Source organism: Onychostoma macrolepis, chromosome 07 (genome assembly GCF_012432095.1).
Source record: "Onychostoma macrolepis isolate SWU-2019 chromosome 07, ASM1243209v1, whole genome shotgun sequence".
Taxonomy (NCBI): Eukaryota; Metazoa; Chordata; class Actinopteri; order Cypriniformes; family Cyprinidae; genus Onychostoma; species Onychostoma macrolepis.
Genome location: NC_081161.1, coordinates 16,936,946 through 17,009,034, shown reverse-complemented (window position 1 = coordinate 17,009,034; position 72,089 = coordinate 16,936,946). Strand labels below are relative to the sequence as shown.

The 72,089-nt window shown below is 38.2% G+C and overlaps 1 long non-coding RNA gene and 1 pseudogene across 1 annotated transcript; one reads left to right on the top strand and one right to left on the bottom strand.

Moving 5' to 3' along the window:
- Positions 1-39,565: 39,565 nt before the first annotated feature.
- LOC131543375 (uncharacterized) lies at positions 39,566-41,467 on the bottom strand (annotated as a pseudogene).
- A 7,915-nt stretch (positions 41,468-49,382) lies between these two features.
- On the top strand, positions 49,383-50,675 carry LOC131544905 (uncharacterized). Its single transcript, XR_009272269.1, has 4 exons — positions 49,383-49,516; positions 49,858-49,959; positions 50,056-50,106; positions 50,302-50,675. It is a non-coding gene; the product is annotated as an uncharacterized LOC131544905 (long non-coding RNA).
- Positions 50,676-72,089: the final 21,414 nt, after the last annotated feature.

Sequence of the window (72,089 nt, the reverse complement as noted above, 5' to 3'; positions counted from 1 at the left end):
CATCAAAGCTATCATTCTCATGGGGACATGGTTTTGAATTTGGCCTTTTTTATACCCCAAAGCTGTTCTCTTTCTCTGCTTTACTGGCTACTTTTGTTGTACTTTCAATTAATTGCATAAAGTCATTAAAAATAAATAAAGTTATTATCTGAAGCATTTAATGTAATAGGATAGGAACTAAATGTAAAATAATTACTTTAATTCAAAATAAAACATTTAATTATGCAGTGAACAAAAGTCTTCAACCTGTATGTTGCCAAATCTCCAAGTTTATACAGATGAAAAACAATTGCCCCAACAAGGACACAATAGCCTGAATCATTAAAATAACTACTAAAACCCCACAGCTACACGATCATTATTCAGGTTGCGAATCTGAAATATAGCTGTGAAAATGAAGACCTGAGAGCATTACAAAGAAATGTACAGCGACAAAGTAAAACAAATGACTAGGAAGAGAGTACAAAACAATATCCAAGTGTTTGGATGTCCCAGTAGGAATCGTTGATTTGGTTCTCAGGAAGTGGCAGATGCATCAAACCTCCTAGAGGCTGCCTAGCAAAGGTCGTCATTAAAAAAACCCTCTGTGCAAACCAGAAGAAGACTTGAGAGAAATGCTACAGAGATGCCATTAATCGAAAACAAGCCCATCCAGAGATTACCCAAAATGCCTAATAGTGACCAGTTGTCATGTGGGAAAAAAAGATTTTTATTGTCACATGATACCAAACTAGAGGTTTTATCCAAAATTCAAAGTCACATTAGTGCTGTAGGCTGTTTCACCAACAGGGATTAGACATATTGTTAAACTGAAAATACTGCAAAATAGACAATTGCTGTCTTCTAAACTGACAAAGAAAGACCATCTTTCAGCAGCACAATGATCCCAAACCCAATACCAATGTAGCGATTCAATAAAAAAAAAGGTAAATATCCAACAATGGCTTAGTCAATCTTGTTGAATAAATAAATAAATAACAACATATGCTGGTTAGCTTTATGTATGTATGTATGTATGTATGTATGTATTTATTTATTTATTTATTTATTAGGCATGCCAGGTTTGAGCTGGCTACTATATGCTGGTCATGTGCTGGTCCTAGGCTGGTCCTAAGCAACTACTTCCTTCTCAGGACCAGCTTATAACCAGATTTTTTTCCCCACAGGGAAAGCTTTGATCTCGAAAGACATTTTTTTCTTAGTATAATTCTTCAGATTATATATATATATATATATATATATATATATATATATAATCTGAAGAACACCCCCCAGTCAAACAGCCCATTCCACTGTTTTTCAGAATATTTTAATTAATGCATTCAATAATTTGGCAAACACTTTGTCCAAAGCAGTTAACTAAGCTATACGTCATAATAATGAATCATCAGTGTTGTTCCAAGACAACATTTCAAAGCTGGTCTCTTTCAAAGATTTAAAAAAGGGGTGATATTTTAAATAAATAAATGTTCTATGTCTGGTTTGTAGTTTGTAATATGGCTTCGTTAGTTAATTAGGATCTGAAAACTTTTGCCAAGGCACTGGATGTGTCTTGCTGTTTTTTGTGTAACTATAGCTAGACACAGTATCTGAGACACAAGGCATACATTAATTAAGGTCTAATCATTACCAGATTACTGAAGCTTGAAGGACATCATGTCCCTGTAGTCAGCCCATTCTTAAATATCAAATTAATTGATTCACATTTGAGGTGACCAACTGGCAAAGTGTCCTCGTCAGCTGCCCTGTCAGAGGAACAGACCCACAGGGACCCCAAGCAAGAGAGGAGTCAACAAACCGACCAGCAGGCCATTTTCTGCTTAACCTTTTTCTCAAAGTAGACTTACATGAAGCTGAATACAGAGAAAGGGTGCAAACAAACCAAACAATGCTCTTCCAAATATATACAAGATAATGTACATTCAGCTAGTTGTCATCACAAAGTTAAGACAGACATAATTATGGAGGTAAATACATACATATATTGGTAAATGAGATTTAGTTTTGTTATTTTTGTATGTATTTACTGTTTATTTATTTATTTTTGTTTATGTGAGAAAATATATAGCGGAGTTCTTATGTGTCACGTGTCTGCCTGTCTGAGTTCCCGTCTGTCCTTATTTGGTTTAGTTCCGTTCCTTGTTAATTAATTATCTGTCATTGTTTCCACCTGAGTTGAATTACGTTGTTTGCTCTTTTGTTCCCTTTCCTTTAAAAGTCCTCAGTTCTCCCTTTGTGTTTGTCTGCTCTTGATGTTTATGAGTTCAATAAATGGGAAAAGTGAGTTGATGCCGTTTCGTTCTCCTGCCTTTCATTTATATTCATTTTAGTTTATGCCACAACCACATCCCGTAACAGAAGAACGGACCGATAACAGAGTAATGGAGTTCGTGGATGCTGTCGCCGCCCTAGCCCTCCTGGATCTCCCCTTTTATAAGTTCACATGGGAGTTTTGTGAGCTCGCCGTGACAACTATGTTGGCTGACTCAACCATCATCGAGATGTTTCGGCTCGGGGCCACTTTCCACCGTCCCGTGGACCTCCCAGACACCAAGGGATTGAGTTGGAGAGAGGCCATTGTTCGGTGTCTGGGAAGCGTCCGGGCCCGAGCCGGAACCAACTCATCAGCCGCGGCTCTCCCTCGTCAGCCAGCATCCCCGACTACTCCTCACCAGCCACCGTCCGCGGCCAACGCAAGTCCGCCGCCGCCGCCCGCGGCTCCCCCTAGCCCGCCGTCAGCGGGGAAAAGCACGTCGCCGTTCGTGGCCACAGCAAGCCCACCGACGCGGAATACGGCAAGCCCGCCGACATGGAATGTGGCAAGCCCGCCTAGAAGTATGGCAAGCCCGCTGGTCCCGTCCAGCCCTCCTGTGCCTCCGCTGGTCCCGTCCAGCCCTCCTGTGCCTCCGCTGGTCCCGTCCAGCCCTCCTGTGCCTCCGCTGGTCCCGTCCAGCTCCGCGCTTCAAGAGCGCCCCTCTGTGCCTGCGCCACGAAGGCGCCTCCCTAGCTCCGCGCTGCCCGAGCGCATCCGAGAGTCCGCTCTGCCAGAGTGCCCTCAAGAATCTCCGCTGGTTCCGTCCAGCTCCGCGCTTCCAGAGCGCCCCCTAGTATCTGCGCTGCCAGAGCGCCCTCAAGAGTCTTCACTGGTTCCGTCCAGCTCCTCGCCTTCCAGAGCGCCCCAAGAGTCCGCGCTAAGATTGAAAGCCCCTAATTTCACCTTTAAAATTTTGGGGCTATTCCCCAGTGAATTCTGCTCCGTCTTGGGCACCCAAACTCCCGGCTCCGCCATGGCCTTCCGAGCCACCTGACCCGCCCTGGATGCCTCCTCTGTATCCCTGTCCTGCACCAGCGTCCAGGGCGCCCACCCCCCCCCCTCCCAGGTTGTACTTTTACGGCGCGGGACGCGCCTACCGGGAGGGGGAGGTACTGTCACGTGTCTGCCTGTCTGAGTTCCCGTCTGTCCTTATTTGGTTTAGTTCTGTTCCTTGTTAATTAATTATCTGTCATTGTCCCCACTTGAGTTGAATTACGTTGTTTGTTCTTTTGTTCCCTTTCCTTTAAAAGTCCTCAGTTCTCCCTTTTGTGTTTGTCCGTTCTTGATGTTTATGAGTTCAATAAATGGGAAAAGTGAGTTGATGCCGTTTCGTTCTCCTGCCTTTCATTTATATTCATTTTAGTTTATGCCACAACCACAACCCGTAACACTATGCACCCTGTTGTCTCTTTCTCATAAACTATTTTTAAATAAGATGCTGTAATGTAATATATAATACATACTGTAGTGTGTACATGTACTCCCCTCCCCATCCTGTAAAACTCTTGTTCTTGCTTAACCTTTTCTGAAAAGGAACAGAGTCGCTGCTGAATGCACAGAAGGAGAGCTGACATTAAGCAAACAGAAACTTGTGGCGTTAAAGGCAAGAAGGATCCTCAAGTGTGGGGACCTTTTGCCAAAGAAAACGTCAGCACTGATCTTCAGCAGAAGCTATTTTGGGGAGAGGACAGCAGGCTATGCCTTGCATCCCCACCGTCCTTCATGATTTTGAGGAGGCTGGTCATGACAGTTTATCTGGTCATACAGGGCAGCATACAAAACAACCAAGGAAATACTTAGAACAGCACTGCCCTACACACACTTTTCTGAGTATGTGCGTACATACAGTACATGTGCGGTAGGTGCACACTCAACCACTTTGAAGAATAGTGGCATCATTATTGAAGAAGAAGGTTGCTGAGGGTGGAAGAAGAGGGGCACCACACGCAGCTTAGCTGCACAGAGGAGACGTCGGCCCCTGCAAACCCCCAGAGAACCATTACGCAGACAGTGGCTTCAGCAGGCGGCACATTGTTAACCCACGGAAAGTTATCGTGGTATTATCTCTGCTGCCTTGATCCTCCTCAGGGATTTCCTCTTTCCTCTTTTATTTTTCCTCAATGTTCGTTTAGTCTGAATCTTCTAAGTCTTCTTTCTACCAATTGCCAGAGGATGAATATGTTCTTGGAAAAATGTCTTGGTCATTTTTTTTAACTTTTTTTTTTTTAGATCTACTTTGTAAACTGTGTCATGGAGCTTAGTGTTTCTAATTTGTCTAATCAAAATCACAACACAGAGTGTTTCTCTGTGTAAACTTATCTCTGTATTCTCTGTATTAACTATGTAAAACTGTATCAAACTCTATTAAATCTAACAATGCTCAGTAGTGGATACACTTTTTCTGAGAGTCATAAACATTGCCATTATAGTGTTTACATATATTTTATTATGTGTATTGTGCTTTTAAAAGTTTTGGAATAAAACGGTCAACTCCTTGGTTAAATAAACACCTTTATTAGTGGTAAAATTGTTTGTTGTTATGGAAATGATGCCACAGCTGTGGGGCATTATAACAACTCTGTTACTAAATTATGACTTGATAATTTTCACATTAATATTAAAACGAGAAGAACAAAATAAATGATAATGCCATGGTAAAGTTTCTAAGAGTTTTAATGTGATATTCATAAAACAAAACAAAACAAAAAATAAATAATAATAATAATAATAAATAAAGTTCTGTTATTTGTTAGTTTTAATAAAACTCAACCCCTGGGACATGAAAGTTGAAGAAACACCCACGCACACAACTACAGACACGCAGGCGGGTTTTGTAGGCCATTGTCTTCCTGAGCCCTCATCTGTTCCTGCTGAGTGTGAGTTTTAGCATTGAGGTAACATTTCAGGGGAATGTCATTACTCTCAGATGTCCCTGCGACCTTGGCAGCTTCCACAGCTGCTCTCTCTTGAGCAAGTATAGAGAGAGAGAACAGGATGGCATGCAGTGAACAAACATATTCTAATCCATGCTGATATCAGCAAAATCAAAAGATGAAACAGAAGGGAAACTTTCCTAAAACATGTTCACATTTATTTCCCCCTCTCACTTTCTAACTTACTGTCTCACTCACTCCTATTCTATCAGTGCCTTTCTCCTTTTTCAGTTCTCTCGTCTCAATGGTGTCACTTACGCTGCTGTTAAAAAGGGTTTTGTCAGCATGTCTCCAAGTGCAAAGCAAACTTATCAAACTCCCTTAAAGTCACAGCTACACACCCTCACATTTGTCAAGCGTGTCCTGAAATGAGGAAAGGACTTGTCCATTTCTCAGAAATACCACGGTCTCCCACAAATCTAATACATATTGCTGTTGTTACCCCTATCCCACTACAGGGGTGAATAAACAACATGTATATATTACATTTTGTAATATTTTCATGTAAACATTTTCATTTAAAAAGATAAATATACAGGGAACATACAAAGCAAATAAAATAGTAAAATATAAAACATACAAAAAATAAAAATATATGCTACCAGAGGCACCATTTTGTTTCCTCAGATAGCCACACAGTAAAGGTACTCAAATATCAAATTGAGTATACAAGGAACGTCAACATATATATTTCAAGTGCCACAAAGCCTTTCTCTTGAAATGGATTACTGAAGGACCTGTTTAAAGATCTTAAAGTAACTTTTGGGTTCTATGTTGTAAGTTATTGAACCTTTGAAAGCAAAGATAGTACATTCTCTTCCCAACTTGCCTAAAAACATAGCATACAATGCGTATGTGGTTGCATTATTCACAGCACAAATGTAGGCTATACCCTGTCCCATTTTGTACAATCTGTGTCTGTATGGAAGCAGTACTTTTTTAAAAATGATTATTATTATTTTGACTGGATTTGATTAAAAGTCTATGCTACATATTAATTTAAACAAGATAACATGCTGATTCATATCAGACCAGTTCTGTCCATTAACATGATTGCAAATTAAATTATGAGGCAGACATAACACTTGATACTTTCTTATCTTTTCTTTATGATTTCTTTATATAGTGTAGATCTACAACCAGAATTCCGGAAATGTTGGGACGTTTTTTTAAATTTGAATAAAATGAAAACTAAAAGACTTTCAAATCACATGAGCCAATTTTTTATTTACAATAGAACATAGAGGAAGGAAGGAAGGAAGGAAGCATTTATATAGCGCTTTTATTGTGTATTGCTATACACCCAAAGCGCTTTACAATCATGTGAGGGGTCTCTCCTCAACCACCACCAGTGTGCAGCATCCACTTGGATGATGCGACGGCAGCCACAGGACAACGGCGCCAGTGCGCTCACCACACACCAGCTACAGGTGGAGAGGAGAGAGAGAGAGATAGAGATAGAGATAGAGCCAATCAAGTGGATGGGGATTATTAGGAGGCCGTGATTGACAGGGGCCAGTGGAGGGAATCTGGCCAGGACACCGGGGTTACACCCCTACTCTTTACGATGAGTGTCATGGGATTTTTAATGACCACAGAGAGTCAGGACCTCGGTTTAACGTCTCATCCGAAAGACGGATAACATTTAACATAGAGAACATAACAAATGTTTAAACTAATAAATTTTACACTTTTATCCACTAAATGAGCTCATTTCAAATTTGATGCCTGCTTCAGGTCTCGAAAAAGTTGGCACGGGGGCAACAAAGGGCTGAAAAAAAAAAAGAAATTTTGAAAAGATTCAGCTGGGAGAACATCTAGCAACTAATTAAGTTAATTGACATCAGGTCTGTAACATGATTAGCTACAAAAGGAATGTCTTAGACAGGCAGAGTTTCTCAGAAGTAAAGATGGGCAGAGGCTCTCCAATCTGTGAAAGAGTGCATAAAAAGATTGTGGAATACTTTAAAAACAACGTTCCTCAATGTGAAATTGCAAAGGCTTTGCAAATTGCATCATCTACTGTGCACACCATCATCAAAAGATTCAGAGAAACTGGAGAAATCTCTGTGCATAAGGGACAAGGCCAAAGACCTTTGTTGGATGCCTGTGGTCTTCGGGCCCTCAGACGACACTGTGTCACTCATCGGCATGATTCTGTCATCTGACATTACTAAATGGGCCCAGAAATACTTCCAGAAACCACTGTCGGTTAAACACAATCCGCCGTGCCATCTGCAGATACCAACTAAAGCTCTATCATGCAAAAAGGAAGCCATATATGAACATGGTCCAGAAGCACCGTCGTGTCCTGTGGGCCAAGGCTCATTTAAAATGTACTGTTTAAAAGTGGAAAAGAATTAAATGGTCAGACGAGTCCAAATTTGACATTCTTGTTGGAAATCACTGACACCGTGTCCTCCGGGCTAAAGAGGAGGGAGATCTTCCAGCATGTTATCAGCATTCAGTTCAAAAGGCAACATTTCTGATGGTATAGTGGTGCATAAGTGGATACGGTATGGGCAGCTTGCATGTTTTGGAAGGCACTATGAATGCTAAAAGGTATATAAAGGTTTTAGAGCAACATATGTTCCCCTCCAGACGACGTCTATTTCAGGAAAGGCCTTGTGTATTTCAGCAGGACAATGCAAAACCACATACAGCAGCTATTACAACAGCAATGGCTTCATAGTAGAAGAGTCCGGGTGCTGAATTGGCCTGCCTGCAGTCCAGATCTTTCACCTATAGAGAACATTTGGCACATCATTAAACGAAAAATACTTCAAAGATGGCCACGAACTCTTCAGCAGCTTGAAACCTATATCAGGCAAAAATGGGACCAAATTCCAACACTAAAACTCTAGAAACTCATAACCTCGATGCCCAGATGTCTTCAGACTGTTTTGAAAAGAAGAGGAGATACTACACCATGGTAAACATGCCCCCTTCTCAACTATTTTGAGACCTGTAGCAGACATCAAATTTGAAATGAGCTTATTTTTTGCATAAAATTGTAAAATTACTCTGTTTAAACATTTGTTATGTTATCTATGTTCTATTGTGAATAAAATATTGGCTCATGTGATTTGAAATTCTTTTAGTTTTCATTTTATTCAAATTTAAAAAACTTCCGAACATTTCCGGAATTCGGGTTGTTTCTGCCACCTTTAATGCTGTTAAACATTGCACCTTGCTATCCATGCTCACATCAATGGGCATCACAGGAACTTTGCTGGTTTGAATCTAGCCTCACAGATAGATCTTTCAAGGTTGCCAGGGGAGGGGAGGTATCCAAACACATCATCTGGTCATTGGGGCACCTCAGGGTTCACTTCTTGGACTCCTCTTCTTCTCCATATACATTACATTGCTGGAACCCATTTTACAGACACATGGTTTCTCCTTCCATTGTTATGCTGATGACACACAGCTTTACTTCTCATTTCAACCAGGTGATCCAACAAGCTGCACAGATCTTAGGCTGCCTGGCAGACATTTTGGCAAGGATGAAAGAACATCACCTGCAGCTCAACCTAGCAAAGACTGGGCTTCTCGTCTTCCCTGGCACTCTGACAGTACAGCACAATTTCACCATACAGCTAGGATCATCAACAATAATCTCACAGAGTTCAGCTTTGGGTGATCTTTGATGACCAGCTGAAATTCAAAGATCACATTACAACATCAGCATGATCATACAGGTTTGATCACTGTAGAACATCAGGAAGATGTAGGCTCCATATTAAGCCTTCCTAACAGAACAGGTCACACAATGTCTTGTTCAGGCCCTTGTCATTTCTAGGCTGGACTATTGCAACACTCTTTTGGTTGGACTTCCAGCATGTGCAATCAAGCCTCTACAAATGATCCAGAACACAGCAGCACGACTGGTCTTCAGTGCTAGTGGAGACCATGTCACATCTCTTTTTATCTCTCTGCTCTGGCTACCATTTGCTACTCGCATCAAGTTTAAGACATTGATGCTTGCCTTTAGAATGGTCACATACTCGTCACCCTCTTACCTTCACTCTCTCTTACAAGACTACATCCCGTCCAGATTCCAGCGGTCAGTAAGTGAGCGGCACCTTGTGGTACAATCACAGAGAAACTCAAAATCACTTTTCAAAACAATTTAATTCACTGTTCCTGACTGGTGTAATGATCTTCCTAACTCTGAATCAGGACAGCTGAATGCCTAACAATAGTCAAGGAACAACTGATAACTCAGCCCTTCCCTGAGCACTTAAAGGAATAGTTCACCCAAAAATGAACATTTGCTGAAAATGTACTCACCCTAAGGCCATCCAAGATGTAGAAGAGGTTGTTTTTCCATTGAAAAAGATTTCCACAAGTAATCAACACAACTCCAGTCAATCAATTAATCTCTCGTAAAGTGAAAACTTGTGTTTGTAACAAACAAATCCATCATCAAGACGTTTTTAACTTCAAACTATTGCTTCTTTTGAAAAAAAAAAAAAAAACTATCCATAATATTGCTTTTTCCAGCAAAAAGTCATCTAGTCTAAATAAGGAGAGACATATGCCCAGATCAAACACTGTTTATAACTGAGAAAAGTCCAAAACAGTTTGAAACAAATATTGGTGTATACTGATGAGAGAGAACAACAGGGGATGGACTTTACTGGAGGAAGCATGATTATGAAGGGGTTAAAATATATGCAGCTCTTCACTCATGAGACATTATCTGATCAAAGTTATGTCAATTTCATGTGGATTATAGGTTTTATCAGCTGTTTGGACTCTCATTCCGATGGCAGCCATTCACGTTCAGGTGAACTATTTCTTTAACTGCATCCTGTTGACCTGCATCCTCTATATTTTTACTATTCTTACATCCCTCCATCTAGCTTGTATTTTTCTGGACAATGTTTGAAACTTTGTATTGCTAGTACTTCTCAAGTTATTGATACATTGCTTGTTGTATATGTTGAACATTTGTAAGTTGCTTTGGATAAAGTAAATAAATGTAAATATATATTTAAAAATAAATAAATAAATAAAATAAATAAAATAAAGGGTTACGCTGTGCCGCTGGGATACACAAACAGCTTGTGTTTCAGTATTTTCATGTATATATTATGTCAAGATTACCCTTTTAGCACACCACTCTGGGGTAAAGAGCAATTGACGATGCATTTTCCTCATAAATGCTTATTTTCTTGGCTCAGCTCCTTACTTTTAATTAAATCAAATCTCTGAAAGAAATTAACATGGTTTAAGATCACTCCTACATCATCTATATTTACCCCTCCTTCCCGATGTGGCCTCCAGCTCTCCCAAAACCATTAATTAGCATCGAGTGTTTTATGTATTTGCTGTAGCTTGAAAAAAGTGCCAATGTGAGTGAATAGGTGAGGAACTGTTGGCACGAAAAGAGCTGAGAAAATGCACATGAATCAGTTCAGTGCTGGCCTGGCTTGGTGAGCTATGCCAAGCTGCTACATTATTTATCATCACTAACAGACGTGGTTCTGATGAAGCAGTGAATGATTAATTGGGGCCTTCAGCATCAGCATTCTCTAGCGTTGCTCCGACACTTAATACACTGTGAATGAAGAGCACTTGTAACTATTTGTCATTAGCTGCTTTGCTTTGGATGGTTCTTTGGCAAAGGGAAGCATGTGTATGGCGAGTCCATATTTGTGTAAAATCTGCTTTGTGCTAATACAGTGAGGACAGCATAATGCTGTTCTCAGTTTCAAATCGGATGTGGGAGGTTCCTAATCTCCCGCTTTAATGCGTTCTGGTGTCAGATGCTCAGAAGATGACTTATGAAGAACAAAATGGCAATACATGGATGTTTTTTGTAAGTGTACAGTTATCAACAGAGAGTTCTGTTTTGTACATGTGTTCCACTTCATGTGATCATACATAGTTTATTAATGCAGTTTAACAAGAGTTTTTTTTTTTTTTTTTTTTTAATAAACTTTTTATTTTCTCTAAATCAACAAAACAACATCCACTCAAACAAACAACAGGAAGGGGGGAGCAACAGACACACCATCAACAATTTCAATTTGTAGTAAAAAGGACAAAACAGAATTTGCATGAGTCCATAGAATGACAACAATTGGACATTCCCAAAACATGTGGAAAAAAGTACCTGCTGATACAGTGTTACAGATATGACAGTAATAGGTCGATATATTACTATATATTAAAGAAACAGATGGCCGACCAGAGGGTGGTGCGATCCAATCCCATATAGGATACAAGTGTATTTTTACTGTATATTGGTCTAATCGAAAATCATGGCTTCTGTTTTGAACCTTTTCCCCCCCAGTTTGTCTAAAAACAAATAACATTCTCCACATGTGGAGAAAACGAAGAAAAGAAGAGGAAGAAAAAAGAGTAAAATAACATTTTTGTTTGACACCAGGCTGTTGATGTGCAGAACACAAAGCTTTTCTGACTGTACTGACTGCAAACAATCATTGTGGGTTATAATAATTATTATATTTTTCTGGTGTATTATTTATTTATTTATTTGCTAGTACATAACAACAGAAAATATGATGCATATTCATAAAAGACATCACAATAATCATTAAATTAGTTTGAAGTTGTTATAGTAGGTAAATTAAATTAAGCATTAAACTAATTTAAAATAAATTAAGCAAAGGCTAACGCAATTATTTCAGTTTTATCTAAAGTGAACATTCTGCATTCGTATTATAGCTAATTTAGCTTGTGTTGATGGTGAAGTACATATCTGTGATTCTTTTTATTATAACACATTATAATTTAGTTAAAACTTTGAAGGTTTTAAGGGTACGATCAAAGGGTTTCAGCATTCTTAAAACTATGCACTCAATTTGCAAATGAGTATATATAACTTTGACTGTGATTTTCAAACAATGTCTCACTAACTACAAGCTACAGTAACTACTATTATCTCAGGTAGTCAGCATGCAAAAAAATGGATGCCTGCAAACAGAAGCCAGCATGTGACAGAATAGTAGACTTGGCACAAATATCTTTGTGTGATCATTTTAAAAATGAATAGTTTTAAATAAAGCCACCAAAGAAACTGTCCAGATAGTACATCCATGTTTCAGTAGCACCATTTGATTCCATTATCTACTATAACACAAAGACTTCTGAAGGATCAGAAACACTTCTTGAGATGGTGTCAGGATTTTTTCTTTTTTTTTCTTCGACAGCTGTGGAGAGGTAGGAAGTGGATATTTTTATCTTGGGATTTTCATCAGCACAATTGCTTCACTACCAATTTCCACCTCTCTATAATGTGAGCAGGATACAGCTGGATATCTTGGTAACACTTTATTTCAATAGTCCACTTTAGACATTCTACTAAGTAACTTTGTAACTGCATGTCAACTACATGTCAACTAATTCTTATTAATTTGCAACTACATCTACTAACTCGCAGTAGGGTAGGTTTAGGGTTCGTAGAATAAGTTGACATATACTTGCAAAGTTTCTCATATTCAGTATGTTGTATGTCGTGGACCCATCAAAATAAAGTGTTAAAAGTTATTAAGCAGACAGCCTACTAATACTCTAATGACTGCTAGTTGACATGTAGTTGCAAAGTTACTTACTGTAAGTAGAATGTCTAAAGTGGATCATCGAAATAAAGTGTTACCGATTTTTTATTTATTTTTTTATTTTTTTGAGAATGAAGAGGATGCATTTGCTGATTTATGCTGTTAAATATTTATGTATTGGCCCTCTTGACATGGACTTGCCATGTGCTCAAATCATTGGGAGGTTAAGTGTTCTTGTTTATGTTAATTTATAAAGGCCAGATATTCACACGCTGGGATTTTACATTATTGTGCTGATCCTCTTAATGCAATAGCAGGGGAATGTGTTTGTGTACCTTGTTTAAGAGCACACGCATTTGGAGGAAAATGTATTCCTCACGATGTGTTGTCACAACAGTCAAATGCGTAAACAAAGATTCATGCTATATGCCGAGCTATTCTGCGACTATATTCTTAAACTAGAGCAGATATACAAATTTGAACAACAATAGAACATAAATATATAAATAAAGTGCACAAAATAACATTACACCACATACACTGATTCCCTTCCTCATACAGTCCCGACCACAGTTACCTTATCGCGTCTCAACACTGACACACTGACACAAAGCAAAATACAATCAACACTCTCCATATGACATTTGTTCATGGTGGTGGAAACGTCCCTATAGGGAAACCTCACAATTGTGCATAGATATGAGCATAAACATAATGTGTGCAACTCTAGTTTCTGGAGACACACACATACTGCACTCTTACAGAGCCTGCGGGCCTATGTGCCCTGTCCCCTGCAGATCTCTATACTTTTGGCTGAGTTCCTCCCCTTGACATTTCCTTCTTTCTGATATTTGGATATTGCCAGCTGCCACATTAAAGCTGGGATAGTTGCACACGCTGTCAGTGGCATATGCCTTGATTTTGGGGGCAACTGCAGACCCCTAACTTCTGCACAAAAATGGGCTTTAATGATCTATCATCTGCAATTCTGCCGCTGGGACCATTTTTTTTACTTCCTCCAGGCCTAGAATGGCATTTCAAACATATAAGTCAATCTGACGACTCCACCATTCTTTTAAATTAGGTCACAATTGCAAAGGAAGAGTATTAAGCAGAGTAACTTTACTGTACATGTACCTTCAAGCTTCATTTTCCATTTTCCTTCATTTTAACGTAAAATACCATGTTAAAATCGGTGGTGGGGTTGATTTGTTTCAACTCTCAGCTTGTTCTCATTTCCTAGCTGTGCTGGTATGTATGACAAATTAGTGCAGCAAAATATGTAAGGACAGATAAGAAATTGTTAGATTGTAAAGTGAAGTGTGCAATCGATTAAAAGCGTGTAAGGAATATACCCTACCAACTGGAATGTATTTTAGAGCAACCTCAAGAAATGTATTACACCATCATGGCAAATAGTTAGCAAGTTCTCTTGTCTAACATTAGACAATTTAATGATACAGTTGCTTCCGTTCATTTTCTGTTGCTTCTACTCATTTTCTGGCATCCATTTGCAAATGAAAAGCAGACATTAACCACTTAGAATGCACAGAGTAACGGTAATACAAATGTTTGACATTAGCCAAAATGAATGGAGGACACTAGCATTCAAAGGTTTGTGGTCAGTAAGACTTATTTTATTTATTTATTTTTTAATTTGTTTTTTATTATTTATTTTTTCACAATACATTGTTATTTCAAATAAATAAAATTCACTGACTGACTGACTACATGAATGAATGAATGAATGTAATATTAGATATGTTTATTTTCTACACATTAAAAAACCTTTTTTTTTTTGCATAAACTAGTGCATAATTTAATTAGAACTGTCTATCAGTTCTATATAAATATGTATATAAATATTGCAAGTACAATTATTATGACAATTACAAATTGGAATAAGAATTAAAACAACTGTGCAATTTATTTATGGTTCAGGAGGCAAGATTAATTACTTAATTAATAAAAAAATATATATATATATATATATATATATATATATATATATATATATATATATAAAACTAAATTATCATCAGATCTATTTATTTAAAAATAAATAAATAAATAAAAACCTGCTATGTTGAAACATACATATCTGTTCAAAATATATGGCTGGATGGGAAGTGGTTTTCGCGGGATTATACATTAATATGCAAAAAAAGGTTTTGCATACATGGATGTGACAAGATTTATGACACCCTGTAGCAGCTCCAGCTCCTTTCATAGCGTTTCATTTGATATGTAGATGAATGACATCCTTGCTCTGGCATCATCAGGCATGCTTTGTCATAGGCTGACCTTCGACTTTGGCCCAAGTCCAGCTCAGTTCTCATATGTGTGTGTGTGAGCATTAGCGTGTGTTCCTGTGATGGATGTGTGGAGCAGAACAGCTGTTTAGGCCATTGCCGGGCTCAGGGTCAACAGTTTTGGGTGACAGCCTTGGACACCGAGATGGATAGAGACACCATTTCTCTGGCAAGGAGCGTTCTTTGGTGAGATACAGTTCTTGTAAGTATCTAAGTGTGTGTGTGTGTGTGTGTGTGTGTGTGTGCACAGATACGAACATCGAATGTGTAAAACTTAGAAATACATGAATTAAAAATATGAATATGAATTAACCCTCTTGTTTGTAAAGACCCATCCACTCAGGGTGTTTCCCTGCCTAGGGCCCTACACGAAGGGATAGACTCCAGTATTTCGTGACCCTACATAGTACAAGAAGTTTGGAAGGTGGATGAACAGATTTGCATAGAGACTCAAGACCATTTTAATAACAGGTACAGAAATCAATCAATCAATCAATCAATCAGTTTGAAGTTTGATTGGTGTTTTTTTAATTTTTTTTTATTATTATTATTTTCTTTTTTTATTGAACAGAAACAATAGTACTATTTCAGGAAAGTGCCATGAATCAGTCTATTTTGTCATAAATCACTGTTAAAGCTTCTATAAATTCTGTCTATGGGTTATGATTCGGTCAGAGGAATATAAGGTTAATTGTGAAGAGAAAATAAGAGGTTAATTGTTATTTTTACTCATACTGTACGTCAGAAAACCAGTAAAGTCAGTCAGAACCGAACATGAGGGTTGATATAAAAGAAGTCTTTGATGTTCAGTCGTAATGCCTTTTTTATATATTACACTTGCATGAAAGTTAAAAGGCAGTTTCAATACTTCAGAGGATTGATCGATTCCTTCGTGGTTTTCCTCTCTCTCTCTCTCTCTCTCTCTCTCTCTTTTTCTGTTCTATTGTACACTCCTAATGCTCATCCACATTTCTTGCAATCTGCACTTGTTAATTTCCAGCCTGTAACTTTCCCTCTTTTGCTCTCTTACTTTTTATCTCTCTTTCATTTTTGAGGAGGCACCATACGTGCTTGATCGATTATGTAGAGGGGGTTGGAGTGCTTGAGAGCATACAGCCAAGGTTTCCGTGTTCCTCGCTAAATTAGGCCTTTCTGTCAGCCACTCACTGCGTTTCATCTGCTGCAGTTTAGGAGGGAAATAACATGCACCGTTTTCGGCGTGCTCGTAGCCATTGAGGTTTTCCTCCTACACAGTCGCTTCCAATGTGAGAGGCTGCCGAGAAACATTCTCAGAAGCGAGCGAGAATGTTTTGAACCAGGAAAATTGTTTGCCAGTCCTCATCGAGTATGGAAAATATATCTGAATATGGAAAACCTTCACAGCGCACCTACAGCCTTTAAAAATAAAATCAGTTTAATTAAAGTTAGATTTTTTTTTCAGAAAAAAAAAAAAAAAATACTATCTCACAATCTCACATTATTTTCTAATGCTCTATCGGAAAGTAAATTGTCCAAAAACTTTCTTTTTTTTTCTTTCTTCCCACTTCTGTTTTTGGCCCTTTGCCACTTGTTATGTAGCAGATAACAGAGAGTGGTCTGAAAATGATTCAGTGAGAGGAGAAGAAATATCACAAACCAGATTATTTGAACTCACCCTATACTCAATGTTATGCTAACCGCCACACCACTGCTGGGTTAGTCTCTATGAACGCAGCGCTGTGCTTTCCTGATGGTCACAGCGTGCCAAAGTCCTTGTTAAGTAAGTGTAGACTACAGTGATAGCAGATGCACTTAGGAGGAGCGGAGCCAGAAAAGCACATCTGTTCTTTATGAGAAATGCGCCGTGAGTATGCTCTGCAGTGCCCACATTTCCTCTAGGTAGACATTTTCTTGGCTGGGCTGATCATGATTTAGAGGCCCTTTGCATATTGTAGATTCAAACGCCTATGATTGTGTTTTGAAAGGTACCTCTAGAGACTGCAGGTGCTTTATGAAGTTGAAACAACTGATTTTATTTAAGAGTGAAAAAGGCCACATCAAGTGTGGTTTGTTGTGGTACATTAAATATAAGCTTATCCCTCAAGGAATGGCAACATAAATATATAAAAAGTTAAGAAGGCTAAAGAATCATGGCTCCTGCAGGGAAGTAGAGTAAAAACGATTTCCCTAGAGAAGGCAAATGCATATACACTATTTGTTATTAAAAGAATAAAGTGATTAAAACACTAAAATATGCTCTAATCTTCGTGATTTTTTGCACCACTTTCTATTTTTCTTCATTAACTGCATTTCATGTTTGAAGTTTATGATTTTCCCTCACAAACAAATGATTGCAGTGTATCCCACAGGGAATGGCCCACATTTTTAATCAGTTCTAACCTTGAGCTTTGACATGTAAATTTCATCATGCTGAATTTGATTTTGCGTGTCCCCTATGTGATGTAAATATATGCATATTTCATATTCATGTGAGTAATTGTCATTCTCCCCAAAGCAAACAGTGACAAAACAAACTAGTTTGTGGTTAGAATCACGCAGTGACATAACAGGGAAGGTTTTTTATTGCGGTTTGTAAGCCGGGTTCACAAGGCCTTGCACCATTCTGTAGTTTGCTTGATTGTTACATTGTCCATTAATGCTGTAACAATTATTTATCCCTGTTGATCCCTTTGCAATTCATCATAAAAGGGCACTTCAACCCAATATAAAAGTTATCATTATCATTTTGCTAAAAAATGAAGAACCGCTGGACAGCTGAATAATTCAGTGAGCTGAACCCCAATTTATGAACAAATCATCTGATTCATCCAGTTTGCTTTATGAACCAAATCTCAAAATAGTGTGTTCGCTTATATGAGTTTGCAGTTCAGCTCATGGATTTCTTTAGCACTATACTTTTATTATCAGCACATTCAAATCTAGACGTGTTATATATGCCAAACCAATACCTAACTATGTGTCAAATCCTAGATGCCAAAATGCTTCAAGGGTTTCAACATGAACAGAATTACTGCTACGAGCTGAACAAGTGAAAAAAGACCCTTGGGATTTTTCCAGAACATCAGCCATGGTCCAGATGTCAAGAAATTTTAGTATTCTGTATTGGTGCTGTCAAGCTGCTGGCTAGATCACTTAGAGACTTTCTTTTTGGCATTCACTTTTGGACAATCCTGCATGTTTTTCCTTTCATCTTAATCTGAGTAACTTCTTGCGCACTGCATTTGGCCAATTAGGTATTTGTATCTCTAATAAGCTTCTGTCTTTTTCTATCTCTCACTTTCTATCTCCTTTTATGAAGCTTGCTTTGAATATAACCAGAGTAGAAAAATAATTTCAAGTAAAATGTCTCAGTATTTTGTATCACAGTCCCCAAGGCCCATGTATCTTCTTGAAATCAATCCTTTTCTGCAGATACATTCAGAGATGTCGAGTGATTGCCCACTTCACTTGCATGGCATTGGGAAGAAGAAATCTTTTTTTTTAAGATCTAATGAGAGATCATAGCCTTTATTGCATCTTCTTTTTTTCTGTTTTTCTTTGTGTGATTTACTACTATATATTTATATTTGGAAAGCACTGTATGAGTTGCATGTACTTGTGTACTTGATTTAACAGAGGAAATAAGCCTCAATTCAACATAGCACTTCTGGTAACACTGAACAACACATTTATATACAGTATAGACATATGGCCAGACATCAACATACCAACTGTACCCAAATGTTTTCAATACGGGTTTGGGTCAAGATCATCTACACCAGACTTAGGAAACTATTACTTTATAAATATTTATTTATAATCTAATATGCCTTTGAGGGCTCTTATCAAACTGTTGCCACAATATTGGAAGCATAATACTGTAAATGTAGCATTAAGATTACTGAAATAGCTAAACCCATTAAATAGAAGAGGTTATGCATTTTTTCCCCCTCATTCTTCCCCATTTCTCATTCTTTTTCAAACTGTGCAATTTAGATGTGTCTACTTTTCAGCCATCACACCTCTCTCTTTCTGATGTTGAGATTTTACTGAAAGTTTCCAGTAATGAAACAGGACTATTTTGGAGGCTTTCTTTCCATTGAAGTCTAGCAGTGTTTTGTCAGAAATCTTTTGGCTGTCATTGCTGGCTGAGTTCACTTCCCTGCTGTCACTGTGTCTCAGTGCTGTCTCTGCTCATCGCCATGCCAGAGAGCAAAATTGGGAAATTACTGCCTTGCATGTTCAACTAAAAAAAGTGCTTTCAAAAAAAAAAAATCCTGATTAACTTATAGATATGACATCTAATTACTGTGATCTGACAAAATTTAATGATTTTGTGTAGGTCAATTTGGAAAAGTGAGTCTGATTTCTGTTAGCAGCCTAACCCATATGGTAATCCCACATTCCAGTGATGCAGTATTGCCAAAGGCTACAAAAGTGTGCCTGGGGATTCGTGCACGTCTGGAGAGGACTGAGCACAAATTGACCACTCCAGGAATAAATTCCTTTACCGTTAACCTTACAGTAGTGCACAGTTTCTACAGCCCCTTGTAAACACCTGTTGCTAAATGATTCAACAGCCTATTAGAAATATCAAGAGATTTCTATTGGTCGCACATGGAACATCTGGGATCATAACTAGACTGTTAATCAGAGTTGGTTTCATTTAAACAAATGGAGCTTAACACAAAGAACTTCCAATGGGCTTCTAGGATGTAGTGCTCTGGAAACGCAACACAATGGAGTTGGATTTAGTCGAGAAGCCAAATGAAGTAGAAATTGATTATTTAAATTTTCCATTTTCCCCGTCTTCCTTCTGCTCGTTTAGTTTGTATTATTCCTGCAGGATTAGTGCAATCATTAGTTGGATTTTTTTTTTTTTTTTTTTTGTCAGTGTAACTGGATTCTTTCTCAACCACCTGGTGTGCTTGTTTCTTGAGTGGATTAATTTGAAGGTTGTGGACCCCAAATCCAAACTGATGCCTGCTAATCTGCAAGCCATATATTTACTTTTCTCTTTCTCATTCTCTTTCTCTCATTCAATACCTTTATACTTGATGAGGTCAAAACATTCTTATATATCATATATCAGAGTGTATGCTTTACAGTGTCTGAAAAGGCAAAATTTGTGTTAAGTGGTTTTAGTAATGGTTTGCTACAGTCATCTTACCATCTTCTTTGCTTGACGTATTTCATTTTAAACTCAAGGCGTGAAGTTAAATATAAAGCCAATTGAAAATACTTTCAGTGCCCTGAAGTTCATACAGCTTTGACAACACCTCAATTGACCTTGAATCTAGAGAACAAATTCACATCAACATGCCTCCAATAGGGACTCTCTCTCCCAGGAAAGCCCAAGCCCTGGGAAAAAAACACCAAACAAACAGTTCAGATTCGTTGGAGAAGCAAAATGCCTGGAATCACAGTCAATTTAGTCTGGTCCTGTAAAAAGCCCAGTCCCCATCTGCTCCCTTGTATCCCACTAACAAGGCCTGTGCCTGGGCAAAAACAGCTTTGTCATTCAGGGAAATGAAAAGATACATCCACTGTAGGTGAAACGATCCAACCATACAGAGATAGACAGCGGTTCAGAGAGGAGAAAAAAACATTTAATTCTCACCCTTTTATAATCAAGGTATTTTTTTTTCTTTTATTTTGTCATTTTTTTCAACCCAGGGTTCACCCATTTGTAATCACATTATCATAATCTTATTCTCCATCTTGGGATATACATTTGGAAAGTAGGTGGGAATAAATAAAATGAAAGAAAGAGATATGCCGAAAAGCACTCAGTTAATAATCAAAAAGTAAAGTATCAAAGTACTACTGCATTTTTTAAGGATTAGAATAAAAAAGCTAAACAATACATTTTTGTGTTCATTGCATAACTACAGAAATACACAATACACATCCATTTTGCTTGGCAGCTGCCTGCACTCAGATTGAGCTGCTTGCTCAATTTGGTTAATTAAAATGAGCTAATGCCACGCATTTCCTCAACATTTTGTCACAACTTAATTTCATTGCTTGCAGTCCATTTAAATGTGTAAATTGGTAAAAATAGAAGTACTTAATCCATTTACGTTGAGAGGACATGACTAATTTTGATTGGCGTTAGTGCAACATTGCTAAATCTGGGCAGGAGATTTCCAGACCCCAATATGCTTTGCTGTAGACTAGATGTTTTATGTGTTTTGCTAAAGATTAAGCGGGGGGAGGGGGGGGGGGGGTCTTGTTAATGTTCAAATTTTGTTGGAATTTGGGGTAGTTGACTTGGAACATGCTGCCGTAAGCTATTTCTAGCTAGTGGCTAACGCAAGAAATTGAATTGAGCTGGCACAATCCGAACTTTATTGGGGTTACCTCAATTCAGTTATAGTTCCGATACACAACAGTTTAATTTAATGTTAAGAAAACTCATTTCCAATGTGTAGAACCACTTTCCTCCTTTGAATTAAGCCAAATAATTATTTTTGTAGACTACGTATGGCTTACATTAATCAAGATGCAGATTAATAGAAATATTGATCTGCACTTCCATAGCAGCCTGCTTCCCCTAATGTCTGTTTCCCATTTCCTGTAGAATGCATCTATCTCTGAGAATGGTTTGGAACATGATTACTTCAGGAGAGAGAGAGGACAGAGCTATAGGAAATAAGAAAAAAAAAATGAAAGGAGAGAACGCGGAGGCAGACCATTTTACCTCTTAGAAGTCATTCTGGAGTGAAAATGGAGAGAGCATTGAGCAGGGTTATGGAATGGAAGGGGTCTGAGTTATTAGAATGAGCTGAATAATTGTATCTGCTGTGCTGCTCCCCTCAGTGTGACTTAGGGAAAGAACATATATTTTTTCTGTCCTTTTTTTTTTTTTTTTCATCTGGTTAAATGGAACAAATTTTACCTTTTTACCTTTTACCGGGTTTTCTAATGTGGTCTCTGGGGATTCTGTGTCCTTTTAATTCTTTATTTTTACTACAATTTCAAATAGGTGCATCTCTTTAAAAGGGATTTATGACAGATTCCTTCCTTACACTTTCCAATTTCAGCCAATTATGAGTGAAGTGTATCTACACAAATAAACTACAGTATAGTCTGTCTTCTGTGCCTTTGCAATAATAATCACATGAAATAATAGGAACAATGTTGTTCTTGCTTATGGCCAGCTGTGGAGTAAAGTTTGGCTGCAAAAAAATATGCATTCAGAATAGCACATGCTGTATGTGCTATCCATGTTTTATAACTTGGTAAATAAAGTTAAAGGGATAGTTCACTCACAAATTAAAATTCATTAATTACTCACCCTCATGTTGTTCCAAACCCGTAAGACCTTTATTGTTAATTTTCGGAATCGGAACACAAATGGTTTGCTCACAAACAAGGCAAACAGTATATATAAAATTACGGTTGAACCACTGATGTCACATGGACTATTTTAACGATGTTTCTGGGCCTGGGAACATTTTAGTTACATTGTCTGGAGGGTCAGAAAGCTCTCGGATTTCATCAAAAATATCTTAATTTGTGTTCTGGAAATTAATGACAGACTTTTCATTTTTGGATGAACTATCCCTTTAATGTTTCTTAATGTTTTTCTTGAGTGTGAGCTTTGATACTTCTCATAACCTGTGGACACTCTATTCTGACAGTTTTGAGCAGCAGAGAGTAAAAATTCTAAATATTAGTATTGTAATTTTACAGTTGCACTACTGAAGAAAATTATTTTTTTGTATAATATAATTATTACATTTTTGAATGAATGAATGAATGAATGAATGAATGAGGCATTTATATAGCGCTTTACTGTGTATTGCAATACACCCAAAGCGCTTTACAATCATGTGGGGGGGTCTCTCCTCAACCAACCACCAGTGTGCAGCATCCACTTGGATGATGCGACGGCAGCCACAGGACAACGGCGCCAGTGCGCTCACCACACACCAGCTACAGGTGGAGAGGAGAGAGAGTCATAGAGCCAATCAAGTGGATGGGGATTATTGGGAAGCCATGATTGACAAGGGCCAGTGGAGAGAATTTGGCCAGTTACACCCCTACTCTTTACGATGAGTGTCATGGGATTTTTTAAATGACCACAGAGAGTCAGGACCTCGGTTTGACGTCTCATCTGAAACTTTTTGAATATTTTATTTAATAATAATCAATCATAATAATTATTTTAAAGCCATACTGAATGAGTTAAAAGCAGTGTGAATATGGCCTAATACGTGTATTATTTATTTTGTAAAAAAAAAAACTGTAGTATGATTATGAGTATTTTAAAATGTAATTTACTCTATTTGCAAGTACTTAAATTCAATATTATACAGGTGCTGGTCATATAATTAGAATATCATCAAAAAGTTGATTTATTTCACTAATTCCATTCAAAAAGTGAAACTTGAATATTATATTCATTCATTACACACAGACTGATATATTTCAAATGTTTATTTCTTTTAATTTTGATGATTAGAGCTTACAGCTCATGAAAGTCAAAAATCAGTATCTCAAAATATTAGAATATTACTTAAGACCAATACAAAGAAAGGATTTTTAGAAATCTTGGCCAACTGAAAAGTAAGAAAATGAAAAGTATGAGCATGTACAGCACTCAATACTTAGTTGGGGCTCCTTTTGCCTGAATTACTGCAGCAATGTGGCGTGGCATGGAGTCGATCAGTCTGTGGCACTGCTCAGGTGTTATGAGAGCCCAGGTTGCTCTGATAGTGGCCTTCAGCTCATCTGCATTGTTGGGTCTGGTGTCTCTCATCTTCCTTCTGACAATACCCCACAGATTCTCTATGGGGTTCAGGTCAGGCGAGTTTGCTGGCCAATCAAGCACAGTAACACTATGGTCATTGAACCAGCTTTTGGTACCTTTGGCAGTGTGGGCAGGTGCCAAGTCCTGCTGGAAAATGAAATCAGCATCTCCATAAAGCTTGTCAACAGAAGGAAGCATGAAGTGCTCTAAAATTTCCTGGTAGATGGCTGCGTTGACTGTGGACTTCAGAAAACACAGTGGACCAACACCAGCAGATGACATGGCAGGCCAAATCATCACTGACTGTGGAAACTTCACACTGGACTTCAAGCAACATGGATTCTGTGCCTCTCCACTCTTCCTTCAGACTCTGGGACCTTGATTTCCAAATGAAATGTAAAATTTACTTTCATCTGAAAAGAGGACTTTGGACCACTGAGCAACAGTCCAGTTCTTTTTCTCCACAGCCCAGGTAAGATGCTTCTGACGTTGTCTCTGGTTCAGAAGTGGATTGGTAGCCCTTTTCCTGAAGACGTCTGAGCGTGGTGACTCTTAATGCACTGACTCAGCTTCAGTTCTCTCCTTGTGAAGCTCTCCCAAGTGTTTGAATCGGCTTTGCTTGACTGTATTCTCAAGCTTGCGGTCATCCCTGTTGCTTGTGCACCTTTTACTACCCAAATTCTTCCTTCCAGTCAACTTTGCATTTAATATGCTTTGATACAGCACTCTGTAAACAGCCACACCTTTCAGTAATGACCTTCTGTGACTTACCCTCTTTGTGGAGGGTGTCAATGTTCGTCTTCTGGATCATTGCCAAGTCAGCAGTCTTCCCCATTATTGTGGTTTGAAAGAACAAGAGATACCCAGAATTTATACTGTAGGGATGGTCATTTATTCAAACTCAAATGTAAATATTCTAATATTTTGAGATACTGATTTTTGACTTTCATGAGCTGTAAGATTTAATAATCAAAATTAAAAGAAATAAAAATTTGAAATATATCAGTCTGTGTGTAATGAATGCATATAATATACAAGTTTCACGTTTTGAATGGAATTAGTGAAATAAATCAACTTTTTGATGATATTCTAATTATATGACCAGCACCTGTATATATATATATATATATATATTTCAAAAAGAGTTATTTAAGTAGAGACTTAAATATCATTCAGAATATTCAAATTACTTGAATATCTCTACTTGAAAAAAAATAAAAAAAAAATATTATTATTATTTGATTGACTGATTGATTGATTGTGCAGCCCAACAAGAGATAATGTGAACTGGACAGGGAGCATGTGTATGTTGTGTAGAGAAAGCTCTCTGTCTTCTCAGAAAACTACAGCCCTGACACAAAAGGCTGCCTAATAGTTTGAGACAGGTGACGCACTAGCTAGAAAGTCCATTATCTTGTGATTAGTAGCTCACTGTTTATGTGTGTGTGTGTGTGCAGGCAGGCAAGTGGAAGGGGGACCGACCTGGCAGTGAGACTCTAGAGTTGGCGGCGACAGGACCTTTACCAGACAATAAAACCAAACTAAATCAGAGCCATGGAAACAAGTATACAAAACCCACGCATATACTTACGCTTGCATAGACACACAGGAACAGGAATGGAGGAGCTGATATGCTTACTGTGTAGGATTTCTATGGCTACTGGATGCCACTAAGCAGAAAATGTACATCTATTTTGCACATGAGTAATGTGCTTAGTTTAGGGTTTGTATGTTAACATGCACATTTATAAAACTCTCACTGCCTCCTTGTTTGTCCCTGATGGGGGCAAGTGGGTGGAGTGGCATTTGTGTGCAGCTCTTTTGTTACAGGGAAGAGCAATGAAAGGGAAAGGGAAATCTCCCTCAAGAGACCTGTCAGCTGCCCCTGTTCAGCCCCTTGAGGTACACTCTATAAACACACACACCATCAGCACACCTCTCATTCTTCCCTATTTTGTACCTACACACATTGAGACAAACACTCAAGAACATGACAGAACACCTCTATATAGATGTCCCAATAAAAGGTAGGGCAGTCCTGATTTTACAAGCCATGTCTCAGAGGTAAAGTCAGGACATCATTTGTTCTGACAATTTGACTTTAGTGTGCTTTAGTTTGATATTGAAATACAAACATCTAAACTTCCTTTCAACAAGATGCATTTGCATGAGATGCAAAGATATGAAGTCTTGTTTTCTGATTAAATAAATAAATAAATAAGCAAAAATGAACAGATAACTGTGCACTGTCTGTATCCAGTGTAGAAAGCATCAGTGATTATAATGGATTAAATTTGCTTTTGATGTGATATGATAGTCAGGTGGGGCTGAGAATTATGGCCAAAATCACAATATTTCCATACAAATAATACAATATTAATATTTATCACAATATTAATTTACCTTTAATGAGGAAGGAAATGCTTTTCACATGTTTGTTAGACAATAAGAATTAATGTAAACATAACTTGTTTGTTCACAATTAAACTCGATAGATTAACCTACATTTTAATTTAGAGCCCCATTAAAAATACATTAGTTTTCCCCTAAATTATGTGTTTATTTATTTATTTGTGTATGTAAGGATTTTATTTGCTCTTATTTCAGCTTTTGGGGAATTGTTTATTATACGATGTTGATTTCTTCAGATTGAACTGATTTCAGCTTTGTAAGTTATACGTTACTAACGACTCGTCCAGCGAGCATTAAAATCAGTATATCTTAACAATTCTGTTTATATTATTACGTGGCTAACAATAACACAAACAAAACGCTAGTAGTTTGTCAAATTTCGAGCAAGGTAACAAGGATCAGGGCAAAGGTTGACTTTAAAATTACACAACACAAGACAAGGATTCTTTATAAATGAAGCATGTTTATTTGCTAACTGCCAGTCTACAATACATGAACTACCTATTGAAAACACACATATATACACATACACACGGTTTCGGAGCTATTGCGTTTGCATGAAGTTCCCAAAGTTGAGTTTGAGTTGAGGGGTTGAGTTTTGGATGACTCAATTCGCTTGAGGTTGCAGAATGTGAGCGCAAGGGTTTGCGCGATCAAACGATGGCGAAAGAGCCAATAATCTGTTCAGACATTGGGGTTTTGACAGCCCCACCCCATACCATTTCTCTTTGGACACAAAAGTTAATTTAATCTGGTATCTCCCATGTGGGGAACATCTCTGGAGTTTTAATAACTTCTTATAAAAGTATTATCATCATTCGTATGATGCTGAAAATTGACATATAATTTCACACCGAATTATTGCTAATAACACAAGCTTTAATACGATACTAAACAATGGTTATCTGCTTAAAAGGGGAAAAGTTATAAAGGCAAAGATTACAATAAAACACATCACGCATTAAAAGGGCATAGAACACAATTATTAGTAAGCATATTGATCCAATACTTTAAATGATTGTCCTTTTGAGAAATATTCATGCAAGTTTGAGTTTCTTTGTCCATTGAAGAAAAGTTGAAGACCTGAATTGAACACGCAGGAGTCATGAGACGGTCATGGGTGAGTCATGGGAGGCGTTGTATAGATCCTGATGTCCTGAGGATGTCAGTTAATTTAATCATGTCCGTGGCGTTACTATAGATCCATACATTTGCCTGATCACGAGGATTCTTCTTGACTGAGTTCATTCGATGGTTCAATATCTCACATGGTGACCTGTCTCACCGTAACAGAGATCCTACACATCCCCCTTTTGCTTGATGAGGTTCCCATTGCGAACGTCAGTGGGTACTAGAACAAGAGGCAGAGGGAGAACAGGCACACACAAGACACAAACAACATCTCCATTACTGACTGAATCCTGGTGCAGGGTAATTTGGGAATAATCAGGTTAGAAACTTGAGAAGATGTAGGGGTGCATTCTTTAGGATTATCTGTAATTTGGTTATTTTGATTGGTTTAATTGTCAGGGGTTTCGACGAGGCGGTATAGGCGTGATCTCAGTCAGGTTGGTTGAGTTCTCAGGTTCGGGTTCTTGGTCAGCTTTATCACGTCGGAAAATGCGCGGGACGCTGAACGTGCATTTGTTGAGAGACTCTTGAACGGCGTTCACTCGTTTGTGTAGGAGGAAGGCTAGTGTTAAAGTCACAACATATCCTACAATAGTAGAGATGCAAAGCGCTGTGTCAGCAGCAGACCAAGACCGAATAATTGGTGTGCCAGCGGGCGGAAGGCAAGCAATAGCTTCTAAAGCTGTATCAACAGGAGTCAAGTCGATAAGTTGAATTGCTTCCTCCTTGATCCTTTCTTCCAATTCTGGATTGAGGAGGAACGAATGCTGTTTGAAGTAGGGTGAGATTTCGAGTTCAGCCTGATACTCGTCGTCGTTAAGGTGGTACGATGCTAAATCGTCAATATGGAGGATCGAGCCCTTGGGGACAGTGATCCATAGAGTTTGGTTGGGCAGGTTAATGTGTGTGGCCGTGTCGTGTTGATCGTAGGTGAGGGTAGCTGTATGCACTGGGGTGTTGACTAGCCATCGGTTTCCAATGATTTTGGCTTGTGTTGCCTCAATTTGAGACCGTGGTGTAGCTTTGGCAGGGCAGTTATAGTGTCGGGTCTAATGGATTCTAGGCCGCAGACACCCTCGGTATTATCGCGGACGAAGGGTTTACTCATAATTAATGTCCTTAGTGAGCGTACACATTTTTAGGTTTGTTGCCAGATATAACTGCACGTTGTTATCGTAATATGCAATGACTTCAGGAGTGTGGATTTTGACATAGGTGTACCCTTGCCAAAATGCCACATTCACAACGCCCTTGAGCCGGTAAATGTTATTGGAGTCGATAGTGGGCAAACTGAGGAGAAAGGCCAAGTCGCCTGCTTCCGGGTCTACGTATAAGGCAATAGCACTACCCAGGGAAAAGGCGAGATGGGTTTGGATGGGACTAACAGGGCCCGCAGTGGCCGAAGATAGGATACTTTGGACAAGGTTAAGGTGTATCAAATAGTGTGGAATCCTACCCATGGCTAAGTTATCGATCGTAGAGCTTACTTCTTCGGTTGCTAGGAGTTGTGTTTGGTCTAAATCTTTTGCACGACCGAAAATAGTTTGTTGATGGATTTAATAGTTTGGTTTAAAAGAGTACTACGAGTATTTAGAATTGTGATGGTGCCATTCAGAGACTTCCCGAAGGTCTGTAGGGCGTGGCTCTGGACTAAGAGCTGTTGTCGTATCCCAGTCTATTTCAGCCTGGATTTGAGGATCGGTTAAGGGAGTTCCCTGATGAGGGGACTAGAGGGGAAAGGAAATTATAGTGAGAGAGGAAAAGGGAAAAACACAAACAGAGACACAAAGAAAAACACAAAGAGACACAAGGACACCGAATGAGGTGAGGCAGCAAATGAGTGTCACGTGTGGAGTAGCTCCTCTCTACTAGAGGTCGGTTCTAGCATTGCGGCGGAGGAGAGTTTGTCAGTGTTGTGTGTAAGCAAGGCTGCTATATGTTTTCCTAGAACGACAGAAATTATGCTAGTGTGATGTATTGCATATGATTGTCGGTCTGCATCAGTGGGTTTGATCTTCCCCCTTTTCCTGTCGGCTGGAGACCTGGTGCCTCTTTATCTGGTTACGATGGACCCATCGAAGGATTGCTTCAGTCTGTTGTGCTGCTGAGAGGTTTGTGTTTGTAGCTCCGTGTACCTTCGCTTTTTATTGAATCTCTACATTACTTTCACTCCCTTTTGTCTAAAGTGATAATATATAACTTAATTCCCACCATATTTCTGGTGTTATCTTTCAAACTAATCTAACTAATTTGATCGTTCGCCTTTTAAAACCGCGAGTGCAGCTTGTTAGCCCGTTAGCTTGTCACTCGCGGTTCCATTCGCATTTCTATTCGCGCCTATTATTATTTTATTTTTTATTTTTTCCTCACTCTGTTTTTCACGAGCTCATCAGACAACAGTGGTAAGTGGTAAGTTAAGTTGGTATCATTCATCAATCACGGTGAGTAATGGCTTCTTCTCCTGCTATTGTTGTTTGCACTGTTTGCCACATGTATAGCTTATCTGTCTCTGTCAGCAGCGAGGGATTCACATGTGATAAATGCAGGGAAATAGTTAGGCTGACAGAGAAGGTTTTAGAACTAGAGACACGCATTCCAAACTTTAGTTGAGGACAGTAAGAATGTGAGGGCTGTAGATACTGCTTTGGATGCGACTAGCTCAGGGAGTCCTGTACATTGTTCGGTTTCGGTTGAGCCCCTTCAGCAGGGCAACTGGGTGACTGTGAGGCGGCCTAGTCGCGGGTCAAAACACCATTCTTCTGTTCCGATCAAAACATCAAACAGGTTCTCCCCACTCGGTGACGCACCCACTGAGAAACCTGATGAAAGTGCTCTAGTTATTGGCGATTCTATTGTACGGAACGTGAAAATAGAGACACCAGCCACCATAGTCCATTGTTTACCAGGAGCCAGAGCGCCTGACATCTTGGCAAATTTAAAAGTGCTGACTAATGCTAAACGTAAATTCAGTAAGATTGTTATCCACGTCGGCGCTAATGATGTTCGACTTCGCCAGTCGGAGATCACTAAAAATAATGTTAAAGAGGTGTGTGAACTTGCAAGTACGATGTCAGACACTGTAATATGCTCTGGTCCCCGCCCTGCTTACCGGGGTGATGAGATTCATAGCAGACTGTCGTCACTTAATGGCTGGATGTCTAAGTGGTGCCGGCAAAATAACATAGGCTTTATAGACAATTGGAAGAATTTTTGGGGCAGACCTGACCTGTTGAAAAGAGATGGTGTTCATCCCTGCTGGGGTGGTGCCGCTCTTCTCTCTAGAAATATGGCACATAGTCTTAGAGTTTGTACTTGACTAACTGGAGCCCAGGTCAGGAAGCAGACAGACTGGCTAAACCGACCGTCTGCTAGCCGCCTCACGTCACAGAAGTCAGTTAACTCTCAGCACATAGACACTGCTTCACCTAGATATCACTCTATAGAGACTGTGTCTGTTCCCCGAACTAGAAAATACAGAAAACATCCAAACCAAAGTAATAGTAACAATTTAATTGATGTTCAACAAATAAAAAACCGATATAATACAGATAAACACATGATAAAGCTTGGCTTATTAAATATTAGATCCCTTTCTTCAAAAGCACTTTTTGTAAATGATATGTTCACTGACCATAAACTAGATGTGCTTTGTCTGACAGAAACCTGGCTAAAACAAGATGATTACATTACCTTAAACGAGTCAACACCCCAAGATTACTGTTACAAACATGAACCGCGTCCAAAAGGTAAAGGGGGAGGTGTTGCTACAATTTATAGAAATATTTTCAGTATCTCTCAGAGGTCGGGTTTCAAGTATAATTCGTTCGAAGTAATGGTGCTTCATATAACGTTATCCAAAGAAACAAGTATTAATGATAAATCCCCTGTGATGTTTGTACTGTCTACTGTATACAGGCCACCAGGGCACCATACAGACTTTATTAAAGAATTTTCTGATTTTCTATCAGAGTTAGTGCTCACTGCAGATAAAGTCCTAATCGTTGGTGATTTTAATATCCATGTTGATAATGAAAGAGATTCGTTGGGATCAGCATTTATAGACATTCTAAACTCTATTGGTGTTAAACAACACGTGTCAGGACCTACTCATTGTCGAAATCATACTCTAGATTTAATACTGTCACATGGAATTGATGTCAGTGGCATTGAAATTTGGCAGCAGAGCGATGATATCTCAGATCATTATCTAGTCTCCTTTATATTCCATATAGCTAAAGCTGTTAAGCCAACTCCTTGTTACAAATATGGTAGAACCATTACCTCTACCACAAAAGACTGCTTTATAAATAATCTTCCTGACTTATCTCAGTTCCTCAGCATATCGAATAGCTCAGAACAACTTGATGATGTAATTGAAACTATGGACTCTCTCTTTTCTAGCACTTTAGATGCGGTTGCTCCTTTACGCTTAAGAAAGATGAAGGATAAGAGTCCAACACCGTGGTATAATGAGCACACTCGCGCCCTAAAGAGAGCAGCCCGGAAAATGGAGCGCAGGTGGAGGAAAACTAAATTAGAGGTATTTCGTTTAGGTTGGCGGGAAAGTACCCTATCCTACAGAAAAGCATTAAAAACTGCTAGATCTGATTACTTCTCATCTCTTCTAGAAGAAAACAAACATAACCCTCGGTATTTATTCAATACAGTAACTAAATTAACGAAAAATCAAGCATCAACAGGTGTTGGCATTTCCCAAGAGCATAGCAGTAATGACTTTATGAACTACTTAACTTCCAAGATCAATACTATCAGAGATAAAATTGTATCCTTGAAGCTGTCAGCAACAGTATCGCATCAGATAGCGCACTATAGATCCCCTGATGAACAATTGCATTCATTCTCTACTGTAGGAGAGGAAGAATTGTATAAACTTGTTAAATCATCTAAACCAACAACATGTATGTTAGACCCGATTCCATCTAAACTACTAAAAGAGCTGCTTCCAGAAGTCATAGATCCTCTTTTGGCTATTATTAATTCATCATTGTCATTAGGATATGTCCCCAAAACCTTCAAATTGGCTGTTATTAAGCCTCTCATTAAAAAACCACAACTTGACCCCAAAGATCTAGTTAATTACAGACCGATCTCAAATCTCCCTTTTCTGTCAAAGATACTAGAAAAGGTAGTATCCTCACAATTATATTCCTTCGTAGAGAAAAATGATATCTGTGAGGAATTCCAGTCAGGATTTAGATCGTATCATAGTACTGAGACTGCTCTCATTAGAGTTACAAATGACCTGCTTCTGTCATCTGATCGTGGTTGTATCTCTTTATTAGTTCTACTGGATCTTAGCGCTGCGTTCAACACTATCGACCACAACATTCTTTTGAATAGACTAGAAAATCTTGTTGGCATTAGTGGAAGCGCCTTAGCATGGTTCAAATCGTACTTATCTGACCGCCATCAGTTCGTAGCAGTGAATAAAGAGGTATCATATCGATCACAAGTGCAGTATGGAGTACCTCAAGGCTCAGTACTAGGGCCGTTACTTTTCACGCTTTATGCTGATGATACTCAGCTCTATATTTCTTCGCGGCCCGGTGAAACACACCAAATTGAGAAACTAACGGAATGCATAGTCGATATAAAAACTGGATGACAAGTAATTTTTACTGCTAAATTCTGAAAAACAGAGGTGTTAATTATCGGACCTAAAAACCCCACATGTAATAACTTAGAACATTATCTAACACTTGACGGCTGCTCTGTCAATTCTTCTTCATCAGTCAGGAACCTAGGTGTGCTGTTTGATAGCAATCTTTCATTTGAAAGCCATGTTTCTAGCATCTGTAAAACTGCATTTTTTCATCTCAAATGCATATCTAAATTGCGACCAATGCTCTCAACGTCAAATGCAGAAATGTTAATTCATGCTTATGACCTCAAGGTTAGACTATTGTAATGCTTTATTGGCTGGTTGTTCTGCACGCTTGATCAACAAACTACAGTTAGTCCAAAATGCAGCAGCTAGAGTCCTTACTAGAACCAGGAAATATGACCATATTAGCCCGGTTCTGTCAACACTGCACTGGCTCCCTATCAAACATCGGATAGATTTCAAAATCTTGTTAATTACTTATAAAGCCCTGAATGGTTTAGCTCCTCAGTACTTGAGCGAGCTCTTATCACATTATAGTCCTCCACGTCCAATGCGTTCTCAAAACTCCGGCCGTTTGATAATACCTAGAATATCAAAATCGACTGCGGGCGGCAGATCCTATTCCTATTTAGCACCCAAACTCTGGAACAATCTACCTAACACTGTTCGGGAGGCAGACACACTCTGTCAGTTTAAATCTAGATTAAAGACCCATCTCTTTAGCCTGGCGTACACATAACACGCTAATACGCTTCTATTATTCAAATCCGTTAAAGGATTGTTAGGCTGCATTAATTAGATCAACCGGAACCGGGAACACTCCCCATAACACACGATGTACTCGTTACATCGTAAGTAGAATGGCATCTACGCTAATATTTGTCTGTTTCTTTCCTATTCTGTCTCTCAGTCCGTATCCGGTCAGATGGTGGATCAGCACCAAGAGATGATGTCTGCAGCCCTGATCGTCAGCAGAGACCAGGACACCCAGATGACCCCCAGAGACATATCCCCAGTGAAAACCTCGATTGAATACAATAAAACAAAAAAAAAAAACTAAATAACTAAAATATAATAAAATACCTAACTACATAATACTACTATTGTTAGAAATTGCAACAAAATTAAAATAGAAATATAAACTTTTGAACCGCTGTTTTCGTCTGGTCAGAGAAGAACTGGCCCCCCGACTGAGCCTGGTTTCTCCCAAGGTTTTGTTTTTCTCCATTCTGTCACAGAGGGAGTTTTGGTTCCTTGCCGCTGTCGCCTCTGGCTTGCTCAGTTGGGGACACTTAATTTCTAGCGATTATTGCCGATTTGATTGCACAGATATTATTTAAACTAAACTGAGCTAGACAATGACGAATTCAATAACGAAATGCCTTTAACTTAAAATTGAAAATTGAGTGTTTAATCTTATCATTATACATTACTGACACTCTATCCTCTAATTTGATACTGTTAAGTGCTTTGACACAATCTGTATTGTTAAAAGCGCTATATAAATAAAGGTGACTTGACTTGACTGGCTCGCTGCACCCTTCTCTGATTTTGATTTGGTAGGCGACAGGTGAAAGCTTGTCTGCAATCTCGTGGGATCCTGTCCAGTGAGGTAGGAATTTCTTTGACAGGCGATGGGGAGCGTTCTGCCTTGGTTGGGCAAAGCTGTAGTACCACACTTTGTCTCCGACATTAAGCTGATGGTGAGAGGCCTTTTGGTCGTAGTAGGCTTTACGACCTTCCGCGTTTCTTTGGAGTTGCTGTTGTGCGAAGGTGAAAGTTGTTCTCAGATGTTGATGCAACTCTTCCAGGTACTGGTGAGTGGTGGCGATGAATCTCGTCACCGAGTTGGTACAGCAGGTGTAGAGGTAGCGTCCTACTTCTCCCTGTCATCATCGTGAACGGTAGACCAGTGAGGGGTGGCTCGAGCGGCCATCAGTACCAGAGGAAGTTTAATATCCCAATCCTTTTGATTGGCGGACACGTACTTCTTCAACATGCTGACCACTGTCCTATTGGCCCGTTCAACTTGGCCTGAGGAAATTGGGCGATGGCTTATATGGAGCTTGGCCTGTACAGTGGGGCAAAAAAGTATTTAGTCAGCCACCAATTGTGCAAGTTCTCCCACTTAAAAAGATGAGAGAGGCCTGTAATTTTCATCATAGGTATACCTCAACTATGAGAGACAAAATGAGAAAAAAAAAATCCAGAAAATCACATTGTAGGATTTTTAAAGAATTTATTTGCAAATTATGGAGGAAAATAAGTATTTGGTCAATAACAAAATTTCATCTCAATACTTTGTTATATACCCTTTGTTGGCAATGACAGAGGTCAAATGTTTTCTGTAAGTCTTCACACACTGTTGCTGGTATTTTGGCCCATTCCTCCATGCAGATCTCCTCTAGAGCAGTAATGTTTTGGGGCTGTCGCTCGGCAACACAGACTTTCAACTCCATGTGGTTCATTAACAGGCAGGATGTCGTTTCTGCTGTATAATTGGGAGCTGGGAGGCACTCTATCCACTTTGTGAATTCGCAAACCACAGTGAGGAAGTATTTGTTACCCCGTGTTGACCGTGGCAGGGGTCCTACCCAGTCTTTTTGGAGGTCCGACCATGGGAAAGTCATTCCTTTCTTTTGCAGTGGTGCTCGGTGGTTTGGATTTGCCGGTTGGAACTGGCAACACACCAGGCTGCATGCCAGGCCAGTATGCTACTTGCTTGAGTGTTTCATAGCATGCCTTGGCACCATGGTGTCTTGTGCATGGTGCATCGTGGGCGTGTGTCAGCATAATCCCCCTTTGGCCCTGAGGGACTACGAGCTTTGGCTCAGTGAGGGGTTCAGAGACATATATGAGAACGCCGTCTCGTAGATGCAGCATGTGCTTGATGGAGTTGACTGTGCGGAACTCTGAGGAAGTGGCTAGGTCGGAGGTGGCATTAGGATGAGTGAAAGGGTCGGAAATGTGAGCTGCCATAGTTCTCAGTGTCGGATCCGCAGTTTGGAGGGTGAGGAGATCGTCAGCAGCGAACTGAGGTGATAGGGCAATGTTGGAGGAGGCGGGGGTATGCACGCCAGTGGCGTGCTGGTGGCAGGTTACGGCTGCCACTGATGGGTTAGGTGGGAGGGCATGAAATGTACAGGACTATACGTGTAATGCACCTGCTTTGGCGAGGGCATCGGTTTGGTCGTTGAAGCCTTTGTCTTGTCCTGGTTGACGTGAATGTCCTCAAACCTTTTTCCAATAAACGATCATGTCTTGTTCGGTGACGATGGCATCGCCTGCTTGAAAGAGTTACTGGTGCTTGACAGGCTTGTTGTTAGCTGTCTTGAATCCATTCTGTTTCCATTCAGCTAAATGGCAGGTGAAGCTGAGACGGGCATAGTTCGAGTCGGTACAGATGAGGAGTTCTTTGATGTTGTGGGATGCGGCCAGTTGTAGGGTGATGAGGATGGCCTCTATTTCCGCATATTGCGATGACTGAGGGCCTAAGTTGAATTGTTGTGGCGGGCAAGGGTCGTTGTTGAGCCAGACCACACCCGCTCCAGCTTTTAAGTTGCCCTTGTGGTTATAGGAGCAGCCATCGACATATGCTGTGGGCATCCCTTCACACACATTCTCCTCGAAATACCTGTGATTTGTTAGTTGTGGTTGTGGCGGTTCTTTAGGTTCCGCTGAGGTGTACAGCGTGTCCGTTGAACAGTTTTGGCAGGCTGCTAGCCCAGATTTGCAATTTTGGGCATATCTTGCCTCGACGTCCTGTACTTGGAGTGTCATTAACCAGGTAGCTATGCGTGCGTTGGTCATCATGCCATCCCTGATGCGCTGACTGTTGAGGAAGGTGACTGGCTGGTGACAAGTCTCGATGATGACTTTCTGTGCACCGATGTAGTTAGAGAAATGCTGGATAGCCCACACAGTGCAAAGCAAAGCTTGTTCGCAGTTTGAATACTTGCATTCTAGGGGAAGCAGCATTGCCTTTGTCATGGAGCTGGTATAGGCCTGCACCAAGGCAATGATTGGAGAATCCAGCGTCCAAATAGAATTATTTTCCTGAGTCTGGGTAGGCCAGGCACGGAGCAGAGCACAGGCGCTGTTTGAGCTGGCTCGTTGCTGTGTCCTGGGCTTCCGTCCAAACGAAGGGTTCATTCTTTTTTAGGAGGGAAGTTAGTGATCGTGCGATGTCAGCATAGTTCTCGATGAACTGTCGTGAGTAATTGCACACTCCCAGAAAGCTTCGCAGCTCAGAGATGTTAGTCATTGTCTTTATGCTTTGGATTGCTTGGGTGCGGTTGGACTGTGGTTCGATGCCGTTTCGTCCAACAAGCAGGCCGACATAGTTCACCTTAGATTTGCATCACTGTCCTTTGTGAAGGGCGATCTTGGCTCCCGCCGTTGTCAACTGGTGTAGGACATGATTGATGTCCTACTGGTTCTCCACACTCTACACACTTTTCACTAAAACATCATCTACCTAGACAAGGTTGCCTCTGGCGTCAGAGCATGCTTTGTTCAGGAAGATGTTGAATTCTACTGGTGAGTTGGCATAGCCGAAGGGGCACCGTGTGAAGGTTTATTGTCGATTGCCGAAGGTGAATGCCAGCTTGTACTGGTCATCGGGGTGGACAGGGATTGTCCAGAACCCTGAAGTGACATCAAGTGTGGAAAGGATTGTCGCGCCTTTGATTTTTGGAATTTCTTGGTCCAACTGGGTCATAGGCCATCGTGAAAAGGGTACTTGCTGGTTCAACTTGCAATAGTCGATAGTGGGCCGCCATTTGCCGTTGGGTTTTAGGACTGGCCATATCAGGGCAGAGTATATGCTGTTACAGGGCCGGATTACCCGCTTTTCCAGCATGGAGTCAACAATTTCTTGCACTGGCTTGTATGACGCTATTGGAATCTTGTTCTGCCGCACAAATTTGGGTGGCGCATTTGGGTTTGTTGGGATGCGCACCGTATGGATGTTGTTCAGGCCACAATCCAGGGAATCCTTTGCGAAGGCGTCCTTGTACTTGTGCAGAACCTCTTTGAGTCCTTGGCAATCCACTTCATTGTGGAGGGCATCCGCCTCACTCAGGATCTGTTGAATCTGTGCATTGAACCCTGCGTAGGGTTCCTCCGCATTTAAGTCATTTGAGGGGCTTTGGGCCCTGATGGTCACCTGTGTAGGTGATTCTGTCGCAGGCTGTGTTGAGACAGCGTATACAACGAGGTGAGTGTCATCTGTAAGTTCTGAACGGCAGACATTTTCTCTGGACACCAGCAGAATAGAGGTAATGGCAATGATTTCATGGGGTTTTGTGAATGTTACGGTGTCATTGTATTCGTCTGACGTGAGCTGGGCTGGTATGGGGCCTTTGACAGGTACCGTTAGTTCAAAGTCATGGAACGCCTGATTGATGAGCCATCCCAAGTGACTGGCTTTGGGAACATGGATGTCTTTGGCCATACAATTGTTACAATTGTTATACATACACAGCACGAGATGACACATCAATGAGAGGTGTGGCTTACAGGGTCAGTCCGAGTTTTAGGCACGTCCTGGAAGGTTGGAAGAAGCCTAGTTTACTGTTGAGAGTTTGGCTAGGTCGCATGTTGAGGCGGACGCTGACACTCTTGCTGTAGGCAGGTATCATGGCTTCTTGCTCAGTGATCATCGCGCATGCGTCTGGCATGGTTTGACCAGATTGAAGGTTCTTGAGGTTGAATGAAGTTGTCAGTTGGTGTGACAGAGGAGTCCATATGATGTCGTTCACGGTATCAATGCAAGCATTGAGCTGGACCATGATATATAGCATATCTCCAATGTAGATGTCATGAGGCAGGTTGGGGACAATGAGGAAGTAGTGACTCAGGTGTCTGTTGTTCCATCATATGTCCGCAGCACAGATGATCTTGGAGGTGGCCATGGTTGTCGACCAGGGACTGCGAGGGAAGCGGCTGTGTTTAGCGACATGTGATAGACTCTGGTGTCTTTGCTTCAATGCTCTGAATAGCTTCAGGCTGATGGCTGAGTTCTCTGCCCACAGGGCTAGTGCCGCGTCGGACACTGATGTGCCTTGGACATCTATTGCAGTCATGATTAAGTCCTCTTCGTTCGTTCTTGGACTTCCTCAAGGAGTTCGGTAGACATTAGAGTAATGTCGGCTCCCGTATCGAGAAGGGCTTCGACTCTGATGTGTCGTTCAATGATGAAGGAGAGGTAAAACTTTCTTGCTATACCTTTCTCAATGAGATCGCCTAGGAGTTGAGGGACTGGAGTTTGGGAGGAAACGGTTAGGATGTCAGGACTGATGTGTTGTTCGTCGGAGGAATGGCAGACAACCAAGACAGCACTTTCAGGAACTTGAGGGGTTTCGTCAGCAGGTGTTTGTTGGACGCTGCTGTGATCTGGAGCATTAGGTTTTGAGTTAGTGTCTAACTCTGTTGCTGGGTTTTCAGGTGGGATTTCGTGTCCATCTGAAGTTAGGGTGGTTGCGGTTCTCTGAGAGTGAGGTGAGGGAGTGCTGTTTTCTGTGGCTGGTTGGGTCAGCTGGTGGCTGCCTTCTCTTCCGGCTGCTAGTCAGGCTGAATCTGGTTTCTCTTTCTTTTCCCACTTCTGATCCTCCTCCTCTCGTTGGAAGAACTCTTTCATCATCATCATCATCTTCATCAGTTCTTGTGAGTCGAAACACAGTGGTGTCTTTTGTTCTTGTGTGGATTCAGTTTGAGCTTGGTCAGCTTGTAATCTTTGTGAATTCTTTCACCGATTCCTTGGACTGGTTGCTCCAGGGTGAGTTTGTTGTTTTCCCTTGGAGTTTCCGTTGGATTCCCATGAGCTTTTCTCTCTTGAGTTTCCAAATGAGCTTGGCTGGTTCCACGACCTCTCCCATTGATTCTCATGAGGCCTTGATTGGTCCCATGACTTCTCCCAGCGACGTCCAGGTGAGCGTTGTCGTCCACACGGTCCATCCCAGCGGTCATAACTCTGTTTAGGTCGGGAACCAGCGTGGGAGTCTCGTTCTTTGTTGGACAGGGGTGCATTCCACTCTCTGTGTGGCGGCGTGGCGTTGTCTTGGCATTGGGTGCCCTCTAGAGCCAGCCCTTGACTTTGAGTGTTGAAGTCAAGAACTGCTGGGGTTTTAGCACCCTTTTCTGAGGCCATCTTTTGTTTGCCATAGGCTTTCTGCGCCAAGTCTTGCAACTGCTGAGCATTCATTGTTCGTGGACATGCGAGAACGCCAAGATGGTGGCTCACTCTGGGGTGGAGGTTTCTTAGGAAGAGAGTTTTGAAGTTCAGATCGTCTTCCATGTCAGGTTCGTTGCGAGTTCCGAAGTATGCTCGTCTGAGTCGGCTGTAGTAGGCTTGAGGAGGTTCATGATGTCCTTGTCTTGTCTCCAAGGCAGCCACCAATCCTTGTTCGGACTCGGGGTCGGCAAATTCTTTAATGAGGGCTTCTCGGAGCAGTTCGTAATCAGTCTTTGTGTGAGCAGGCCACCTGTCCAGGAAGCTGCGCACTTCGGAGCTGGATGTTGTTCAGAGCAAATATAATCTATCTTTGTCAGCGACATTAGGTCTCATTTCCAGATGGAAATCGATATCTTGGAGATAAGCTTGGACATCCTGGCTATTTGGCACTCTTGGGGTGAATTTGCCAATGTTCCTGGCGAGCTTGTCGAGGTCTTTTAGGTCCAAGCCATGCGATGATCTACGGCTGGCTGCAGCAGGTTCTTTTGGCTTTGTAGTAAGCTAAAGTTCTTCAGAGGGAGTTTCAGCACTGCCCCCTCCCACTTTTACTCAAGTGTCAGTCCAGGAACAGGTGACCCGGTCCTGCACCCGGCGCAATTCGTATATGTGCTTGAGTTCCTCTCGGAAACTATCAGATTCCTCTTTGATGTAGTTGAACTGTCGTGTTAGACGGCTGATCTTGTTTCTTGACTCATCCAGGTGAGTCTCAAGGGCTTTGATTCTGCAGTTCTTGTCTCTGAAGTCAGCCTTTGCTTTTTCCAGTAGTTGTTCTGCATACTGTAGCTTGTTAGAACGATCAGCGTAGTTTGCCTTGACTTGTTCCATTTCTTGGGTGGTAGCTGCTAGGGTCTCTTTTAGCCTGTTGATCTCCTCCTCCGCACTTTTTTTCCACCTCATCAGACCCTTCCTCACCAGGCTCGTTCCTGAGCTTCCAGTTCCAGCTGCTCAATGCTTCGTTGTGCGCGTGTCAGCTCCTGCTGGAGATGTGCAGCGTGCCTGTCGCTCAACTTGAGGGTGACGATGAGTGTGTGACTTAAGGAGCCGCTGATCTTGGCTAATTCTTTGTGAGTGTAGCTTTGACTTGGGTCTTGTCCCATGAGGCTTGTTATCATCCAGCTGGTCCTGTGTCTGATGTTTGAGTGTTTTAGCAGCCTTAAGGAGGAGGCTGTCTGTCGCAACACTTAGCCATGTTTCCAGATCCTCCCAGTGACCGACATGTTCTGTTGTGCGAGACATGAGTTCTGTTGTTCTGGCAGAATGAGGGAGATCTTGAACCGAAACGGACACAGACCTTGAATAAGAACAAAGCAAAACAAAACAAAACAAATAAACAAAGCAAAACAGGGGTGTAAATGTGCAATGTAAAGTGTGTGCTAATGTTGAGTGTGTAATGAGCAGGTGAGTGTGGTTCTCTGCGACTGTGATGGGCGTGCTTCTAATTTGTAGCCTCTGTGGGGAAAATTAGTGAGCACACACAGGTATAACAGCTAGAGAACAGAGAAAGAAAAGAAGAACACCAACAGAGCAAGGAACAGGGTAATAATTGGATGCTTCACCTTTTCCTGTAATGGAAAGTCTCCTTTCGAGGTTAGGCTAATGCTAAGATGAGGGAGACGGACAAGAACAAAATATATATTTCTGGTAGCAGATTTTCCTTTATTTTTATTTATTATTATTATTTTTATTTATTTTTTTTGTTAAGTCTGATTTAGAAGGATGCTTCTAGTCAAAGGATTGTAAATGGGTTGTGTTTTTTTTTTTTTTTGTAATAGGACTGTGATTGCTATTAAAATCTCCTCTGGGGTGAGGGAAACAATAGAAATGGCAGTACTGGTTCCTTAATGGCAAGATTGACACCACAACGCTAATTGGAGTGTTCGTTGTGCGTGTTTAAAATTTTGCACACTCCTCGTTGACCTGCTTTAGCCTGGCGGGGTAGGATTTCACAAGAGAAGAAGGTAAATGGAAGACAGTTTTGAAATGTCGTTCTGAAGTTCCACAAATACCTGTTCAATTGCTAAAATTATCTGCTTATGATCCTCCTACAGGCAAAATCTCAGCAAACATTAGCAGTAGTCAAATTAGAAGATAGCAGCAGGGAGAAAAGAGAAGAAGAAGAGCGAGGGTTTGCTCCCAATGTTAGGACTAATAACAAGGGTGGCAGCGTGGTGGCGCTGTTAAGTTGATACACTTAGGCGGTTGGTTTTGCTGTTTTAAAAGGATAAAACAAACTGACCTAAGTTTTGAGGAAACCCTAATTTCCTTTTGGGTTTTTTTTAATTGGAAGGTTAAGGTTCTTATGCCCTAGGCTTGGTGAGAAGTTAAATTGGTCCAGTGGAGTCCTGTGGCAGGGCCCACCATGGAGGCAATGTCACTTCACCAACCAAGCACCAGGGGGCGTGCTATCTACCAACAGGCTTAAGCAGAGGGAAAAACCTATAAAATTTTTAACTGAGTTAATTAAATAACGGAAGAAGAGAGACCTAACAGGTGGAAATAAAACTTAATTGCAACTGAAATTAGAATTTCAAATTAAAATTGTAATTTCTAATTAAAATTGTATGATGTTATTATTAAATTTGATAGGATTGATTAAAATTAAATTAATCAATAATGCATCATTGAATTAGGGAAGCTCAAACCCTAATTAACCAATGCTGAAAATTAAAATTTCAGAGCAATAATGATAGTTAATTATCTAACTTAATGATGTTTGTCATTAACATTAGAAGAGCACCTGTGATTAAATTAATTTGTAAGTATCTCGAAGCAGGGTAACCCAAAACCCTAATGAGCTGCAGATGAAATCAAAATTTCAGAGCATTATTGGCAGTTATGGATTGAAATCGTAATGGTGTGTGTCATTAAAATTACAAGAGCAATTAACATTACATTGATCAGCAAATATTGTTGCAGTATGGAACCAGGAACTGTAATTAATTATTAAATGAAATTAGAATTTTCAAATTCGTAATTAATTATGAAATTAACTTCCCTGATTTTGTATCCATAAGCATAACAAGTTACTAATTCCTTCTTGTGTCATTAAAATCATAAGAACAAATTAATCCGTGCCACCCTAATTACTTATGAATTAAATAAAAAAATTATCTTGATAGTTAATGATTAAGATCTTAATGTTGTTATCAAATTATAAGAAAACCCATGATTAAATTAATCAGTGATTATTGTTGCAGAAGTAGGAACTGAAATTATTTTATGAAATTAAATTAATTTCAAATCTGTAATTAATTATGACATTCAATTAACAATTTCAAATACCTAACAATAGCAACTCATCCACTAATATCCTTAAAATCATGAGAGCAGTTATAGCTGAATTAATCACAAGGTATCCTTAAGGAACTGAAGGTGAAAACCATGATTAATTGCTAATAACGACCAATAGCTGTGGCAGTTTAAACTGATTCCAGCTAAAAAGGAAGGAAAGATCAAACTTAAACAACTCCTATTAAAACCACCTGTAAGATCGCTAGCTAACTTCCTATGATAATTAGCTTCAGTGCACCGCAATGGTTTATTTAAGTTTGCATTGGTTTATTTAAGTTTGCATTGGTTAAAGTCCTTTCAAATGGGAGGAGAGGAGAAGAGAGATAAGATTTATAAGTGTGTAAGGCTCCACCCGCTAGCCCAAACAACAGAATCCAGCGGCCTGGTTGAACGCGTATTCGGTCTTTTACTTGCGCTTTTGAATTTATTAGGATTTAGTTTCAATTTTAGTCTAACTCCGTGCTTGATCTGACTCCAATTTCAAGTGATCATTAAATTTAGACAATATTTATAATTAAACTGATCACAGATATCGATTGTTCATTAACTTAGATATTTGATTATTCTGAAAATCTCATACTTTCAATTCTTCGTTCATTAGCGACCTAGCATCGCTTAGCAATTCACTGGCCAACTGCGAACGCACGGCACAAACTCGCCAGTTGACCTTACTCAGAGGATGCAGGGTGACTATAATACCTTTAAATAAGCTGCACCCTGCTAGCACATAATAAAAGTGTATTTTTTCTATAATCACGAAAACTGTAACTTGTTAAGTCAGTGACAAACAGAAATCAGAAGATCCCTAATGACGAGCCCCCGCTTCATTCATTGGTACTTCAGTATGATCTGTCCTGGACGCAGATTTGTGGAAACACTAGACTACAACTCTAATCTACTGGAAAAAATGTCACGTCATAGCTGTCCTTCCAGAGTCACGTCACGTCCGGGCTGACACACCCAGATCATCAAGGTCAGTCTTCCACTATCCCAGTTTGATGTCTAGTTTGAGGGATGTACCGCTGGTGTCTGCACGCATGGCTGGTATCCCCAAACCAACTCACTCTAACCCTCCTGTTCTTATGCATATTCCCCTGTCCGAGGCACTTCCCCTGATGGGAATCACTTTGTGTTGCGTTTGGGTTGTGTACACCACCGCAGAACTGCCTGAGGTGGCGGCGCCCGCTGTAGCTTCTCCAAAAGTGGCGGGGCTCGCGTCAGCCCCTTGTATGGTGGTGGCACCCAGCAATGAACTCTCCCTGTGTCCAGAGTTTACCACTGTAGAACCATTGACTCACACCATACATAACACTGGACTCCATTTCCCATCATTCATTGCACTGGTTGCACACATGGCTGATTGCACTAATCACACGCACACCTGATCCCACGCTCACACTGATCACACACTCTATTTAACCCTGGACTTTCTCTCCCTCGTTGCCGAGTATTGTATGCGTTTACCGCTCCCCTAGCCGTAGCAACTCTACAGAGCCCCTGATAGTTTTCCCCTGCCTGTTTTGGATTGTGTTTTCCCCTGCCTGGACTATTGCTTCGTTATCAGATCCCTCTCTCGTCAAGCCCCTTCGGATACTGTTCGCTGTCGACTGACCTTCGCTTGAAAGATCTCACATAACAGAACTGTATAAATTGAAACATGGATGAAAAAATATATTGGTTTCATAATATCTCTCTAAAAATAATATTAATAATATCCCTTTCAGGATTACATATTATTTAATATTAATATATTTCTGCCATAATTTCTTCAAGTTAAAACAAACTTTTATTTTGGCAGCCTTGAGTTTCAGTTTCTATTTGACTGTTCTTTGTTTGTTTTTTTCAAATGAAGCAGTGAAAAGCTTGTGAAGTGATTCTCAGAACAGCTCTGGAGATGACACTGGAGAAACTATGCCTTTCATTCACAAAGACATACGCAGAACATGCAGACGTAGCGTCATGCACTGACTGGTTGTTGTTATTTATTTTGGCTGTGTGGGGAAATCCTGAAATCTCAAAAATTGCTTGCCACATTCAGATTTCATATCATCAACAGAATATGACATGAACTGTCCCATAATTGTTGTTTATTATGCTCAAATAGCATTTAAAAAAGCTTATATGTCAGGGTAAACCAGCTAATGCACATGTGCATTAACTAAGCTTGAGTCTCAGAACTATAAACTGTAAAAAAAAAAAAAAAAAGGACAACACATCTACTTTCTTCCTCTGTAGAAAAATGAAGCCAGTGTCCCTGCAATTTTGCTTGTTTTACTGCATGAAATACTATAACTAACTAAAACCAAACTTATTAGAAGAAACAAACAATCAAATATGCTATAACATGATAAGAACTACCTAAAATGACAGAAATCATCCTTTGCAAAAAAAAAGAAAAGAAAAAAGTGATTTGATATTTTAATTTGACTTATGTTCATTCGTTTACATGGAGTTCATGGGTTCAAAAGTGCAGCATTTATTTGAATCATACTGCCCCCCAGTTTGTGAGAAGTTGTGTACAATACTTGCTTTGTGTGGTACCAAACATTTTGTGAGGTATAAACAAATGGGTACACTGCAGCCAGACAGGCAGGATAACAGCAAGAGGAACAGCCAGTTGCAAAAAAAAAAGAAAAAAAAAGATATGCAGACAAGAGTCGGGTAAAAAATTTAATTACTGGGTACTGATTGTGCTCTAGACATGCAAGCCATTGGACCTCAGTGTTTTGCATGGTGGAGAAGCCGGAGAGGGAAACAGACTAGTGGTGAATTACTCAAATGTGTTAAGTAAAGGCAGAGCTGGCTAGATTACTTCCAAACTGTAATCCGTTACTGATTCCAAATTACATTAAAAAAATTGTAATCAGTAACGTAATCCATTACATTACACATTTTAGGTAATATAATCGGATTGCTTTTTGATTATACTTTTAGATTACTTTTGTCCTAACTCGTTTATCACATTAATTTCAACAGGATAATCTTGTTCCATAATGATGTAAAAATGCAAAGAGTGAGAAAATATATTCCTTTCATTGTAATTAACAACATTATATTATATCAAGGTTTCCCTAACTGGGGTTCGTAAAGGAACTGCAGGGGGTTTATGAGTTTAATGAAAGGCTAATAAGTAATTAAATCATAAAAATGTAAAATTAAAATAAATCATACACTTACTAAAAAAGATGAAATAGTTTATGTTTACCTGCACGCTATATGACCATTAACCAATGTCAGAGAACCGTGAACATGCAAATGTGATACTTATTTTAAAATAAATATTTTAATAATTATCAGGGGTACTTAAAGGGGTCACTTATTATGATTTCACTTTTAACTTTAGTGTGTAATGTTGCTATTTGAGCATAAACAACATCTGCAAAGTTACGATGCTCAAAGTTCAATGCAAAGGGAGATATTGTCTTTTACTGAATTGCTGATTGACCACCCCTTTACAGTAAATATATTAGGTGAAAGAGGTTCAGATGACAAAAAGTTTGAGAATGTCTGCAAATTAGAAATAACGCTAATTTGTGCATTTTAATGAGTTAAAAGACAAAAGCCTTTCAATAAAACATGGTTAAATAACCCACTGAGTGATAATTCAAATAAAAATTAATGTGTTCATCAGTAGTTGATGCAATGTTGAAACACTTCTTAAACCTGAAATGAAATCAGTGGTCAGATCCTCTGTCACCACCTGAATAATGACATCTCTGTGTAAATGTACACAAAACTGGACTTTCTGAGTGTATATAAGCGGTAGACAATTTTAGAAAGGAACATTTAAAATATAAAAAAGAGGAATTAGATAGAATCAATAAATTATGAATAATTTATTTCTATTGTGTGAATAATATCATGTGAATAATATAATGTAATCCATAAAAAAATAACTGCAGTCTGATTACGAGTATTTTAAAATTTTACTCTAATTCTTACTCTAATTACAAGTACTTAATTTTTGGAATCTGATTACGTAATCCAGATTATATGTAATCAGTTGCTACCCAGCTCTGAGTAAAGGATACTATGCCTATATCCGGTAACCACCTTCTGTCATAACAATATACACAACAGAAAAAGTTAATGAATTAGTGAATGATTCTGAATTGTTATTATAACTAGGGTTATGAATAAATACTTATACATACTAATATTAATAATTAATGGTAATAATACCCAGGTGAAAAAGACGTAGTATTAAATGTATTAAAAATATACTTGAAATTCAAGTAGTATGTTTATAATACATTTGTATTCCCAACATGCTTATTTGAAGTGCGTTAAAAATATATTGAATTGCATTTTAATATATTTCTAAAAAGTATACTAGAAGTACTTTTGTATTAAATATATGCTTAGTTATACTTCTAAGAAATATGCTAAACACAAGCATATTTTAAATGTATTTATAAAAAAAGTATACTAGAAATACGTTGGTAATAAATATATGCTTAATTACACTTTTAAGGAATATGCTAAACACAAGCACACTATTACTATATTTCTAAAAAGTATAGTAGAAATACTATGTTAATAAATATATTATTAGTTACACTTTTAAGGAATATACTAAACACAAGCATACTTTTAGTGACGTTTTAGTGTATTTACAGAAAACATAGGCTATGTTACCCTTACTTAAAGTATATTTTATGTGTACTTTGTGTAAGAACATAAAATGCTTACACTTTTAGTAGGTTTTTAATGTACTTTATATTGCAGTAGGCCTACACATGGTTATATTTTAAATAGCCTATTTATGTATTTATAATTTTAATATTTGGAAAAGTAGGATATTTTGAAAAACATTTTTAACATTTACAATGTACAAACCTTTGTCAAATATTATTAACCATTGCAATATTTAAAATATGTTGTTTAATATGGGTTATGCTACTTTGGTTGGTTCAGTATGACACATTAATTGTTTTAAGCTAGGTGTTTATACATTTGTTCAAGCTTGATGCCTTTATTTTCTAATATATATTTCTGAAATTCCCACAAGGATCATATCTGAAAAAAAAAAAAAAAAACAACAACAACAACTAAAAAAAAAAAAACGTTTATTTGTGTTTAAATTCAAACAACAATGACTAAACCTGATTGGTTCCAGAGCCATTGAACGGCTCTGATTGGTTTGTATGATAATGAGCTCGCAGCAGAGAGCTTAGTAAATCAGATATGATGTGCGTGCAAATGTCCTTTGAATGTGCATCTAAGTCTAAATTTAAACAGTATTATATAGAGTGATCGTGTCTCTTTAGGGCGCTTGGAGGAAACGAGGCAATTCATATGGATTACTTTGGCGATGTTTTGCGATTAACTTTTTGAAACGTGAACATCTTTGATGAATCTTTTCATCGGAGGAACATAAATATCTCAGATTTCATTAAAATATATCCGCTTTTCTTTCGAAAATGAACGAATGTCTTAGATGGTTTGGAGCATCATAAAAGTGAGTGATGACATAATTCAAATTGTTTTGGGGGAACTATGAAATTAATTAGAAAATATGTAAGGGATAATCAACGGCTAGCTGTGCATTAAACGATTTGAATGCATGACGTGGAGGCGAAGAACCACCCGACGCGCAGCGGAGTGCATTCAAATCGTTTAATGCACAGCTAGCCATTGATTATCCCGTTTATGCCATGGTCATTTGCCAGCATTCACATATTAAAGATGTTAATAATATTTGGGCTGCAATATTTGACCGGAACGATAAAAATGACGGTTATTTTCGTCTGTATTACAACTGTAACTGTATGTTACTATGGTTACCAATGTTTATAGGAAGCGCATTAATATAGAACGTGATTAAACTGACCTGGAACTACCTGTGCAGTTCAACGAATTTAATCAACACCTGCCAGCCAATAAGAGTCGAGTATTCAGACAGACCATGGCATAAAGCGGTATGTTCTTATTTTTACCAGCTTCTGCAAGCGTGTATGGCGTCTGGCTGTTGGAACCTCACTGTGACTTCAGGTAAGATTTGTATTTAATTAACGTTATTTGTCTGTACCAGTCGTGTTTTTGACAAATGCATTGGCAGAAAAAATAAATTAAATAAAATTAGTCATTATAACATGTACAACATTAACAGTTTTTATTTGCAACATGAAGTGTATTTATTTCTGATTTCCTGAACAATTTGGCTTCATTGTAATGAGGTTAATGATCTTTGAAAAACCATGATTATGAACATACAGTTACTTTGTCTTGAGCTGATCACCCAACTGTGGTATTGTTGGTTGATTGGTGTTTATATTTGTTCAAGCTTGACAACCTTATCGACTTTATTTTCTAATATATATTTCTCATTACAGATAAGAACAAAGATTAAATTGTAAGAAGAGCTGCTTGTAAGAGCATACGGTACATCTGAAACTGCTGAGGCTGGGAAGGTTTTTGACTATATTTCCGACCAGGTACATTGTTCTGTCATTCTTAAATAGAAAACAAATCATCATTTGTCTTTTTTTGTGCATGTGAGAAATATTAACATTTGTTGTTTTTCATATCAGCTGCTATAGAAGACAAACTGAAATCTGAGTGCAGAGACAAGCAAAGGAATAGTAAGTATATTTTAATATCGTATCACCTCTGTTATAGAGATTTTTTAATCAGGCCTAATGGAGGATGATTCGGTCAATCTTTGAAGAAAAATGTTAGCAATGTGTCCATTCCAGGTGGCTAATTTGTGCTTCCTTTCAGTCATTCATGTAAAAATCCATTATCTAATTTTGTTTCTGTTTTGTTTTGTACTAAAGCTGCAAGGCACTTGTGCAAAATATTGTATGCCAGGACGACTAGGCTGTGCCCAGGTCTCCGGAACCTGCGACGACGCTCAGCTCCATCGGCCCTCCATCTACATCTTGGCTCCTCCCTCCCTCGACTCCGCCATGTATTGTCAGCACTGGGATGCTCTGGGTCTGTGCCATGTGCCAAACTCCATCTAAGCTGCCAGGGCATCATCGTCATCCTCCCATCACCATCCCTTCACCACATCCTGCCATCATCCCGCACCTTTGCCTCTCACCATTCCTACACCATCTCCTCGTCCACCTCCAAAACCCCCTCCATCCCTCCCTATTCTGTTGCGTGAACTTAATCATTTTCAGTCTTTGCACACACATCTATTCACTTCTGCACTTAGTTTTTCTGTAATTTTTTTTTTTTCTTCAGAAAATTGCATTGTAATTTTAATTTATTTATTGATGTAAAATTCTTAAGTTTTCAGTAATACAGGTATAACTGAAATTTTCTACAAATGGATAAGATAGCTTTTCCATAGCATTTGTCTTTTTTTTTTCATTTATTATAATGTTTTTTGTATAATGTTTTAAAATGTACTTGAGTATGTTTGTAGTAATACAAATATACTATAAACATACTTGTATTTTAAGTACATTTTTAATACATTTAATAGTATATTTTTTGTCTTTCACCAAAGTATATATGCTGCTGTACTTTTTTTTTTAATGTACTTATGAATGTATGGATTTGAATAATGTACTTATGAATACAGTATGAATATTTGTAATGTACACAATATGTAATACATTAAAGTTTTCTACATATCAAAGTGTACGTGTGTGTATATACTGAAAAATATAATACTAATAAATATAATATACTAGTAGTGTAATGCTAATGCATTTCTAATGAGCTGAAATACAACTGAAATGTACTTGAAGCACATTAAAACGATGCTTCAAATATATTCTACCTGTAGTTCATGAAGTATTAAAAGTACATTTTAAATGTATTTTAAGAAATGCACTTAAATTGCACTAAATATACTTAAAGTGGTTCCAATTTAACACAATTACAATATATTAAATATATTACAAATAGACTAAAATTGAACTTAAACATATCTTGAAATACACTTAATATACTTAAAGTTGTTTCAAAACAATACATTTAATATGCACTTAGTATAGTATAATATAAATATATTAAGTGTGTCTGAAAAAGCACAATTTAAATATATTTCTTTTTCACCTGGGTATGCACTCTTTAGGCTACTGCTGTATTGAAAATCATTAATTAATTCATTCATTCATTCATTCATTTCAACAGAGTAGTCAGTTAAGACTAGTGAACAGCAGTTTAGACCTGTAGGCTAATCAGGGTGTTTTAAAATAATAAATATTAGGCACAACCCTATGCAAACATGTTTTTCAAATTCTTTAGGCTGAAGCACAGTTCATGTTGATTAATGTTTGCTATTGCTAAAATATAATACAGTTACTGGAGCACAAAACACCTACATAAAAATTATTTTCTTCCTTTGTGCACAATTTTGTTTTCATGGTCATCTGGTTGCACTTTCACATTCTCCTACCTCTCTTCACTTCAACACACCATCACATTATTTCTCTCTTTCTCATTCAGGCCTACACACACATAGGTTTGTTTTTGTGAATTGTAGGGACATTCCAAAGCTGTATTGGTTTTTATACTTTACAAACCGTATTTTCTATTGCCCTACATCAACCCTACACCTAACCCTACCCCTTGCAGGAAACATTCTGCTATTTCAGATACACTCCATTCTGTGTGATTTATAAGCGTTTTGAAAAATGGGGACATGGGGCAATGTCCTCATATGTCACCTTCTCCTTGTAATACCTATGTCATACCCATGTCATTATAGAAATTTGTGTCCTCATATGTCACAAAAATGCACATTCGCACACACACACACACATTTCCTGGTCAACCACCTATTCGAGCAGAAGCACCATTAGCAGTAGACCAATTTCAGCCACACACATGTTCAGCACAGAGACTCAGATGGAATAGTTAAGCCAGTGGACACAATTTAGTGTCTGTAAGCGTGGCATCACCTATTCAGAAAATTCATCATTAACAGACCATACGTGTAAAACAATTCTGTGTAATATTACTTTTTAGTCAAGCTTGAATATGTAATTAACCTATGATGCTGGATTGTAGTTCAACCACCACTGTGCTGGAAATATTTTCTCTCACTTATTCTCAACAACAAATGATCCAATCATGAGTTTCTCTCTTTTTGTTTGAGTTGCATGTGAGAGATCTTTATTAAATCCTCATTATTCAGAAATGTGTTTTGTTCTCCATGCTTTGGTAATGTTTTCATGGATGTGATATCATCATGAGGCAGAAAACATATTTGACAGGTTGTGGCACTGGAATCAAGGAGTGCACGGACTGTTAAACCATCATCTAATTTGATTATTTATATTCATGGGTAACAAGCTGATATATGATTTGACTTTGATGACGCAACCACCCTTTCCTTATTAACTGGCCATGACATTGTCATGGAAATGAAATCACTAACATGAGCAGAGCAAGACAGAGAGAAGTGTGATCTATGGAGAGAAAAATATTTGTCAACAATATGTCAGCTTTCAAGCTTGATGTTTTTTTTTTTTTGTTAGTTTTTTCCAATTAAAAATTTTCTTTCCGAATTTTGCAGCATCATTTTCCAAAAAACAAAACAAAACAATGTTTTATTTATTTAAACAATATTTATTTGTTCGTTCGTTCATTCATTCATTTTGTCAGCCAATGATGCTTTTCCACTTTAAGCAGTCTTCCTTGGGGTACAGATCCATTTTTCATAGAAACATAATTTGTACTTCTTGCAATCACAGCAAAAACAGAACAGTTAACAAACACCAATAACAAATTAGGTTTTTGTGGATCTGTACCCTGAAGAAGGTTGTTTAAGGCTAAAACACATTGGCTTACAAAATGTATAATTATTTAGCCCACTTTTATACTTAGTTGTTAGTGTTTACTTCAACAAATACCAGTGCAAAAGAAATCCAAAAACTCCACATTGATCCAACCAGTGGTGGTGATATCACCTTATCGCTCTGAGTAGGACATAACTGCACTCTTTTATTTGTTATTTGTTGTCTGGCATCCATTCAGGCATATCTGCCATTCTGACAAGACATGACCAATTACATCAAGTCTACAGCTTTGAGTGACAAGGCATTGGTGAAGGAGAGGTGACAGCATTGGCAGATATCTTTTAGTAACACTTCAACAAAATCTGACTTTTTTTTTTTTTTTGGAAAAATCACTCACACTTAATGAAGCTTCATATCAGCCTCAGTGACTGACAACTATTCCCCCACCAAAACTATCGTCCGCCTTTGGCACACTACTGGCTATATTTATACTTTTGACCTTTTCTACTTATCTTCATCCAACTAGCCCTTCTAACTGTCTCTTTATGGTTCGAGAGTAGGAGGCCACCATGGCACTCTTGTCTACTACGCAGGAAACAGGAACGTTAATTATGCTATTCTTCTCCTAAGGATTAAGCTTGTTGACCACAGGGGTCACATTCACCATGATTACGGCTGCTACCATCTCTGAGCTGAGTTGGCTGGAGAATGATGTTCGGCCGTCAGTGGGCTTTTTGTGCATAAAGAGCTGTTGGGTTAGCTTTCTAAGAGAAAAAGGGGAGACAGGATTATGTACTTCAGTACATTTATACATAATCAGTATTTTCAATCATACAAATGAAACGCTCCAGTTGAATGTGGAAGTAGGAAATTGGTTATAGCCATATTCATGATCTATTTTGGAGCAATCATTTCCCTCCACTTATTACTGAAAAGCCTGACAAATTAATTAGAAGATACTAACAGAACAAACAATACACTTTTTTTCTAAAAAGAAACACCAGGATATAGGGATTTAATATAAAAATCAGTTGAGACTTCCTCATTTAGATTTCCGGCAGTCAACAATGGTCAATGGAATGGTTTGATGCTATGGTTTCTGAAGAATCATGTTACACTGAAGACTGGCTGCTGAAAATTTATTTTTACCACCATAAGAATACATTACATTTATTAAATTAAAGATTAAATAAAAAAAGAAAAAGAAAAGAAAACAGATATATTTAATTTGATATTTTTAGATATTTATTTTATATTTAATCTTATTTTTATAAGCTTTTCATGTGAAAACCTTTGCAAACATCAAATGGAAGTGAAATAGCAATTTATTTTCGACTAAAAAACATCCCGCTTTCTCATTTCACAAGTCAACCGTACGCCATGACACACATCAACAACAAGTCTTTGTTAGACAAGTTACATGTTCAGTGGAGCAGTCTAGCCATGTATTGTTTTATGATATCATTCTAGCATTGAAGAACATAATGTTTTTTCCACATTGTTAGAGATAGATAGAGAAAGAGGGAGAGAGGGGAAAGTTTGGCACACTGTTAAGAGCCTGGCCCAGATGCCTCACACAACTGACAGCTGCATGTGAGGACGATCCATTTAACTAATAGACTGATATTTAAATGCATCTGTTCTAGTGCAGGAGCTGATCGGGAGCCAAGCCACGGCGCGTCGTGGCTGGGGAAAAAATGCTGACATTTTCACGCCGGCAGAAATAGACAATGTAAAAATAGGTGATGGGCTTTCATTAAATCACATTACCATAAAAATGCAGTAACGCTTACTGGTGACATTTCCACAACTGGAGAAAATGTTTTTCACGCTAGCTTTTCTTTCCTTCTGTGTTTGCTGCTCTTTCTCTCTCGAATTTCTTTTTATAAACAAAAGTGAAAAGTTGAACTCGTTATGCAAAAACAGGATAATTACGTCTCTTCTGACAATCGTTAATGTCATGATCTCCTCACGATGTTGCACATGTGTGCATGTAATCTGTGGGTTGCACTCACTCATAGCTCTTCACACCCTCAAGTCATTGTATTGATGGATTCAGTTTTATCACCAGGTGACCCAGTCTTCAACATCACCCTTCTTTAGCTTCAAGCACAGCAATTTAATAAGTGTTTCTCCTCTCGCTCGAACGCACACACTTTGTGCTGTTTCGTTGCATGCTTTTTTGCCCCTCGTTCCTTCATACATTATATTCTTTTTATTTGATGCTTACATATGCATGATTCATACCCTCCACCTTCAGCGTGGCTCTTTAAGCTACATTTGCGTCCCTTATTGGTGAGAAACAGACGGAGAAATGGGAGGGGACCATGCTCATATGCCAATACAACTAATCGACATTGCTTGGTATGCATGGAGGTGGTTGAGTCACCGTGTTATAAATTGGCATGTGGCTGCTAGCCAGGGCTGAAGTGCATTAGTCAAGCGGCCCGCATGTAATAAAATGCAAGGGTGGGGGACGGGGCGGGGAGGGGGGCAAGGCTCTCGCTAGATTAAGATCTTAAAAAGGCTACCCAACGAACGATATATTTGGACGGCAAACCCGAGCTCAATCCAGTTGGCCAGATCCTATCAGCGCACCAGCTTAGGTGAGGCTAAATTAGATGACATTCACTTTGACAAATAATTTCCCCCATCCTGTGCATATAAAAACCACTGGGCTCTCACATCTTTAAATTGGACTCAGATGAGAGGGGAGGCACAAGTATAGATAGACGAGTTCAAGCCTTTCAGAGAACATAAAAGTGCAGTTGTGCATAACAGGAAATCACGAAGGATGCATCCTTATGTGGAGGTGTGAAGTGGAAAAGCATTGTTGTCTATGAGATTAACAACTGAACTAGGGTTTGTTTCCCGAAAGCAACTATGGTTGGAAGCTCCATCACTATCAATAGAGTTCAGTGGATTATGTGATCATATTTAGCTAACGATGCTAGCTAACAAACGCACCCCGATCAGAAATTTTAAGCAACAAGGTGGAGGAAAATATTAGGCAAGAGTTCAAAGGCTGTAAGGGATTCCACCCAGGTGAATCAAAGTTGATGAACCCAGTTTATTATATAAATAAAAATGGAGAATCAGAACAAAACAGTAGACTTGACATGACGTGAATAAAATCGATCAAGAACCAAGACAAGAAACTCACCAAAAGGACAGGTAACATCAATGAACAAACATGCTCTTATGGAAGTTTGTATCCATTTCAGGTTTTGTTGGCCAATTCGTAGGCCTATGGATCTCATTTGTACGTTTTAATACAACTTGCTTACTCCCCATTAATGTTTAGGTTTAGGGTGGACCTTCATGCTTACTCGTTTTTCTAAAAATCACATTGTTCAAATTCATATGAAACTGCCACTTCATAAAATAGTTACATTTTCTCATAAAATTGGTCTGCAAGAGAACCAAATTATTCAACAAGAAACAATCATTATTTACTCACCCTTATTTTGTTCCAAACCCATGCTTTCATCTTTAAATAACGAATCATTATATTTTTAATAAAACCTCAGAGATTTCTTTCCCTCTATTCAAAGACTATTCCACCAAAGCAAGTATGTATAGCTTTTGTTTAACGTATTTCATTAAAAACCTGGGCCTGGGACAAAAGGTCCAGTTGTTATCCTTTTTTTTTTTTTCAGCAGTCCTGCTGAGAACATCCTGTTCCTAAATATGCTGATAATGTGAAACTATGTCTGGCTGTTTTGCAGAGCAGCTCTAGCCTTGTGATCTCGATTTATAATACAGTGTTATAATACTAATTCATCATCATAATCCCTGCATCCATTCTTGCAGAAAGCATATTTTTAGTATGTATTGAATATGCATTTGAATTCCCTTCTTCTTTGTAACACTTTGGCTGATAATAGATTTAAAGTAGCCAACAAGCATGGTCATTCGTGAGGGCATCCATTCTGAACTTCACTGTAAAATGTAAAGGGCTTGTTGGACTCTGCCAGTCCAAATCACACTATTCTGGCCAAGCTCTCTTTAGAACCAGCATGAGGGGCAGTTTGGTTTTTGATTTCTGTATTTTGAAATGCTTTGCTGTAAGTTTAAGGCACTCTGCTATATTCCTGGATTTGGTGTCCAACAGAGACTCGACAGGAAAGAGTCTCCAGTCTGCTCTACTAGCCTGAGAAACACAGGCAGCATCCAACAAAGAGAAGGCAGGAAATCAGCATGGCTTTGAAGCATAACCGGTGTGAATCAGCCATGCTTCTAAGCAGTTTCTTAGCCCAGGTAAACTACTGCAACGTAGATATTGTTGACCATGGCACTGCAGTGTAGATGTCATTTTTGTTGCAAAATGCAGTTCAAGGGAATTACCATTTTGAGAGCCTGCCAAACGTGATGAACAAATTGTGCTCACTAAAATTGTGGTTTAAGAAAATGCAGCCAAAAAAAGAAAAAGGAAAATCGTGGAAAAAGGAGATAAAAGTAGCAACATTACTTTTGAGATTGACATTGCATTAATTCATTCAAATCCAAACTTGGCTCCTCTTTAATTACAGTACATAAACTGAAAGATTTATTTATTTTTTAATCATTGATGTAATTTCACATTATTCTCATGGGTAAGTCATGGGTATTCTCATGGGTAACTGTACACATTAAAATGGGCTAAAATCCCAAGTATTTCATATCCATTAAAAAAAAAAAAAAAGAATATATTAGATGATTTATTTATTTATTTAGTAGCTATAAGATCTCACTTTTTAAACCAGCTTTTTTGAGTGAAACTTGTTAAATTTGTTGAGAGAAATCTACTTGCCCACGTACAATGTGTCAAAATATTTTGTGTATATATTATGTTGTATAAACATTTTGTCTATAATAATAATAATAATAATAATAATAAAAATCTTACAGATGGCTTGCTAATAGTATAGTTTCCATATTACATTTACTTTTAGTCATTTAGCAGACACTTTTATCCAAAGAGGAAAGTATATTAAAAGTATTATATTAAAAGTGGAAGCAAAATTATTGTAACGGAAAATAATACATAAAGCTATTTAAATATCCAGATTACTAAGAGTAAAAATTTTAAATTGAATGCATAATTGATTACATTCATAATGTTATCTAGTTGTCTTATTTGCAACTATAGAAATTTTTTTTTTTTTTTTAGCTTGAGCAGCAATATTTAGTGGCGTACTGTCTGCATTAGTATCCAATAATGCTAAATCCTACTTTTAATTTATTTACATAAACATAGATTGTTGATATTTCTTTTTTAATGAATATGGAAACATAATGGATCATATTTGCCAAGTTATGTTGGTCTATTAGCCTAACATAATGCATAATACACAAAGTAATTAATAGATAATCAAGGTATTCTGCTCCATAGTGATGATCTGGCAGCCATACAGCCCGACAGAGGTAAATAATGCAGCCTAATGGCTTCGGTCTCCAGTTTAAATAGTCCATTTCAGCTTCTTGCTGATGTTTTAGCTTGCTTCCACTACAAATATTACTAGTCAGTTTATTAGAGAACATGTAAGGCTGTATGCAAACGCTTAGCGACTACAATTTGCTAATTGGGCTCTTGTTCCACATTCTGAAGGCTTTACTGGCAAAGTAATGTAGTGCTTACTCAAGTCTGTGTTGAGCAAAGCTTGTTTTTATAGACGCTAGCAGCAACATCAGCAAATCCAGAATGACTCACTCTAGTGCTTTGACAGAGCTGCTTAACTTTGCTGTAAGGAAACACACACACACTCAACCATCTACATATGAATAAAATGAGTTTGTCCTAAATGACAGAATATACAGTAACAGCCATAAAACCTTTACATGGATTAATAGGAGAATTGTTGGCAAAAAAAAAAAGTGTGGAGTAACATTACCTCATGTTACATGGTGTGACATTTGTGTCACAACAGATTTTGTCAAACCGTTGCACTTTAGACTGAGGCAGTGTATGCTTTCATAAGGCACTAGTGCGGTTGATGTCACTTGACACTGGATGCGGTCATAAGATATCAATAGCATTGGAGACCCTACCAATAATGGCGGCTTGACCAGTGTGAAGACCTAAGCAAATGCAGTGCTGCAGGGATGGAACATTTTTGTAGGCCAAAATCCGGAAACAAGTTAGCATTTTAGTACTTCTGTTTCCATCATCCCAAAATCAATGGGTTCTTTGAAGCCTGGAATAAGGTCTATGGTTAACACACATTTTCACGTTTTATTCTACAACATACGAAATACCTGGAACACCCTGAAGAAGGCTATTTGTGCCGCTACGCGTGGGTTGTTCCCCATGTATTTTATATTTTCTAATATGAAATAGCCAGTAAAATAAAGGCTTTTTAAAGGACTTTGAAGAAGAGTGCCTTGGATTTCCCTTTTTTACATTCATTGGAATTCCCGACCCCAAAGAGCACCTTCAGATATATATTTTTTGAACTCTCTGAGCACCCTGGACTTTTTTTGTCTATACGAAATACCTTATTGATGACAGAATTTTCTGTAAAACTTTTACTTGTCTTGAAAAGGTGGTTGCTAACAAATGGCTAAATGTGACTAGCACAGAAGTCGTTGAGACAAACTTCAAACAGGTAAACTCATCTACTCACTAGTTAGCTTCATTGTGTTTATAATTGTGTTCTTGTAAACTTTTCATTACATGACTTTTTATTTTTAATTTTTTTGGGAAGCTTAGCAGTGCTAATGTTTATGTGATGCAACAATGTGATGTAGTTAATTTATAGCCTATATGTTTATCTTAGCAGTTTATTGTATTTAGGCTTCAAAATTCATAAACTTTGTTTTCATTTTTGAAGATTATGATCATGATGAGTAAAAAAAAAATCACAACTTCTGTTGGTCATAGAGCTTGTTTTTCGCAATAATCCAAAAGTTAATGGAAAAATCCTATTTGGTTTTTGTCAAGAGAACCAGGGTGATGCAAACTTCCGGGTTGGCCTAAAAAAATCACTTCATCACTTCAGCACTCTATGAAAACATACAAATGCAAAAGATAAGCAATGTTACTCCAGGTCTATGTATGTGTTGGCATGTGTTGCAATTAGTGCTGTCAATCGATAAAAAAAAGAATGAATCACACATTTTTTCAGAAATTAATCGCGATTAATCCCACCTAACATTAAAGTTTTTAAATATACTTTTATATTGCAATAATTTCACATTCAATCTTCAAATTAATGTACAAACAACATATTTTTAATATTTGTTTAATGGCATTTTTTTTTACGAGTGAAGGCCAGTATCACTGATACCAATTAATACTGATTTCCCTATGATTTTTTCCCCCCGCTAATATTTAACCATTGACTATAGCCATTAAACATTACATTATAATTAAGAGCTATCAATTTTAACATTTATTAGACTTTAAAAAGTAACTTCTAATTTAAGTGAAGTTAAAACAATCTTCACATAAACCCATTATAATAAATGTTATATTTAGCTAGGCTACCTGTGCCCCTCAGCAGAAATATACAGAAATTGAATAAAGTTATCAAACACTAAATTCTAAACTAAATACAGATAAATACTTACAGTGTTGGGGTAACGCATTACAAGTAACGCACGTTACATAATCAGATTACTTTTTTTCAAGTAACTAGTAAAGTAATGCATTACTTTTTAATTTACAAGAAAGAGAAAGAGTTACTTTAAAAAAAAAAAAAAAAAGTAACTCCAGTTACTTTGTTTTCCCATTTATTGACTGACAAGTCTGCTGTTCCCATACTGGGAGAAATCGGAAGTACAGATGCCTTTTGTGTGAAAATGATGTTACTGTAGTTCTAGACTAAATGTGAATGTGCATTAATTCATCCCGCTCGCAAAAAAAAACAAGAAAAAAAAAACAAAAAAAAAACAGATTTAGTATTCATCAAAATGAATTAAGACAGTGAAATGCTAACTCAGAATATGACGCAAACCTGCAATAATTAAATATGTTAAATGACACAAATGTATCTAATCCCATTTTATTAACCAATGTCTTTGCTGCTGACCTTTTGTAGGATCAGAACGAGTCAGACAAATTTAAGATTCGATCAGAACATCGAAACAAGAGGAGCCGAAATTCCAGAGAGGCCCCAAGAAAACAGGACAACGTCATAAATCAGATTTCTAGCTCCGACCTCTGAAGGAAGCCTAACCAACAAGCCTCTTCCAGAACAGCTTGCAACATTAAGACAAAAGAACACTTATTGATAAGTCCACCGCAGGAAGGAGATCGTCAAATTTGGGGCAAATAATCAAGATTAATGGTCAAAGAGATGGTCATCACACGTGTTCCACAAGAGAAATCACATGCTTCTTTAGATTGACTTTTCCCCCACACATACAAGACAAAGACTGAGACTGAAATTCTTTAGGAGACCTTTTAACCTCTCTCTGGTCTTCACCGAACATGTCCCTATGTCCTACATAGAACTACACAGAGACTTTCTTTTTCATATGCACATAAAATCATCCTAAAAGGACATTGCTAGGCATAACACTATATTATGTATATAACCACACATTAGACTATCATGTTTTAAGCACATATTATGTATGTCTTTTTAATAACTATTGAATGACTTTAAGGGCTAGTCGTGTTTGGTATGTATGAGTTTGATAATTCTAGCTTGAAACATTTCTTCCAACTGATTCTTTGTCAAATGTATCATATTCTGGTTATAGAAATCACATCCAAAAGTATACTTTGCAAGAGTGTGTAAAATTCAGACCATGTGACTGATAACATGCTGATTTATGATGGAAGGAACAACCCTAGATAAGATAATAGCCTATCTAATTGGTCAAGACACCAGATGGGATGTGTCCAGAAGCCGAGTTTAAAAACTCAGGACACCATCAAATCTTCCCTTCTCTCTCTCGTCTCTCTTCCCTTCTTTTTGCCACCGCGTTTTGACGTTGCTTTTTAGTGCTCTTTGAGCGTGCTCTGGCCTACAGACCAGTTACTACTTAACACCACGAAGAGAAGAAAAACCACCTAGTCTCGTTACACCCTTTCTTTCTTTTATTTTAGTTTATTTTCCGTTGCGAGTTTCGTGTTCTCAGTTTAAGTTTTGCCGCCACGCCTTGTCTCCGAGTTCACCTCGAGCCTGTGACCGCCTCAAAACTTCAACCAGACCAACTCCGCATCCTCAGCCAACGCCCAAGACATCACTTCAATGACTACTGAACTTCCAGCCAATCAGCACTTGGGAAACCCCTTTTCCTGCAATGACGACGATGACAAAAGGGAATCCCTGTAACACAAAGGCAACGCAAGCAAGTAACCTTCAGGTCTAACTGAGCTGGTGCATTTAATATAAATTTTAGCCTCATTGAGAAACTCAATGCGAGGGTTAATTAAGTGATTGATGGTTGTTCAGGTCTATGCAATAGCACATATTGCTATAAACTTGGGATTTCACATTCTCATTCTCTAAACTCATCCTTTCTCTCTTTCTGCAACGTGTGAATGTGTGTGTTCATGTGTTAGATTAGTTTATGTCTTAGGTTTATATAAATAAAGTCTTATTTATATTGAAAAGAGAAGTATCTTGTGTTTTGTGCTTACAAGTTAATGTCTTAATCTGCCGATCTTGTTACTGTGCTTATTAATAGTGTTTTCACTATATTTTGGATTTTAATATCCAGTGCAGAATTAATGTTATACGGCTCGTTCAGTGAATCGCTGCCAACTCAGTGATCAGCCGCAAACAGTGATTCTGTTCAAATTCCCTATAAAATCATAAATGATTCCTTTTGAGCTAAATTAAATTATTTACATATTAAACCCTACACTTTCATGATCCAGTTCAACCATACTAAAAAGCAAAAATGACTTTAGATAAACTAACAATTGTGCTTCATTGTTTATTTATTTATTGCTGAAGAGTGTTGAACCTTCTTCTCCTGTATTGTACTGTACAGACATGAATTTACTTTACCTTTAGCCTGAGGTTTATTCATTACACTTTTTGGTGTGAAAGGGCTTTTACAGTTGCTATAACTAGAACTTCTTATATTAAAAACAAACAATCAAGCCCTGCTCATATTTTAAAAAGTAACGCAAAAGTAATGCAACACAGTACTTTCCATAAAAAGTAACTAAGTAACGTAATTAGTTACTTTTTTTAAAGGAGTAACATATTGTAATGCATTACTTTTAAATTTACTTATAGCTATATAAAAGTTATTGATTTCCTCTTCTTCTTCTTCTTCTTTTCTTTTATTCTTGATGAACAGACATCACAGCAGCTGATTATTAGGTTGTTTTTGGCTGATATTTCTTTAAGAGCTGCCACTGCTGAACATGATGCGGATCTGACAACTCTCTTCACCTTTTCTGACCCATTTCAGTCTCAACTAATGAGCTGACGAGTTGAATCGGGTGTGTTAGATAAGGGAGACAATGCTGGGATGCTCCAGGACAGTTTTGAAAACCATTTCAGAGTTCAACATGTTCTTAACATAACTCATATATAACATATTACATGCACGCATAGTTTTAAGGCACCTTTAATCGCCTTTTTGGTAACTTCATGCCACGACATTGCATGCACGTAGTTTATTTCGCGTTTTGATATGAATTGATACAGGCTATATAGCGCCCGCCGGTTTCCGTGCTCGTTTGACTCACGCCTGCTACTGAGGTGAAACTGGAGAGCGCGTCTGAAACGTCTCCGGATTGATGTGATTGTAAAGACGTTATGCGAAAGAATAAATGCACTTCTTGACAAGAAAAAAAACAGACAATAATAGCAGTTATGAGTGGGGTAGCCACCCTAGGCTCCGCCCCTGCGTTAACGGCGTTAAATAATTTTAACGCTTTAAACTGAAAAAAATAATCGACTGCGTTAACGCGCTAATTTTGACAGCACTAGTTGCAATGCATGCTTTTATAATTATAATCAGCTATCAAAACACACACAATCTACTCTTCAGTCCACACAAACACACACTGCAACACAAACGCATACCACGCACTGCAGTTGTTTGCTGGATGAGCAATATTGCCAACACATTAGATTGGGGCCCGTCGGCTGCTGGCTCTATGGATTTATGCTTCATCACCATGCTGTATCTCATAGCGTTGATTATAATTCCCAGAAGCCCTTAATTAAACGGTGTGCATGAGAGCATTTTTCCCTTCTTCTTTATTTATTTCTGAATGAGCACAGCATAGATTTACTGACCGTCCAGAGGAGTGCTTGCGAGCCAAACACAGCCAGCTTCTATAAATTAGCAGGGCTTTGAAACACAATCCAACAAGAGCATCTTTTATTTTTGTCGTGATATCTCTTCTTTTCTTTATGGTTATCATGGATGTAGTAAAAGTTATGCAGTTTATGGAACTGCTGTGGCATGTTTACACAGGTATTGTAGAGAATGCAGAATGTAGAGAAGACATATGGAGTGGGCCTGATAATAAAAAGTACACATGGTTCCTTAATCAGCTTAAATCAACAGAGTGTGCATATATGGCTTTGCTTTAATTGACCATTTAGTTGACTTACAGCATTTGTCAGCACTAGCATAGCAATAACACCTTCTCATATTTCCCCTTATAGAGCACAGGCTGTACCTTTGGAGCCAGTAGTGCCAGCATTACCGGAAAGTACCATCCTCTACACCCCCACCTCGTTCCCTCTCCCCTCATTCACTTCCTTTCCATTCCATTAGCCTCTATCCGAACGATTCCAGCCCATTAAATGAAGACGTGATGAAATGTATTGGATTTACTTGAGGATAATGTCCTTTTCTCCAACTGTGATTCTCCCTACAGCCATGCCAGACACTGGATGCATTTGTTTTCACTGCTAATTGATCGGAGCGTTCTCGGAGGACTACACATATCTGAATCTGTGGAGCTAGTATGTGTGGATATGACGGAGTTGTCCATTCATATGTCAAAATTGCTCTTGGCTCTAATTCAGATTCATGTTTGTCAGCGTATGTGTGTGTGCGTGCTGATTTTGGATCATTGAATCACGATAGAGTGTAATGAGCCTCAAACTGCTATTTTGTTTGCATGATGAGAGGAAATTAAAGAGTGGGATTTCAAATCCTTTTAATGGAAGCTGAACTGATGAATCAGTCAGCTGAGGGTTATCGTTTAATAATATTGGAATTATTTATGTTTGGTGCAAGCTGAAGAAAGATGAAGTGTGTGTAAGATGTGAGGTGTATGTTTTTTTTACTGAGGTGTATGTTTTTTATGTTTATTTTTATTTATTTATTTATTTATTAAAAAGAACAGCTCTATAACTATAACATTTCTTGACTGCAGTAATAAAGTGTATGTTTTAATTTAAGTATAGATTTATATGGAAAACCAACACATTTATGCATATTAATTTATATTTTGTTACAGCATGTAAACATTAAGTCAATATAAAATTTAGAAAGCGTGAGGAAATCATTAATAAATGTAAATATTAAATGAACAATCTATATTTAACCCTTAATATATTGACAGTTTTAAAATGTTACTGACTAAATGCTTTAAATTAATAATAATAATAATAATAATAATTATTATTATTATTATTAGGATGAAGTTTGTTTAAACATCTCTACCAGACCAACACAGCAACAATGGCTCAACCAATGGTGTGAGTTTGGGGCAGAACTATTAACAAACAAATGGCAGACATGTAGAGTGATTTGAAAACCAGTTTCAAATTATTTTTGCAATTTCAATTAGTGAATAGAAACAGAAATTACTTCAGTTGTATGTAAAGCATTATTTATTTATTTAATAATAATAATAATAATAATAATAACATTATTATTATTATCATTTATTTATTTATTTGTCAATGTCTGACATTGCTATGCCTTCTGAAGCATTCACAAATGATCTAACAAATTTCTCAGAAGCATGGTCATTGTTTGAGGATAAAGACACAGTTGGAGATGAATAAACAAATCATTTCAAGTGATGCTCAGAATGTGAGAGTGTTTGTTTATTTGTGTGAGTGTGAATATAAGATATTTCATTAGAATAGTAAGTTCATATTAGTAGTTGGGAAGTAAAATGAATCTATGCTGTAGCCCACTGGGTTTGTTTGTTTGTATGTACTCTATCTATGTGTGTGAGCCAGCAGGACAGTGTATATTTATGGGTTCAGTCCCAAGTGGTGTTCAACGCCAACCTGTTCAAACTAGAACACACAGTGGCTAGAGGTAAGAATCTTTGAACTTTAAATGACTCCGCTCCCTTTCACCATATTTTAATCAGACACTGTTATTTATGAGGCAAGAGCGAGGGTGGGGGTGCCAGGCACTCCATGAAAGCCTCATCTTTTCCCATTTACCCCTGCTGTCTTGCCACCGCTGGCCCATCATTTGTGAAATCAGCTGTGGCAGACGGAAAAGTCGGTGGTAGAAAATGGACTTATCGAATGCGCGCAGGCAATACTACCATTCCCATACAGGGAGAACAGATACCAAGAAGTGAATATTTGTGACTCAAGGATGCAGAAGAAAATGAATAGAGCAGTTGGGGGCTGTGTGATGGTGCCTGAACATTTGTCACTCAAATGGGACTCACTTGTGTTTTGCTTTTCATTTCATTTTCTTGTCTAGGATGGGTTTAGGATGGCGCATGACTGGATTACGCTAGTGAGGAAGGTGGTTTATGATCCAAACAATAGCACACCTGCTTTATGCCTAAGAGAGAAAGAGAAAAAAAAACAGCATTCCCATTAGAATTGACTACATTGAGGATCTACATTCATGTTTTGCCAAGCGCACAGCCACACACTACAAGATGGAAGATTCCACATTTAAAGACTCACAGTTTCTTGTTTTCTGTTGTGTTGGTGTGCACTTTATTTAAAAAATCGCAGAATAGGAGCATCAATTACAAGATGATTCTCTTTCTGGACTAAATTTGTTCAAAAGCGTATTCTTGACATCATCAAACACAGCCTGGTCTCATGTTTATATGTAGGTATTAATACATAACATTTACAAGCACAGAACATACATTTTTGTACGTTTTTATTGATGCCAAAACGTACAATTCAATGTTTAAAACGTACAAATCAATACGTATTTTTAGCTAAAAAAACATAAAAATATTTACATATCATTTATATCATTAAGATATTCGTATCAATGCAATTGTATCATTTTATCAATAAGCGATTTAGATTTTGGACCCCCTAAACCTACCCCCAAACCTAGAGCTACCCATTTTACAGCGAATATGCATTTTTATCATTATATTAATAAGCAATTTAGATTTTTAGACTCCTTAACCTACCCCCAAACCTTAACCTACCCATTTTATAGCGAATATAAAAGGATAAAAAACGCAATTGACCGAAATATGCAGGAAAACCATTTTAGTAACAATATACCATTAAAATATTTTTATAGTTGCTAATCCCACTCCTACCTATAAACCTAAACATTTCTGTAGAATATAAGAAAAGCATGACAGACAGATAAATGCAATTACAATCATTTATTTATTGCAAAAATGTCAAAAGCACTACCAAAAGTAATCCAAATGCAGCCGTAGTCCTCTCTGGCGGAATACAGTAGTGGCGGAATGTGAAGTGCAGAGAAGAATTTATGTTGTTAATCACTGAAAATATTATGCAAATTATTTTCCCGATCCTCTCCATGAACTCGTGAAGGCGTGCACTTGCATCATTCAAACACACCACACCAGAAACACGGCATGTCGCAATCTGTAACGAATGCAGGTCAGAGCCAATGAGCATTCGATTATCCTGCAGTAAAATCTGTCATTTGAAGCGGCAACATTTGGATTCGTAAGGAGCGCATCAGTCAGCACGTGCTTTGCTGTTTACGGTCACTTGACTCGCTGCTCGGGATGGAGATGAAGATCGCCGAATAAAGGCTTGGATTTGGGTTTGTTCCTCACAGTCGTATGGATTCGGAAGATCTGGATTACAGCGCACAGTAACACTTTATTTTGATGGTCCCTTTTGAACATTCTGTTGACACTAAGTAATGTTGCAACTACATGTCAACAAACTCTCATAAGAGTATTAGTAGTAGACTGTCTGCTTCATATCTACTAACTCCTTATTGTGTTGGTCTCCCAACAGATATTCTACTGACTTTAAGTAACTTTGCAAGAACGTGTCAACTTAAGCTAACCCTAACCCTACCAGTCAACTAATACACTACTAACAATCTAATGTTAATAGAAATGTAGGTGTAACATTACTTATAGTGAATAGAATGTGTTAAAGGGACCATCAAAATAAAGTGAAACCCAGCGAACAAATAAAATTGTTTCATTTCGTAATTATGTTGCGTTTTTGGTGGGTTTTTTTTTTTTTGTTCTTTTGTCAGTCACAGCATGTCGGAGAAAACGCCTTTTGTGGCCCATGGCAAACAAAGTAAACATTGTAAACAAAGTAAAGTAAACAAAACAAAATGTTATCATTTCATATTAAGTAAACGAGTACAATTGAATAACGCAATTGAAAACAAGGTAATTGATATGACAACTAAAAACAACTAATAAAATTAATGCCGCAATTTCAATATTCATAAGGATTCATTTTTAGATGTCGACATACGTCAGTTTTGTACGTTTAGATGCTGAAAATACGTCAGTATTGTACGTTTTAGTGCCTGTAAAAACGTAAGTAAATGTACGTTTTATAGAACCACATTTTACATAAAATACATACGAATTATCATGAGATCACGTTGGCAAACAACATAAAGAAAGAGCAAATTCTCGCAATCGGGACAGTTCCAACTTTTAAACAAACAGTGTTGGCTGTGATTTGGAAGTTTTTGTGCACTCGGCTGTTGCTAACTAGACACAACAAATATCCTTCAAACTGATACCTTGATCATTATGGCAAATTCTACAAGTGTTATTTGACTCTAACTTTTCGAGCAACAAAACATAATTTCTCTACCGTCTCTTTTTTTCCATGATTAATCTTCTCTTGCCTGGAGGGGACTTCCTCACTATCCATCTTATGAATGCCATGCTCATTTGTTACCTGTTGATGGGACATGGTTCAGTGTCTGTCCTCCATGATTAGAGTGCCACTAATTACTTTCCTCTTGCTTTACTGTCTCCTTTTTCTTGTTAGTTGAACTCTTATTCTCCTCTCCCCTCTCCAACCTGGCAACCTCTCCCTTTCTCACTCCCACACATTCTCTCTTCATCATCACTCTCACATACCCTGAAATATCCCTTCATCCCATCCTACTCTATGCCTTGTTTCTTCTTGATTTTCCATTCCGTCTCTTTCTCTTTCATTCATGTGTACTTTGCTAGTCTGAACAACACTTGTAGCCCACTTGAGAAAATGAGGGGGCGGGCAGTATATATATTCAGTTATATATATATATATATATATATATATATATATATATGTTCAGTACTTGATAATATTGCACTTATGTTGTGGAAAAGATTTGAAAATATTTGACATTTGATGAGAGCTGACATTCTTCTTCATTCACTTTCATTGAGTAAATGCTTCTTTCATGAGTAGATTATTTACATGTTTCTACTCATTATATACAAAACTGAAAATGATGATTACCCATGGTTACACATATGCATGTATTTGTGCAAGTCAGGTAAAACAAACAAACCAAAAACCCTATTTGTTATATGGGTAACACTTATACAGTATAGGGACCAATTCTCACTATTAACTAGTTGCTTATTAGCATGCCTATTATTAACATATTTGCTGTTTATTAGTACTTATTAGCAGTTTATTGAGGCAAAAGTCATAGTTAATGGTTTGTTAATGGCGAGAACTGGATCTTAAAATAAAATGTGGCCATTATGTGTAACTAACATTAACAAAGGTTAATAAACGCTGTTAGTTTATGTTAACTAATGCATTAACTTAACACGATAGATACTATTACTGAATTACTTGACTGGTTAGCTGAACTTTAACCGGTGATGAGTTCAGTATGAGTAGACAGTGAAAAAATTGTTTTGTGCTGTTATCCAGCTGACTCTTTAACCTTAACTACACTCAAGCTGTAGCTACTGTACCAAACAGCAGCTCACTATTTATAAATGATGTGCATTTTGTTATGCTTAGAAAAATACAAATGCAATGCTGATATGGTATTGATTGGTGTTTGATATATAATTTAAATTTTAGGCCATTGCTAGTCGCTGCATCTGTCACATGCAGTACTACTGAACAGAGCCAGTGATGTGAGAAAAAATCATTTGTTTTGCCTCATGCACTCTAATGTCATATGCATCCCAACAGACCTAAAGTAGCCTGAAATTATGCATTGTCTTTTATGCATTGTGTGTTGTTTTGTTGTTCAATTTTTTTTCTTTTCACTCTAACTCAGGAGTATATATTCTGTAAAGTCTTTGTTCATTTAAGCCAAGTAATTAATGTTGTATAGACTTACTGGTGACAGGTGCAACAAACCATATTCTAGATCTCTACCCATGATACGGAGCTCAGGCATGTATGCATAGAAATGATAATGAGATACAAACTCTTCTGAACGCTTATAAAAAATGTTCAGCATAAAACAGATTATTTTCATTGTCTTTAACAGACTCTTATCAGACATCCATGTAACACTTTAGTATAGAGACCAGTTCTCATTATTAACTAGTTGCTTATTAGCATGCCTATTATTGACATATTGGCTGTTTATTAGCACATATTCTGCATGGGTAGGGGTATAAAATAGAACTGGGATTGGGCCTTAACAACTATCTTGCTAACTATTAATAAACAGCAAGTTTACTGAGGCAAAAGTCGTGGTTAATGATTTGTTAATAGTGAGAGTTGGACCTTAAAATAAAGTGTGACTGACATCCCCACTACGGAGAGAGTGAAAAAAGATGTTCTTAAAACAGCATTCCTGAGGCAGTTCAAGCCTAATCGCTGGTATAAATCTTACACTGTGTGCGCCACGTATTTGTGTTTTTGTAATGACAGTCAAACATGATCTGAGAAAGTACATCCTCTTTTTTTCCAGCATGTTCCTCCATATGTGTAAAATGTTGGCTGTCTACCAAAACATATCCGCTTGTCAATCCAGCATTCCAGCATGTCAGACACCCCCAGGAAGTGCTAGGATGGCTAAAATGGTACTGGAAGGAGGAGTGGGAAACAAAACCCATAGTGGTGATTGGCTATTTGGCTGGTAGCCAAGGTAACAGGACTAAAAGGGTGAAGGTTTCCTCTCTCTCTATGTCCTCTGAAAGGTCAAAAGAATCAGACACAGTCCCTCAGAGGCAGAAATTGTACAACACCACCTACATCTCAGCACTTAAGCACATTTCTCTAATTACTAGCTCATAGTCCATAATAATGTAATTGCACCTTAATCAATCTTTCTAAATATACAAGTTCACATTTGATCAGTGAGGTAAATAGTAGCATTTACATTTGCATTTACAATTATGTTTTTGGCACTGACGTCTTACCAACAGACTTCCAAAAAAGTGCGTACTGAAACATGTTCGTACTGAAACTTGCATACAGTATATATAGTTTTCCTTTTAATGATAGTTTAAGTTTTCTTAATTTTCTTCATGAATTTTGCATCTAGGTTACTGTAATTTGTTTATTTTATTTTACCCCTCCAACCCCCATTATTATTATTATTATTATTATTTATTTTATTTTTCAGTTAACAATAACACGAGTGTGAATAAATGATGCTAGTTTTAATGTTTGGGTGAACTATCCCTTTAAGCAGGTAACTAATGGTAAGTCAAATGCTATACCAAAATAACTTTCTACACATTGAAGTGAATAAGTGATAAATAACAGAGCATAAATTACAATACTTAAAAAATGGCATATTGATTACTTTCTATATATTTACTCAGGGTTATTTATTGTTTG